Here is a 72,089-nt window from a genome sequence, read left to right on the forward strand (position 1 = left end):
GTGTAACTTAGATATTTTATTGGACAGTGTAAACATATTTCAGCCTTTAGAGAGAATACTGTCCTAATGCTGACTTTGAATTAATGCCATCCATGTAGGACAAACAACACATTACCCTGAGCGCTGCTATTTCCCTTTTATAATTGGCAGCAGAAATGTGTTTTCATATTCTATATATGTCTGGGTCAGCATCCTGAATCTTTTTTCCTGTAGCACTCTACTATTTTCACTAAGAACCCTCTTAGTCTCGGCAAATTTGATTCCTTGTTTAAAGTCTCTTTTTGTTCCTCTTCTTGTGCGGCTCTATTTACCACATCAAACTAGTGCATACTCAAGTGGTATTTGGTACTAACCAGCTAGCATTTGCCATTTATCTGTGCCCTGGTGAAGTTTTAGCAGACTCACCTCTGTTCACACTGTTCTATGTTCCAAAATATTTAGTGGTCAGTCACAGTGTTATGGCTAAGGGGTTTATTTTTCCATTCAGATATTGCATAATCAGACTGTACATGACCTCTGCTCATAGTGTGTTTTTGGGAATGGATGTAATGCAATGTATGGACGTGCTGTTGAATATCCATAGTGTAAACTTCCCTTTTGCAGACCAGTTTTAATACAATCACGGGCCCATACACAATAGAGGGTATCAGATAAATGAAGATATTGACATATCAGATACTCTTCTATATGTCCTAGCAGGCATGGACTGGCAATCTGTGAGCTCTGGTAAATCACAGAGGGGCTGCTATAAGGTGCCTTAGAAAGTCAATAATATTTAGTGGGGGCTGTTTGGGCCTCTGGAGTGGGCTAATTGGGTCTCTGTGTACCTGAAATGCCAGGGCCTATTTTGACTCTCAGTCCAGACCTGGTTCCTAGCAATAATAAATGACCAGCAAATGTCCCCTTAACCAGGCGTGTTATAAGAAATATCCATGCAAAATCTATGGATATGTAAGCATTATCTATTCAGATGACTTCCATGGTTCAGAAGCTTTATTGCCATGTTTGTAGGTTAATAGCCCAGAGCTGGGTGCTCCCTTATGTGCTGCAAGGGTTGCCACCTTTTATGGAAAAAAATTACCGGCCTTCCTACATATTTATCTTTTTTCCCTATTAATAACATTGGGATCAACCACCATTTTTACCAGGCCGGTAAAATACCGGGCAGGTGGCAACCCTACTGCTGCCACCACATACTTTGGGGCAGATGTTTTCTTGGTGCGACATTTAGTCAGGGACCCCGTTAACATTGTACATTAATGTTGTACAAGTAAGTTAGTTGGAGGAATATCTAGGGTCCCTAACACAACTGCCCCTCAGGCTAGGTTGCCATGGTGACTGCAAGAGGCCATTTGCATTGCTGCTTGTTTGTGCCCAGTAACAAACATTCCTTTGGTGCTTTGTAAGTAAGTAAAGTATTCTCTGCTAATAGAGGATTTGCCTGAGCTGAGGCGGGGATTTCAGCCGAATCCCTGACAACAGTCCGACACACACACACACACAACCAGCCTCTCGCCCTAATCCCAGCAATCCACATCCAGCCTCACAAAGCTTGCTGGGGGGTTATTAGACCGGTGCAAAGGACACAGAGCGTTAAAGCAACAAACATTGTCACACCAAATAGGAGAAGTAAAGGGGGGGATGGGAGAGAGTTCTTGTGCCCTTTCTCCGCCTCTCATCCACTGCGCGACCCTCACCTTTCCACTGTCTTCCTTTCTCCCCAGCCCTGTGTTCGTGTGTGGCGACCCTCCCCCCCCCGCTGATAAGAAATGCTTTCTCCACAACTCTGAGAATTCGCTGAGTGATCTTGCTTGCCTTTCGAAATCCTCATATTCCTGTACCTTGCACCCTCCCCTCCCCTGTCTCTTATATGCGCTGCTCTCCTTCTGCTCCGCTCTCTAGCTCCCCGGGATCAGTCGGACTCGGAAGCTGCACAAGGTATTAACCTGGGAACGAGGGGTGCTACTAACTGAGTTTGTGAGACCTTTCTCTTCTAACAAATATACGTCGCATTCTCCCATTCATACTGACGCTCTTTCGTCCACCCAAAGCGCACTGATTCGTCAAAGTCGCATCTCATCTGCTGACTCGCCGTCATCCGCGCTGACGCGCACTTATACTATAGCGGTCCTTAGGCGCGTATAAAGGGGGGTCTTGTGGTCTCACAGAATAATATTTCAGTGTAGAAACAGAAAATAGATTTATATGTTTAAAAAAAAGTCTGCTGCTGTGTACATATGTGTATAATAAGGCCAATGGGATAAGTGAGGCGCTCAATAAGAGCTAGAGAAATACAGAGTGGCTTATCAACGAATGGGTTCCTGCACAGTACTCCCCTATTCAGGATATGGTACATTCTACTAATCTTTGATATGGACGTACAGCATGTAGCTTTCCTATCTGTTTTTTTGTATTTATGTGCAAGGTTCTACTGCTTGCCTTTCATTACTCTGATACAGTTTTTTCATTACTCTGATACAGCTCTTAGGATGTATACATAAGCCTTATTTATACTGCTAAATATTGGTCTTCATATTATGTTCACTGTGTGGCTAGAGTATGCTTAATATTAGCAGCATCATTGTAATTGTGGTTGACTTTTAATTCATTTCTTATATATACATGTTATTATAGCCAATACCCAAAGGCAGCGCTCCCCAGCTCTTTCAATATTGAGGTGCTGATATATCAGGCCAAGACTGACCTATAACTATTTAAAATCACCGACCAGAGCTGGCTGACATAGTACGTGGTCATGGATTGTATTCGGTGTCATGAAAACAATATTGAACAGTCATTAAAGCGGTTGTTCAACTTTGAGTTACCTTTTAGTACGATGTTCTGAGACAATTTGCAATTGGTTTTCATTTTTTTATTATTTAAGGTTGTTAAGTTATTTTGCTTTGTATTCAGCTGCTCATTATAAACAATCTGGTAGCTAGGGTCCAAATTACCCTAGCAACCATGCATTTATTTGAATAAGAGACTGGAATATGACTAGGACAGGACCTTACTAGAAAGGCGAGCAGTAAAAAGTAGCAATTATAATAAGTGTGTAGCCTTTTTGCTTTTTTTAGATTTAAAAGCTAGAAAGAGTCAGAAGAAAAAGGCACATAATTATAAAACTATAAAAAATAAATAATGAAAACCATCGGAAAAGTTGGTTATAATTGGCCATTCTATACCATACTAAAAGTTTACTTAAAGGTGAACCATCCCTTTAATGGCATAGAAATACCCCACAGGCCTCCAGTTAGACAGCCCTACCTGTGCGTATTAGTTGTATATTATAACAGCAAAGCATCCTAGTGGATAAAGGTAGATTAAGCCCAGGAATATGTGCATAGCTAACAGGCCTGGACTGGGATTCAAAATAGAATTTCAAGTACACAGAGGTCCAAACAGTTCCCCGCCAGCCCACTAAATAGTGACTGTCTATGGCATCTTACAGCAGCCCCCCTGGCACTTGCCAGAATCCACAGTTTGCCAGTCCGGGCCTGATAGTGAATGTTTAGTAAAGTTCAAAAATCAATAAGTAGTGACCATTCATGGTAATGTATTATATTTCATGATAAAATAGGCCAACAAATGAAGTGTCATCAATACATGACACAACAGAATATAGTCTATCAAGAACCCCTTTGAGTTATGATTACAGAATGCTGTTCTTAAATTGAATTATTAAACTGAGTTTTATTGGGCTTTTGAAAGGGTTCTATTGATCTTGTGAATAATATATGTGCTTGGATGAGAAAGTATTTGCATATGGTGTAGCACAGTGCTTTGTACTATAGGACTGATAATAGGTAAATAAAAAAGACACTGTTTGGGTTCAGGCCCATGTCTCTTTTTCAGCAATTGGTCAGACTTACCCTGATGTTTAACCAGAAATATATCTGGATGTTAGCGTAGGAGACTTCTTGTTTTCTTCTTTTTTTTCCACAGACATATCAACTCTCCCTTATTTTTTGGGAACACCCTGATTTTCCCAACTCTTACCCAGTCACTTACAATGACAATGTATGTGGGTGGAACAGGGTGTGGCTAAGATGCACCTGGGTTATGTAACCAGGTTGGTGTCTCTGTATACTAGGATTCGTTATTCAACCACTACCTGGTTGCTAAGGGGATCTCTAACCACCAGGAACTTGTTGTTAGGGTTCATTTTATTGTACTGAATAAAAAGTAATTTGTAGCAAAGTACTGCGTTGGCTTGTGCTCTTTACATTTTATAATGATACTACAGATGTGTGTTCTTAGTGGTGGGACATAGTCAAACTTCTGGAGCAGCATGGTGAGATAATTCTGTGTTTTGGGGAAATTGTGTGTGTCTGTGCTTCTAGTGAGTGCTATGGCAGTCTAAGCAATCGAATAATGAGAGAACCCTGCTAGCTCATGTGCGTACATGTGTGATTTTATTACGTGTATGTGTCTGACCAAACATGGCCATCGGCATACCACTCACTAGGAGCATTTTCTGGCCCAAATAGTATTGTTGTCCCCAGCAGAAGAGTGGGCTTTATAAGCCTGCACCTCTGGTGGGAGAAACAATTTTAATTTGATAAGTGCCCTTTAAGGGAATTGAGGATATTGGCCTTAGGTTGGCCAAGCTTTGGTTAATTTACAGAGGTGAACAAGGATTTAACTTTACAGTTATCAGTGTAGTTATGAAATTCCTTTATTGCAGAGTCTGCACTGTCAGTAATCTTGTTAGAAGGTTGGGTATTTTATTTTAAATATATGTTCTGGTATTAATGTGTAAAGTGGATTACTGCTACAAGAAGCAATCCTGTGACTATTTTAGTGTTGTAATAATTGTTACCCTTTTGTTGCAAACTGGTCCAGTTATAATCTAAAGAGATACAGTTTTAGCAAAGGGTCAATCTTTAGGGTGTTAATATATACTACATTCATTTGTGTTCACAGCTTGACAGGTGAGACTTGGCTGAACAGGATGCTGCATGCACAAAGCAAATTTAAAATGCAAAAAAATGTGAGGTGGTGCCATAAGTGACTAGTGCAGGATATTATGCCATTTCACCTAAGTGTTATACATTGCAAGATTTAAAAGTTTGGTTGTATTACCCACACCTCATATCTAGGAGTGTCCAGTGATTATAAACGTGACTTTTAGACTGCTCGCAATATCAGGAAATACCCTAGGATTTACACTGTTTTTCAAGTTCATTCCAGAAAGACAAGAGAGCTAAAATTGCTGTTCAAACTCAGAAAACTCACAGATTGGTGCAAGAGGTGTAGGTAGAGGTTTATTGCTCTGTGACTTAAAGCAGTGATTAGTGCTTTTAATTAGTAATGCATTGGCCCATTAATTAGTAAAGTATTAGTTCATTAATTTGTCAAGAATGCATAACAGGTTGCAGATTGCAGTTGAAAGTCCTAGTCTGTTTTGATGCTGATCCTTTTTATTGCTCAAGAAATTCTTATCAGTACATTGCACCATGGCCCAGGCCCTCAGAATCCTACATTTTCAATCTGTCTGCTATTGGCATGCGTTACAGGTAGAACATAATACAGCCATTACAAAAAGTTGGGATATGTAATTTAACACAGTTTGATGGTTTGGAATCTGAAATACCAAACCAGATGTAGTGTTAAATTCAAGCAATACATGTGTTTTACTAAGCATTTATAGGAAACTAAAATAACTAGGAAATGTTGCCCTTTAAGGGCAAAAGTTTACTAATCCTAACCTAGGCCTGGGTTGGAAAACACTTGTCTTCGGGGATATAAGAATCCCATGATATTTTATACAAGAAAATACCAAAAATGTTGGTGTGTTGTCAAATTTGATTATTTCACACAAGGGAAAGTTGTGCTCACCACTATTTTTTAAAACCATTAGGCGGGGGTGCAATGAGGGTGTGACCACAAAATACATATAGTCAACTACAAGAGTTCCTCTACACTCAACCCATTATCAATATATTTAAGACAGAGACATTTTGTGCATACTGCTACTAAAAAATGCCTTACCCTTTAAACAACACAGGGATTGTTTGTCCATATATTGCAATATATTTAAGCTGGCCAACTACGTCAAAGTCATCCCATATCTGGCCAGTCCTAGTCTTGTAGTTGACTATATGTATTTTGTGGTCACAGCCTCATTGCACCCCCGCCTAATGGTTTTTAAAAAATAGTGGTGAGCACAACTTTCCCTTGTGTGTTATAGTTATACAGGAGCAGTGACCAGCTCCATGTTGTAGCTCCCACCCCTCCCAGCTATAGTCAGGTGATCCCACTGGTGTCTAATAAAAGGGCAGCCAAGTTTGGGAGTTTTACTTTGAAAGCAGCTAGTAAGTTGCAGGTAAAACTTAGTCCCTTTGTAAAATGTATAATTAAGCAATTGAATTCTTAATGAATCAGATGGAAATTAAGCGTAGGACTGGCCAGATATGGGATGACTTTGACGTAGTTGGCCAGCTTAAATATATTGCAATATATGGACAAACAATCCCTGTGTTGTTTAAAGGGTAAGGCATTTTTTAGTAGCAGTATGCACAAAATGTCTCTGTCTTAAATATATTGATAATGGGTTGAGTGCAGAGGACCTCTTGTAGTTGAAATTTGATTATTTGCCACAGAGCCAAAGAATTTGAGTGCATCTTATGACTGATGCAGAACTCCTGCCTTAGGCAGTACTGAGCTTCTCAAAACAGAGTAGAAAACCTTAAAGGGATCCTGTCATCGGAAAACATGTTTTTTTTCCAAAATGCATCAGTTAATAGTGCTGTTCCAGCAGAATTCTGCACTGAAATCCATTTCTCAAAGGAGCAAACAGATTTTTTTATATTCAATTTTGAAATCTGACATGGGATTAGACATTTTGTCAATTTCCCAGCTGCCCCCAGTCATGTGACTTGTGCCTGCACTTTAGGGGAGAAATGCTTTCTGGCAGGCTGCTGTTTCTCCTTCTCAATGTAACTGAATGTGTCTAAGCGGGACATGGGTTTTTACTATTGAGTGCTGTTCTTAGATCTACCAGGCAGCTGTTATCTTGTGTTAGGGAGCTGCTATCTGGTAACCTTCCCATTGTTCTATTGTTTGGCTGCTGGGGGGAAAAAGGGAGGGGGTGATATCACTCTAAGGCCACACTAGGCGATATCGCCGCGATTTGACTCGCGGCGACTTTTCGCCGCGACTTTTAAGCCGCAATCGCTGGGGAAACTTTTGCGCTGGCGTCTATGGGGAATCGCGACAAATCGCCAGCGTAAAAACACACGCGGCGATCTTTTTTCTATTGTCGCTCGAAATCGCCGAGGCGATTTCGAGCGACAATAGAAAAAAGATCGCCGCGTGTGTTTTTACGCTGGCGATTTGTCGCGATTCCCCATAGACGCCAGCGCAAAAGTTTCCCCAGCGATTGCGGCTTAAAAGTCGCGGCGAAAAGTCGCCGCGAGTCAAATCGCGGCGCTATCGCCTAGTGTGGCCTTAGCCTTACTTGCAGTATAGCAGTAAAGAGTGATTAAAGTTTATCAGAGCACAAGTCACATGACTTGGGGCAGCTGGGAAATTGACAATATGTCTAGCCCCATGTCAGATTTCAAAATTAAATATAAAAAAATCTGTTTGCTCTTTTGAGAAATGGATTTCAGTGCAGAATTCTGCTGGAGCAGCACTATTAACTGATTAATTTTGAATTTTTTTTCCACATGACAGTATCTCTTTAAATGAAGAGGATTTTAAGTCGGCAAAGATATGGCTTTACATTTTTATGTGCACGGTTGCTCATTGTAATCCTTTAATCCTCCTTCTCTCTCCTGCCAGGACATGATTCTTTGCTGCTGACCCTTATATTCCAACATGGGTACCTCTACTAAATACACACCAGCCTCCACGGAGGAGCCAGTCCCTAATGGGACAAAGGATTCCACGGCAGACTCTGGCTCGCAAGAGTCCATGAAACTGAAAAAAGAGATCTCTCTGTTGAATGGGGTATGCCTCATTGTGGGGAACATGATTGGTTCTGGAATCTTTGTGTCACCCAAAGGAGTCTTAATATACAGTGCTTCCTATGGCCTCTCACTGGTAATATGGGCAATCGGAGGTGTTTTTTCTATCTTTGGTGCTTTGTGTTATGCTGAGCTTGGGACCACAATCACCAAGTCTGGGGCCAGCTATGCCTATATTCTAGAGGCCTTCGGGGGGTTTGTGGCTTTTATCAGACTCTGGACATCTCTTCTCATCATTGAGCCCACAAGCCAAGCTGTCATTGCCATCACATTTTCCAACTATATGTTGCAGCCTATCTTCCCTTCATGTGGATCTCCTTATGCTGCTAACAGACTTATTGCAGCAGGCTGTATAGGTAAGATATTCTGTAATAAAATATAATGCTGTGCATGCTTTAGTTCATGGAAAGTTAATGGGACTCCTTCCGTGATTCTAGAGATTAAAGCATGCCTTAAGGTGGTTTAGACGGGCAGATTTAAAGGGGACCTGTCCCCCTAAGAAATATTTCCAAATTCTTTTTTATTGTGTTAGTTGAGCAAAATACACTTTACTTACACTATATAAATTAACATTTTGTTTCCTTCAGTCTAGGAATTCACAATCACAGCAAGCAGGCAGCCTCCATTTTGTGAATAATGTTAAGTAAAACTTTGCATCAAAACAAATTTTTGTTTGTGTGCCAGAATGTGGAACCTAGTACCCATGCCAGCAAATATAAGCAGTGAGGAGGAAAGGGGAATGTGAGAGGGCAGTAACATCTAAAAAGTGCAGGATGGAAAGTGAAAGTAATAGCTTGCCATGCTTCTATGCCTGAGGCATAGAGGCAGGTATATATGACAGCTGAGATTTTTAAATACCTTTATAACAGGTATGGATGCTTTCATAAAAAAAATAATTAGGGTTTTGTGTTTAATTTGAAGGATTTTTATTATACAGATTTTTTATGTCTGGGTGACAGGTCCCCTTTAAGCTGCCGATTTGAGACCTTTAAACCGAGTCTGCGGCTTATCTGCCTGTGTATGGGACACAAGTGATATCTGGCCAGAAATCTGCCAGATGTCGTTCGGGCAGGTTTGATTTTCATGTCCTATTAAAGATGACACGTGCTTGTGATGCTCCTAGATGTAATATATATATACCTATAATATTTCTGATACACAAGAGCCATGAATGTGCTGTAAACTATATCCTTATGAATGGTAATTAGTGATTTACAGCTGGGACCCTTTGAAAAGCCTCTCTTGTATAAAACTCTGCCTAGTGCAGTGCAGGGGCTCTGTCCTCTGAAATGGCGTGAAGAGGCCTGTGGGTAATGTGTAAACAGCAAAATGCAGTATGCAAAGTGCAAACAATCTGTTTTTTCTTTTGCACGTTGCATACTGCCTCCTGTTGTGTAAATGACCCTTTGTATTTCACATATGTTCACTATGAAGCTTTATACAGGTTGTGGTACTTGGAGATGACTTATTTAAAAAAAAAATAGGTACATAATCTTTTATAATAGATATGTTTCATTAAGTCTTTTCAAAGGCATATCACTGAGCAAGGGTTATATGGAATATACACTAGGCTCTTTGTGACTCTAGTTACTATATATTATATTCATTTCAGTAGATTTATTGATTACGAGAGTCTGCTTACATTTGTGTTGTTGATGGAAATCCATGAAACTGGCATTTTAGAGAGGAACTGTAACTTCCTGTATGAATCTCGTGCAGTCTCCAGTGTGTGTGCATCACATATGGAAGTGAAACACTAGGGGGGGTGTCACAGCTTTTATTTCTCTTCTGTATTAATTCTCTTATGATTAGGCTTTCTATTTATACTTCCTTCTCGCCCTTGTTTCTTTTTATTTTTTACCACTCTTCCTTACCTGGTCTTACTTCTGCCCAGTCTACCTTGTGTACTGCACCCTCATTTAATTTAACTGGTTTTGGTCCGAGTTATGCTGTGAGCTCAAGTGGATTTTCAGTCTGAATTAAAGGAAGTGGTGAGAGCCTTTGCTGACTCCAGCAGGTCAGTCGCATGATCCACGTGATGTTACCACATTTGCCAGCTGTCGTGTACAAAGAAATATTTCCAACAATGATGTATATTACATAGAAAGGGGAAGTCTGTAAAGACTGTACAAATTGAATATATTTATCAGCATAATAGAGCTTACTCGGTAGTATATTTTGAATGGAACTATCTGTCTTTTCCTATCTGCAAACATTATGGGGCAAATTCACTAAGCCGCGAAGCGCCGAACGCTAGCGTTAATTCGCTAGCGTTTGGCATTTTCGATACTGCGCAAATTCACTAACGAACGCTGGCGTAGTTTCACTAGTGTTACTTCGCAACCTTACGCCAGGCGAAGTTTCGCTAGCGACGAAACTACGCAAATTCACTAACTTGCGCAGTGTACTGAATGCTACCTTTTACGCTAGACTTCCTTCGCCACCTCAGACCTGGCGAAGCGCAATAGAGTAGATAGGGATAAGTCCCAAAAAAACGCTGGCGTGTTTTCTACATGATGGCTGATAGGCTGAAAAAGATCGAAAATTTTTTTGGGGCTCCCCTTCCTCCCCCCTACATTTCCTGACTCATGGCAACTTACCTAGACAGTGGGCACATGTGTAGGGCAAAATAAAATTTTTATTTGCTGATTTGAAGGTTTTCTAGGCATTTGTAGTGCATTTGTAGTCCATTGAAATTTGAATTTCGCGCCGTATGCAAATTAGCCTTCGCTAGCGTAACTTCGCTTTATATAGCGAATCAACGCTAGCGCAACTTCGCAACCTTACGCTACCCCTGTGCGCAACTTCGCATTTTAGTGAATTTGCGGAGCCCTGGCGAAACTACGCCTGCCGAAGTGCGGCGAAGTTGCGCCTGGCGCAACTTCGCATCATGGTGAATTTGCCCCCATGTGAGCAAGGGTAAGCAGAGATTGTGCTTGTTTTGTTGCACAACAAGCAGTAATGCTTTTATCACTAAAATAGGAAAGACATGGGCAAATAACCTCTTTCAGATTTTTATTTCCCATTATAACACAAAGGTTATCAGTGGTTGTAGTGGCTGAATGTATTCTGAACTGTTAATGCCTGCTTGCAGTGACAGAAAGAACTTAAATATGCAGGGACATAATATGTATTGCATCCGTTTTTAAACAATTCCGTATTCTTTTGAGCTGATGATTTTAGGAAGACATAGACTAACATGTTTTCATTTGACTATTCAGGAATATTCAGTATGGTCATGTAGGGTTCCTATTTCCAGGACAGCTTATAAAAGCTTTTAGCTTGTGAGATGTGCTTGTAAATTTGGTGAGGCCCAAATTGATTCTTTGCCTCCCATAAATGGCAACATTTATTGGTGTTTTTTTTATTAAATCTATTCAAATGCAATATGTGTAGTATTGTAATTGTAAATCTCAGAAGTCATTCCAAGGGATAAAGCATGGCTATAATAAATATGTGAGGCCTGGATGAAAACTGAACAGCTTTGAATTATAAGCAACCTGGAGCCATTATAATATTTTGTGTAGCACCAATATTGTTTTAAAGAGAATATTTAGTCTACCACATGCTTATCTGCCCCCGAGGAACTTACAATCTAAGCTCCCTTCCACAGCCATGCATTCACTGAGACCATATTTATAAGAATCAAATCAAACTGTATGTATGTCAGTGAAGTGTAGAAACTGTAGGAGAGAGGTGGAAATCTACACACACACACAAAATCAACATTCAGACACCACAAAGGTGCATTGGTAGGAAGTGAACTAAAGACTCCATCAAGGCAGTAAAGATACATGTAACTACAGTGTCCTTGTCCTCGTTGACACACAAACTTGGATGGGAGTAGACAGAGGAAAGGATAATCTTTATTACTCCCTTTTTTTACCACTCATTTCTTATTTCTTTTTGGCTTTTCTCCTCCGTACCCACTCTTTACAATGTATTTATACATTCTTTTTTCCAGCACTCCTTACCTTTGTGAATTGTGCCTATGTAAAATGGGGGACCCGGGTCCAGGATATCTTCACTTATGCCAAAGTGCTAGCTTTGATTGCTGTCATTATAGCTGGAATTGTAAAGATCTGTCAAGGTAAGTAGGCACTGACATGGTGTACATGCATGTAATGTGTTTCTGTACTGCTGAGAAGGTCCTGAAGCTGGTGCATTTTAGTCAGGATTCTAGCTTGAAGGATCTAATTTTTTTTCCTTTTGCTTATCCCCTAGCTTCTATGAAGGTAATGTTTAAGCCTTGCCACCGCAGCCGCTAACGCTCACACTCATCCCCATCAAATAAGTTATTCTATACTTCCAACACCAAATAAGTGTGCCGTGTGGCGCAAGCACTCTGGAAATGAATTGAATGTTTAAGTGGCTGCTGAAATTCAAGTTGCTCAATATAGATTGCTCTGCCCCCTTGGTATATTGGGTCTGCCAAATAGACAATGCTGCTTGCCTCCAGTCCAGCATTCTATGAGTCTCTTGGCTGGGCAAAGTCCTCACTACCTGGAGGGCAAATGTAAACAGTTCCTTAGCCTATGGGGGCTTTTCTTTGCCCCCCCCCAAACTTGATGTCACTCATATGGCCACATTACTTGAAGCTAAACAGGGTGAGTTCTTCTTCTTCTATGAAGAAGGCAGGGGAAGGCATAGGACGCCTGTGCAAGGAGTGGGCACTGATAAGAGTTATACAGCCATATTGGCACAGCCCTGTTAAAGCTTCTAAAGTATCCCTTTAACCTCCTGAACACCATGCTTATTTCATTCCTTCTAAATATGTTTTGACCTTTGCCCTTTTCAATTTTGTTATATGATTGACTATCTTTCCTTAATGACACACTTTATAACTTTGTCCTGTTTTTATCTTTTCCATACCAAAATTCCATAAGCAACTTTTTATCTTTTTGCTAACGAAAGAGATATAATGTAGGACATTATGCATGTCTTACTGTTTCATTCACATCACATATTTTTCTTTACTTCTGCTTCTTAAGCATATTATGCCTCTCTCACTTTCTCTCAGGTCAGTCGGAAAACTTTGAAAATTCCTTTGCTGGCTCCTCATATGATGTTGGTGACATTGCTCTTGCATTGTACTCTGCACTTTTCTCATACTCAGGATGGGACACACTTAACTTTGTCACAGAAGAAATAAAAAACCCAGAGAGGTAAAATGTTGGAGATGAAACACTTTTATAGACAAGTTTTAGATATGGGAAAAAGACTAGGTCCAGGGCCACATGCACAATAGAGTCAAAATTTAAACTTAGAAGTAGACAGCCTTTCACTCTACTGTGCATGCACACTTGGCCCCAGGCAAAAGAGAAGAACGAAGAAGCAAAAGAAGATTGCAATGTTGTGTTCCTACAGAAATTCCTCTGGGCAGTTTTTATGAAACAGGAGCACTATCCTGGGATATCAAGGAAGTATAACTAGCGAAGGGGGTGCCCAAGATTTGACCCTGTGCATGGGTGGCTAAATCATTCCTAGATCTGCAATCAATTATGGGACTGGGGAGAGCTGGGACAAGAAAACTGTATATCAGGGAATTTTCTGGTTAGCCCATGCCCTCATTGGCCTCAATGATGAACAAGAGGATATGTAATGAAAGCTAAGGCAGATCATCACAACTGTTTTTTTTTTGGTCAATTCCAGGAACCTGCCATTGGCCATTGGAATTTCTATGCCTATTGTGACAGTGATTTACATTCTTACCAATGTAGCCTATTACACCGTGCTGGATATCAATGAAATTCTTGCCAGTGATGCTGTTGCTGTGGTAACTATACATTAATACATACAGAGGGGTTGGGAGAGAAAAACTGGGAGTAATAGGGATGGAACAAAGCAACTATGAAAGGTATTAACATTTTTGAGAGTTAAGAGTTTAAGACAGTTATTAAGAAAATGCATGGAATGGAGTGTTGCACATAAGAATGAATATAAAGGAAATATAAAGAGTTAGCATGCCAAGGTTGTTGATTCTAGCTGTCAACTGTTACAAGGTATACTGGGATTGGTACCTCAGAATAGTTGAGTGCTGAGAGTTTATTTTGTCTGGAATGTAACCAGAGCATTAGTGTAAAAAACACAGTAGTAGTGGGGAAGTTATAATAGAAGATCAAGATTGGTGGAAAGAAATTGTGCTAGTAGAGCAAGGTCTGCAGATCAGTAAATGTAATTCCGTTTGTAGAAATATATTATGCAGCTCATCACCATCATACTACTCATCTCTGTTTCTTTCAGACCTTTGCTGATCAGATTTTTGGCATATTTAACTGGACTATACCACTGGCTGTTGCTTTGTCTTGCTTTGGTGGCCTCAATGCATCTATCCTTGCTGCATCCAGGTAACAAATCTTTAAAGAGGATAAACCGCTTTAGCCTTCAGCACTATAGATACTGCAGAATTACAAATGCCAATATTCGCCTGATAAATGCTGTTCCTTTTAGTTCTGCAACATGTGTAGTGCCAAACTTTGTCTATATTTTGGACAATTTGAGTGGTCATCAAGATCCTGGCAAAATTGGGATCTTTAGTGCAGAGTTAGAGCACTTTAAACAGGGGATTTTAACCTGCACGTTGCACCATTCCGTAAATTAGATGCACAGGCGGTAAGTACAGTCCACAATGTATTAATTACACCGTGGCCCTGTACTTACCTATTGTTAACAACCTGGAAGAGCCTTGTAATCAGAAAGCTTACCTCATTGTATTACATAACATAACGTATCAAATAACATGTTCTCTGGTCTGAGTTATATTTTGTTTCTCCTCTCCAAAGCAGTTTGGACCCTTGTTGGTTGCAAGTAATTGTGAAAGTATTTACAAACATTGTAATGTATCCGTTATGAGTAGTTCACATGTTGACTGTTACATCAGTGTGACATTGCAGAATAAATCAATGCTATGAACTGCGTCTGAATACTGGGAATACCCTGTACTCTCACCCAACTTGTCTTTCTTGTCATGAAGGGAGCTGCTATTTTGTTTCTGTGTAATAAATGACTTAGTTATGTTTCTCTACAGCTAAGACAGGGTTTGTTCATTATTCAGATTATCTGACACATTATCTAAACATAGCATGACACTGTAAATGACTTGGGTATTTCATGACCAGTTGTCTGTAGTATGAAACCAAGGTGATTTTTTTTTTTTTTGCTACATTGACAGTTTATGATGTGTGGAGTGCAAGATAGCAAGGACATGAAGGCTGCCATTCAGTGCAAGTGAAGCAGTATGTTGGTTAAAGCATAGAACACACCAGTATGGCATAGTAGTCAGACTCCTAATGGATGGAAGAGCCAGCATAACTTGCCAGACATTGCTATAGATCCATAGAGAATGCAGCAGTAATTGATTTCAATATATTTCACATTGGCCCATGCAGGGATAATGTAATCAAAGAAGTACTTTTTTTCAAAGTGTCATTTTACTTTGATTTGATGAATTCTAGTGATTACTGTTCAATTGTATATAATAGCTCTATCATTTCTTTGTTCATCAGACCAATTTAAATCTAAAATGATAATGGCAGTTCTCCCAGTGACAGACTGATGTCTTGTGGATGTTGCCATTTCATCACAATGGCAGGAACTAAATATATTACGCCTTATGCTGCTCTTTGGAGACATGGCAAATGTGTAGCCCCTCAACTTCTACTTTTTGATCCCCCAGAGAGCTAGTAAACACTAAGGCCACTGGCACAGATAACATTTCCTGTTTGTGGAAGAACCAGATACCTCCTGTCATTTAGATGTATGGGAAATGTCTGTTAGATTGTGTGACAAGTGGATTTGAGCCCAGAAATACATATTTGCATGTGTTGTCTGTTACTGACTGTGAAAAAAGGTTTCCACTAGTGAGGAGCGAATCTGTCCAGTTTCGCTTTGCCTAGAAATTCGTGAAACTGCTAAAAAATTTGCGAAACGACGAAAAATTAATGAACCGCATTGTAGTCAATGGACGTTTTTATGCACAACTTTTTTTTTTACGCGTGTGACAATTTTTCTTACCCAAAATGCATTAGTGTTTTTTCTTATGGCAACTTTTTTTGTCCTACTGCATTAAAGTCAATGGGCGATTTTTTCTTATAGAGACTTTTTTGTCCAAATGCATTAAAGTCAGTAGGTGTTTTTTCTTATGGATTTTGCCAAATTCGCACATTTCCCAATTTAGAATTTTGACGCAAATCCATGGCTGGCGAATAAATTCGCTCATCACCACGCATCAGAATGATAAGTGACACGAGCATAATAGAGAAAGTAGACATATTCTGTTGGCATACGATCACATTCAGTGAGTGCATACTAAGATTCAATATTATCAGAGGTATATGTTGACATCTGCTATAGGGTGTGGTGCTCAGTAGGACAATGGCTAAGTAATGCTAATCAGCTGTACAATGCCCCATCTGGAAAGTCTCCATTCAGAAACGTTCACAATGCACACAACCAGGAAGACTTTTATTGTCTGGGATGTCATTCATTATGGATCACTGTCCATATGTTCCCATACACACACACATGAAGACAATTTCAGGAAAGTATATATTGCATGAATTGTATGTGTCAAAGGAAGTGCATGTATTATTGAGGAACAGGCCAGTATGGGTATCCCAGCTGACTTTTGTGGCAGATATCTGTTGGATCTCTAAAATATATATGGCAGGACTGTCCAACTGGAAGTTGGTAGGCTGAGGTAGGATTTTTATTACCCCCAGTGTCAAGGGTTTCATAGCTTTCTATGTATGACATGATCATTTTAATATGATCCAGTCCTTGAGCAGGCAGCACTAATATGGGGCATTAGCATTTTTGTGAATAAACAATATAAGCAATGGTGGCAGTGGAAAATATGAGATACACTAGAAAAGATAGGACGTTTTGGGGCTAGATGCTGCCTGTATGTGTTTTTAGCTTATTACAGACATGATGGGGAACAGTCCCAGTGTTTCAGCCCCTGAATAACTTTTATAAGGGAAGGATGAAGCACTTTCTTTGTGCATATATCTGGGCTTATTTATTTGGAGATGTTTTACCTATTATTATTACTATTATTATTATTAATAATAATACCACTCTGCTTTAGTTGGGCTTCCTTTTATTGTAATTCTACTAAAATGCTGATACCTACTATTATGGGCAGATTTCTCAAAGGTCGAATTTCCAATGTATTTGAATTTTTTACTGTAATAAATTCTAATGTACTCACAATTGAATTGAAAGGTTATTTATGAAAAAATGTGATAGTCTGAAATTCGATTGAATGGGAACGACCCAAAAATTTGATTCGTATTCTATTAGATTACGAACGAAATTCGAATCAAATTTTTCCTCTGAAAAAAACTCGAATGTCAGTAAGCCTGTTTATACCTTCAAATGGATCTGCCATTGACTTGTTAATGATTAAGCAGGTTTTAGGTGGTGAATATTAGAATTAGAATCTATGGTCGAGGTGTGATAAATCTCACATTCCAATTAGGGGATTAAAATTTGAATGTGTGAATTTTGACATTAAAAAAAATCTGCCCCTTAATGTAGGGGTAGAACTTTCTATATTGCATTATCATTTTAATAGGTTTCAGCCACAAATATTTTGATATGAAAGATAATAAGGCACGCCCCAGGCATGGAAGGAGTTAGCAAAGAACTAGATAAAAAAAACAAGGCAACTTTTTTGAGAAGAATATCCTTCTCAGTCCTCTCCCTGTCACCACCAAAGTGATTGTTCAGCACTTGCCCTTTGCCTCATTACAATCTCATATGACAGGGATTCAAAACTGTTAGTAATTTCCCCTTTTGCTGATTCTATTTTTAAAGCTATAATGATCTTATGAGTGTTTTACTGACTTATTAGTATTGTTCATTAACTGTATTTTAAAATATAAAAATAAGTTGTTGGAAAAAATGGATGATTCATTCCTGTAACACAGCACAAGCTCAGCTCTCTCCACTGGTGGTGACGTCTTGCACTGAACATGTAGCTTCTCTGATACATACAGTTTGCACCTTGTGCTGGCAGTCTTACACTGTATAGCCAAATGTATAGGGGCAACTGCCTGTCCAACGTTTCATTATAAAACCTAAGGTATTATGACATTGGCCCTTCCCTTACTGCTAAAACAGCCTCTATGCTCAACTGCACTTCAGTGTACAAACTAAAGAGCAACCTGTGTAGCAAAATTGGCCTTTTTCTGGAACTAAAATCATCCTTGTTATTGGATCAGGATAAATGTAAAAATTTTGACATTAGCCTGTGATTATAAGGTAGAATAATGTGAAGCATAAGAAAGGTTAACTGAAAGAAACCCCTTTAGTATAAAATAAAAAAACAGCCTTTTAAAACTAATAATAAGTAATAAACTCATTACTTGTCTACTGTGTGGAGTCATTTGCATTAAATGACTTGCAGTCTTGTCTGTTGCAGGCATTGGAAAGCAACTTGCTGTCATCCCTTGCAATCTGATCAGCCATCAATGCTTTAATGTCACATAAAATAAAAATAGAAATAAAGGAGCTAAAAGTTTAGGCAAAAACCAGTAAGCAAAATCACAATACAGGGTAGTTATACATTGTGTCAGAGATAATATATTAATATTGAACCATGATATTGAGTTGTGTGGTGACAATAATAGGAGTGCCTTGGATTGCATGTTCTTTTATGGGTAATTTTCATTAATACTTGATAAGTTTATCTTATAAGAAATAAATGCCCAATTTAATCTCCTATTTGCCCTTTAAAACACCTGTTAAAGTGATATGAACATTAGTGGGAGAGGGAACTTAAAGGGGGTGTTCACCTTTAAATTATCTTTTAGTATGATGTATATTCCAAGAAAATTTGCAATTGGCTGTCATTTTTTATTATTTGTGTTTTTTGAGTTATTTAGCTTTTTATTAAGCAGCTCTCTAGTTTGCAATTTCAGCACTCTGGTTGCTAGGGTCCAAATTACCCTAGCAATCACACATTGATTTGAATTAGAGACTGGAATATAAATAGGAGAGGGCTTAAATAGAAATGTGAGTAAAAAAAAGCGGCAATAACAATAAACGTGTAGCCTTACAGAGCATTTGTTTTTTCGATGGGATCAGTGACCCTCATTTGAAAGCTGGAAAAAGTCAGAATAAGAAGGCTAACAATTAAAAAAACTATAAAAAAAGAAAAAAACGAAGACCAATCTGAAAGTTGCTTAGCATTAGCCATTCTATAACAAACTAAAAGTTAACTTAGAGAGAATCAATGCAAAGATTGCTGCTGTCTCTTTAATACCAGTGTCCTTTGATTACTGTCTCTGAAGTTCATTTGTGTGTTTGGTTGCAGGCTGTTCTTTGTGGGATCTCGGGAGGGCCACCTTCCTGATTCACTCAGTATGATCCACGTGCAAAGATTTACACCCATACCTGCCCTTCTCTTTAATGTAAGTGTGCAATATTAATCATTGGAACATCTATGTAGATTATGGAAGATATTGGTATATTTTCTGCAACACAAAGCAGCAGTTTGCTCTCTTTATTGCATTACTGGAATTCTAGAGATTAGTGTATCACAATTATAAGTGTTGTCCATCTCGCAGGGTGCAATGGCTCTGGTGTATCTCTGTGTTGAAGACATCTTCCAGCTCATTAATTACTATAGCTTCAGTTACTGGCTGTTTGTGGGACTTTCTATAGCTGGGCAGCTATATCTGCGTTGGAAAGAACCAGACCGACCTAGGCCACTTAAGGCAAGTACAGCTCTACCTTATATTTCTCATTATGCCTGTCTTTATAGTCTTATTTTCTCCACTTTTACTCACTTATTAATGTAATCTACCAAATCTTTATACTATTGCCTGGTCAATTCTGTCTTCTGTCCAGTGGGGGTTTCTTCTTGTTTCTGTCCCTTCAGCTACACTTGCACTTTGCAGTTTCTTGTCAAAACTAATGTGTCTAATTCCAGCCAGTCTTTACCCTGGAGTATTTTCTTATAAAACACAAGAGCCATGAATATCCTGTAAATTATATTCTTGTGTATTGTTATAAAAGAGGACCCCCTGTTGTAAAATATAAGGATATTAAAAGTCACCTAGGAGTTCCATAACTGTATAAAAACATGGTCAGGGAAATATGGTTGGTAACTTATAATATCCTTGTATTTTACAATAGGGGGTACTTTATTCACTATTTATTCATTAAAGGAGACCTGAAGCTTAACTAAAGAAGTAGGCTAGAAATGTTGTACATTATGTTTTGGACTTCTGTACCAGCCCAAGGAAACCACAGCCCTTTAGCAGTAGAGATGTGTCTCCAAAGATGCCCCAGTAGCTCCCCATCTTCTTTTCAGCTGATTCACTGCACATGCTCTGTGCTGCTGTCACTTACTGAGCTTAGGGACCCACTCACAATATACAGTACGCATAGAATATAAATGTCACAATATAAGGCTGATTAGTAATTAATACAGATAATTAGTACATGTCAGCACAGAAACCAGTACAACTAGCATCAGAATTTAACAATCAGCCCTGTAGCATCAGCTTATATTACAGGCCAACCTCATTTTCTGCTTGATAATTTGTGACAACCCCTAAGCTTAACTTCTCAACAGCTGCTCAGATCCCACGGAGCATGAGTGTTGCAGACACTTTCCAAGAGGTGACCCCCTGTGATAAGTTTGAAGTCCTGGATCATTGCTACTAATGACAAGCTGAAACTTTAGGCTGGTACAATAAGTTCAGTATTTAAAATATGACACTTTAGCCACATCCATTTTTAGGGTTTAGTTCTCCTTTAAACAGTAGTTATAGTTGCAAGCAGTATTTACCATACTAAAGGGAAGTTTTATTAAGGGCCGAATTTTCTGGGTTTTTTTTTTTAACGTCAAAACTCTCAAATTGTAATTGTGAATTATCCAGACTTGATTCTAGTTTTTATTCGAATTTCAAAATTTATCATACTCTCTCCAGGGACCAATTTGAACATCTTAGTAGCCTTTCTGACATTCGAGAAAAAACTTAAATCGAGTTTAGTCTAATTCGACCTTTAATCAATGTGCCTCCCTATGTCCTGGCTTTTATGAAATTTTAAGCTTGTGCACTGACTTCTAGTGCCCATAATGCACATTGCAGCCCATGACCAAATTTAAGCAAATCGGTATATGGTAAGAAAAGAGAGGCTTATTCATTAGAAATGTTGTAGAAACTGCCCTCTTTTCATAGTTAGTCTGAACTTACAATGTAATACATAACAGGACACACAAGATGTAAATAATGTGTGCTCTGGTGTATGATGTAGTTTGGATACATGTTGTGCTTATTACACCCAGACCAAATAGCACTAAGAGGTTTGTCTGATATAGTAAATGCATGCTACAAAGAGTGTCAAGCATAGTTAGCCTGCAGCCATTAGTCTCTTCGCTGGTTAGTGCTGCAAGGAGCTATTTGTGGAAACTCTGTTGCTTAGCTACTGTGATAGCCTTGCCAATGAGCAGATTGACTTATGCAAATATGGGGGGCACTTAGATACAACAGCGACCATTGTTGTGACGTCAAAAATTAATGTTGCTCCCATCCGGAGTCCTCCATGCCCACCATTAGCTGCCCAACATTTCTTTTACTCTATAAAATGATAAAAACTATAACATTTGGACGGCTTTTGTTGTTGATCTTAGAGTAAGCCTGAATATTGATCTGACTGCAGTCTTGGGCTGTGTATTGTTTTGCATCTGTCCTCCTTTGGCTCATAAATTTGGCTCATAAATTATATTGAGCAGGGTGCCCATCCCTGGTCTTAGCACAATGGACATCAGAGAGGACTGAGCTGTCCTTGTGGCCCTGTCCTTATAGAAATAAAAGAAAGAAATAAAAGAAAAAAAAGCTTTTTGTTTAAGCTACCAATATTCCATCTCAATATTTGAATTGTCTACTGATCTCTTAGGCGCTTGTATGCCATTTCTATCCTCATACTGTTATGAGATATTTTAAAAATGCTTCTTCTATGCACTCTTTGTTCCTCTGCAACCTTCTGATACCTTATCCCAGTGTTCTGAATTGTTTTTTTTTTCACCTGCAGCTCAGTCTAGTGTTCCCGATCATATTCTGTCTTTGTACCGTGTTCCTGGTGGCTGTGCCCCTGTATAGTGACCTAATAAATTCTCTGATTGGAGTGGGTATTGCATTGTCAGGAGTTCCAGTCTATTTCTTTTTTGTTCGAGTCCCTGAGAAACGGAAGCCACAATGTCTTCAGCGTGCTGCAGGTATGATTTCTGATGGGTGCCATACATGTTAGGTACTGTATGAATTGGATGGAAGACAAAAAGCCCAAGACAAAATAATGTGCAATATAAACAATACACATAAAAGGATAGTCATTTGTCTAACCTGACCTATGGTTGATAAGAGGAGGGTGATTGATGTGGCTCTGAAAAAATTCCCTGTGCATCTTTAATTAATTTTGGGCTACCCTCTCTGGGGAGTGCATGACTAATGACTTATATCCCCTTTAATTGCAAATTGTCTCTGTACTGGTGGTGAAGCTCAATTATCATACTTTTCTTCCAGCTGCTCTGACCCGATACACCCAGATTCTGTGCTACTCAGTACTAACTGAAATGGACCCAGAAGAGGAACAAGAAAAAAGTGATTGATAGACCTCCCCATCATTCCATGACTGACTCAAAGAAACTTGAAGCCTTACTAATTTATTTCATGAACTGTGCCTTTTTTTTTTAAATTAACCTTTTTATTGCACGGTGGCTGCAGAGCAGTTCTCTGGATGGACATGGGCCAACCATTTCTCTCTGGGAGGGAATAGTTGAATAGCTTAAACGTTAAACCTTTTATTATTTCCAAGACAAGGTATGGTTTATAGTTTGAGGGCCAGCCTTGTGCCATAGAGCAATATGCCCCTGGCTGATCCAGTATGAAGTTGAAGCCATTTACACTACCAGTGTTCTTATTTGCCTCCCAATCACATTCATTTATTGTGGAATTTGGCTACAGGCAAGAATGAGCAAATTTCACAGATCTAATCAAGACACTTTTAGATATTCTTGTGTTTCTGGATGACACAGTCAACATGTTTATATAAAAAAACAGTGCTTTTGAGAACATGTAAGCTAGTCAAACAATGGAAAATAGAATTATCTGATACAAAACAAATTAGGAATTCAAGATGTATTAAAAAAAAAATGGTAGCCCAGACCATCATCTATACCTTTTGCTTCCAGAGTTAAAGTGGATGGATTCTCAGGCCTGAAAACAAAAGCTGTTTTAAAGACGTTTTCACCAAACAATGCTGGACAAGATGGAGGGGTTTACAAATGTACTGTGCTGCTAAATCATCACATATCTGACATATGGGTATTTATGGCACTAGATTAAATCTGATATCATACGTGAGATAGCAGACAAATGTTACCTTTCCTTGACACTCCATGTAAGCTAGGTATAGTATTTATACCAAGCTTAAAAAAAAAAAGTTAGCAAATGGATATGTGTGGTTTACTATATGACTGGAAGGTGGCTAATGGACTCTTGGCTGTGACCAATTAAAAATGATAGTCTAGCCATCCCAAAAACAAAGCAGTAACATAGGGTAAAAGCACAAAATATTTTGATTGACCTGATCCTTTTAGGGAGATCTTCAGCAACTAAATGCTAAAACCACTGGCATTGTACATGATCTTTCTCTTGCACTGTTGTGCTTTTTTCACCAGCTGTTTTAAGGTTTAAGATCAAAATTGAGTTTGTGAAAAAAATCATGATGTGAAGTCCACATTTCTGTTCACTCATATAGGATCTTCAGAGTTCTGTTCACCAGAGGAAAACATACCCTGAAGTGCACCGCAGGGAGAAGTTCATATAAAATACGCTGAAAGAAGAAAGATCTTGTATCTCATGATAGGTGCCAAATTGTCATTGCTGGAAAAAATGCAATAAACGTTGAGTCTGAAAACCGGGTTGTTTTAAAGCATCATGTGACAAATATAGGTCTTTCTGCCATATATTTGGAAGGAGTACTTTAATAGAATTGTATAAAACCCAAGGAGGACTGAACTGTGTACCATTTAGTGGTGACCAAGTACCATTGGATTTAATTAGTGCACATTTTTAGCATTCTGGTATTATTTTTAGCAGTTTAGCTGGTTACAGGTTAGTGTCCAGAAACTTTGTGTACATGCCTATGTTTTGAGTGTGATTTTTGCTGCTCCTTTGCTTTACAATACTGCCACACAGGGCATTTTCTCAGCTTGTGTATATGTGGAGGCCTAGAATCCTCCACTTCACTTAATGGTATGTCTGAGACATTGCTTTGCCTTGGTGCAGACACAGGGAGCAGAATTCATTGCAGAAATGCATACTTGCACATTTCAGCACAGAGATGTGCTATGTGTGTCTGCTCCAAGGCCAAAGATCATGGGCTAAACAAGTCAAACTGCAGAACAGTGTAGAAATCTAGCAGGTTACTGATAAGCAGAGGTCCTAGAACAAATGGTTTATAGGCTACAGATAAGTAAATCAAACACCAGGAAATATGAAAGCCTGCTCAACCATAATAAAAAAAAAAACTTGCAGCTAGATTACAGACAAAGTAAAAAAATGCACAGAACCCAGGGAGACAGGAGATTGTACAGCCAACAGAAAAGCAGGTTGATAAGATAAGATAAAATTTAAGGGAACTTCCATTAAAAAAATGGAAATTAGGGCCGGGAGGGAAATACAAAAAACAAAAAAGTAAAAAATGTTTTCCCCTTCCCACCCCTAATTTTCAATTGCCAATTCAGTTCTCGGCCGAATCTTTTGCAACGGATTCAGGGGTTCGGCCGAATCCAAAATAGTTTAAAACATAAAATTACTGAAAAGGTTTTACTAATATATAATGGAAATTTTTTTAGAATTACCTTTTGATTCCTTGTGCAAAATGTTTTGGGTTGGAGATCCCCTGAAAGGCACTGGGGACATAAGCACTCACCCAAAGTTCTAAAAGGAAACCTGTTTTAATTAGACCTATAACTTCTTAGCTTTTAATGTCAGAATTACTGATTATTTCCTAGTTGCAAAAAAGGAGGGGCTGTGGGAGCACTCCTTCGTAAAATATATAAATACAATAAATATATAAACGAAAACAAGAGAGAGGGGATTGATTAATGCACATTCCCTGGTTGCATTTCACAAATGATTTAGGATATATGCAAGTGCATTTATTTTCAAAAACAGGGTTTTTTTTTAGTTACAAAGTTATGATCATAAAATTGGTAAGCCACCATACAATGTCAAGGTAAACCCCAGATGGTGGGACTAAGCCCTCTGATTGAAACCAATGCCCAAGTCAGGAGACACTTATCCCAAGAAATGCTACCATGCAGGGAAGTGGTAACCTTTGGAAAACATGACTAGGTCTGAATATCAGGTTCCATACCTATTAATTATATACATTACTCATTGGTTTTAGCTACATCCAGGGATCCATTCCTTTGAAATTTTGGCTTACGCCATAGCAACCAATGAGCATGTAGCTGCTGAATGAAAACACTCATGTGATTGACTGCTATTTTTTTTTTGATTATTTCTTAAAAGTCAAATTTCTCTTACGGCCTTAGGGGACACAGGAACCACGGGGTTAAGCTGGAGGCAGGACACATACTAAAAAAAAAATTGCTGGACTCCTCCCTCTCCATCTATATCTCCTCTTGCTTAACTCCCCGAATTCAGTTTTTTCAGTGTCCTGCCAAGGATGTAGGACGACCTCTAGGAGGTCCTCCTAGAGGATACTACATTCAACGGCTAGCATTGACACCCAGGGTGTGACAGGAGTCAGGGCCACTCCTGGTCTCCAAGGTTAGCCCCGCTGCCGGATGCCTCTGCTGGGGTCGGTAAGACTCATGAGAGCGGACCACCCCTAACGTACTATCCCACGCTACCAACATGAGTGGGATAGCCCAGAGAAAAAATTCCAGCCGTCTCTCGCTCTTATTCATTTGCGAAGGATATCGCAGACAAATGGGGTACACCCCCGGCTGTTGACACTCCAGTGTCATGGCTTTCAAAGAACACGGCTCTCCCTGTCCCAGATTCGGCAGCCTTTAAGGACCAGACAGACAAGCAAATGGAGGGTTTTCTCCGCTCCATTTTTACATCCGCAGGTTCCACTTTTAGACCTATCATCGCAGCAGCATGGGTCAGCAGGGCCATGGCTGACTGGGTGCAGGAGATACTGGAGGGTCTCAGGGGTAATCCTGCTCAGTCGGAATTATCCTCGCTGGCGTCCCAGATTGTGGATGCGAATTCCTTCCTAGGAGATGCCCTCCTAGATTCTCTACAAGCAACAGCCAGGACATCGGCCACAGCAGTGGCAGCGCGCAGAGCACTCTGACTTAAACACTGGACAGCCGACCTCAGCTCCAAGAAGGCTCTGACGTCCATGACTTTAAAGGGAAAGCGCCTATTTGGCGAGGAACTAGAGAAGATGATATCCTAGGCCACAGGGGGGAACAGTACACTATTACCCCAGCCGAGGGCTCACTCCAATGCAGGACAGAGACAGGGCAGGTTTTTTCGTGGCTCAGGATTCCGTTCTTCGAAAGGTTCACCGCCTCCTGCTTCAGGCCGTTCAAAGGGTAGGTTTCAACACAGAAACCGACAGGGATGGCAGCCCCGCAAGAATCAGCAAAAGACCCCAGTGGACAAGGCCTCGTCCCAATGACGGGAAAGGCCCTCCGGGACCGGACCAGACGGTAGGGGGACGACTGCAATGGTTCCGGGAGGTGTGGCACGACAAGGTAGAAGACCATCACAAGTACCTGCGTTTTGCCTTCCTCCAGCGGCATTAAAAGTTTGTAGCACTTCCCTTCGGCCTGTCTTCAACTCCACGGGTATTCACCAAGACGGCAGTCCTGCGCTTGCAGGGCATATACATCACACCGTATCTAGACGATATCCTGGTGAAGGCAGCATCTCTGGAGGAGACGCAGGAACATCTGGCAATTACCATCACAACACTGGAGCAGTTCGGATGGCTGATCAACAGGAAGAAATCTTTTCTCATCCCTACCCAGGTCATGCTATTCCTGGGATTGATATTCAACACGTACTCTCAGACAGTAGTACTCCCTCGGGAGAAGCAGGAGAGGCTGCAGTACCTCTCCAGACAGCTTATCCAGACCAGATCTCCCTCGATACGTCTTTGCATGCAGGTACTGGGGTATATGTATCAACCATGGAGGCAGTACCTTTTACGCAATTCCATTTGCATCCTCTCCAGTTGTGCATTCTGCGAAACTGGCAGAAGAAGGAGTCGCTGACTCAGAAGATCGATCTGGATCGGTCTACATTGCAGTCCCTACAGTGGTGGATGAACCCTCAAAATCTTGACCAAGGTCAGCGATGGGGAGAGATGCAATGGACAGTCATCACCACTGACGCAAGCCGAACTGGATGGGGAGTACGGTTTACTCAGAGTTTGGCACAAGGAAGATGGTCTCCAGAGGAGTCCAAACTGTCAATAAACGAAGCTTCTGGCTATATACCTAGCCCTGCGCCAGTGGGAGGACCTCCTGACGGGTCTCTCCGTGCGCAAACAGACAGACAACGCGACCGCAGTCACATATATAAACCATCAGGGGGGAAACCGCAGTTCCACAGACTGGTCGGAGGCAAAAAGGATTCTGTCCTGAGCGGAGACTCGAATTGCATGAATATCCGCGGTTCACATTCCGGGAATTCAAAATTGAGAAGCAGACTACCGCCTAGATCCGGGAGAGTGGGAACTACTACCAGAGGTGTTCGATTATGATCGTGCAAAGGTAGGGACAACCAGAGGTCGATCTGATGGCATCTCGACACAACAAGAAGGTGCCCAGGTTTTTTTGCCAGAAGCAGAGACCTACAGGCAGCTGGAGTGGACGCAATGACCCTGCCATGGCGGTTCCAACTAGCGTATGTCCTCCCTCCAATGCCCATGCTACCACGGGTTCTTAGAAAGTTTCGGCACGAAAATCTGAGTTTAATTGTCGTGGCTCCATATTGGCTCCGAAGGGCCTGGTTCACCAATCTCATATCCCTATCGGCGGGGAACCCACGATGTCCGGACTTACTTCAGCAAGGTCCAATACTACATCACAATCCAGGTCTCCTGACCTTGACGGCGTGGCTGTTGAGACCTCCATCCTGAGAGACAAGGGCTTTGCTGGTACGGTGATCGGGACAATGATCAGGGCAAGAAAGCCATCTTCTGCCAAGGCTTACTACAGGGTGTGGAAGGCCTACGCAGCATGTTGGGAACCTAGAGGAGTGCCGTTCAATGAACTTGAGTTGTTCTGTGTGCTCCTGTTTCTGCAGAAAGGTCTCGAGGGGGGTTTGAGACTGTCATCTCTAAAGGTGCAGGTCTCAGCCTTGTCAGTTTTCTTCCAGGACCGGCTGGCCCTAAGGGATGACATTCTGACTTTTCTCCAGGGGGTGGCCCATGTAGTCCTGCCCTTCAAACAACCAGTGCTGGCATGGGATCTCAACCTAGTGTTGATCACTTCAGTATGCACCGTTCGAACCACTGCGGTCAGTAGACCTGCCTCCCCTGACCTGGAAGGTAGTGTTTCTGGTGGCCATTGCTTCGGTCAGAAGGGTCTCGTTGTTGGGGGCACTTTCCATGGCCCCACCGTTCATGGTTTTCCATCCAGACAAGGTGGTCTTGCGAACTGTACCCTCCTTCCTTCCTAAGGTGGTGTCTAGTTTTCACGTTAACCAGTTGATTGTGGTACCTTCCTTCTGTCCGAATCCGAAGAATGAAAAGGAGGTCTGTCTTCATTCCCTGGATGTGGTAAGGGCATTGTCGACATACATACAAAGAACGGCTTCAATTCGGAAGTCAGAATCCTTGTTTGTGATTCCCTCATGCCCCCAGATGGGGACAGCAGCTTCCAAGGTGACTATTTTGTGATGGATCAGAGAGACAATCCGTCAGGCATACCTAGCCGCCCACAGAAGTCCTCCCGAGAGAGACAGAGCCCATTCGACTAGGGCCCTGAGCACTTCGTGGGCTTGGAGGAATGATGCTTCTGCTGACCAGCTGTGCAAAGATGCTACATGGTCCTCCGCGCACACCTTTACAAAGCGAGCTTTGGCAGAAAGGTCCTGCAATCAGTCGTAGGTTCAGACTGAAACAGGCACTGGTCTCCGTTTCTCCCTCCCTCATATATGGAATAATGGGACTGCTGTGGTTCCTGTGTCCCCCAAGGCAGTAAGAGAAAAGGAGATTTTTAGTAGAACTTACTGTTAAATCTTTCTCTCTAGGCACTTGGGGGACAGAGGAACGCCCTCCCCGAAACATACCCCGGTTGTGGGGTTTAAATGGGAAACTGTTCCCCATGCTCTTTTGTTCTTCTAGTTGGTGTATATACATATAGTCCTTGTTATTGGCTTGTTATCGAAACTAAATTGGGGGAGCTAAGCAAGAGGAGGTATAGAGGGAGAGGGAGGAGTCCAGCAATTTCTTTTTTAGTATCAGTGTCCTGCCTCCTGGAGGGAGGAGCTTAACCCTGTGGTTCCTGTGTCCCCCAAGTGCCTAGAGAGAAAGAGATTTAACGGTAAGTTCTACTAAAAATCTTCTTTTCTTGAAAAGCAAAGGAAGAACAAAAGGCAAATACAGAAAATTCCAGCACTAGCTAAAGGAAAACAGAGGCAAATTAGGGAATACAAAATTCAAGGGAAACGATTCCATGAATTATTGGCCTCATAAAAACTTGTTTTGAACAATTCTGGCCCCTTTACAGGAATGTCTTCCTTTGCAAGCTGATAGCAGCTTGTGATACTTTGTCCTTCAAGGATGTTTTAATAAGTAATGTTTTTAGATAATTTTTATTTTTTTAAGAACCAGGTGACTATACCAGTGAAGGCTTGTTTGTGTTGTTTGGCATGAGTGTGGGAGCTTATAGTTTTAGCCATATATTTTTCAAAATCTATTTTAGCCCAGGTGTCTGTTATTAAACTCCTTTCCTGAATCATGAACTTGGGTATGTAATACAGTTTACAAACCTGATTAAAAAGCACTCCTAAACTACTGAATCTCATCATATCAAACGGAATGCAACAAAATCTGTGTGAATGCACTCCCTCCATGCTGTAGTATTCAGATCATTAAACAATTGTCTCATTTTACTAATTAATTTTTCCTACGGTAAAACTGTGGGAAACAAACGAAAAACAATATAAATATATTTATATCACACACAAATATACATGCCTGCTAACCACCAAATATTCCAATACACAATATGTGAGACCAGCACCTATGGCAACAGAAGTCAGAAACTAATATAGTGCAGTATGTTTAATAAATGATGTCAACAAAACCGCAGTGAGCATTCACCAATGGCTGAATTTTCTACTCACAAACCAAAAGATCTGGTAGCATATATAATGTGGGCTCCCATTCAGGTTTCAGCTGCACACGTGTCTCCTGACTCCAAGACAGGGAGAGAGAATAAACAGGTTTTCTCTGTTAGGTTGCAGGAAGTACCACGGAGTGAACAGCAAAGAAAGCCGGCAGAGCCACTCCAGGGAAAACACAGCACCCTATATGGACTACATGCTATTGTTTTTATATTGAAAACGTGAGTGCAATTGATTTTAAATTATTATTTTAAATAAAATAGGACTACACTATCTTTCGTTTTCTATCTCTCTCCCTGTCTTGGAGTCAGGAGACACGTGTGCAGCTGAAACCTGAATGGGAGCCCACATTATAGATGCTACCAGATCTTTTGGTTTGTGAGTAGAAAATTCAGCCATTGGTGAATGCTCACTGCGGTTTTGTGAACTTAGATCTAGAAATTTCACTACCAATAGTTGCTAATATTAGTATAAATTCTGCTGAAGAGTGAAATAGTGGATAATAGGCACCCTTAAGATAACTGTTAATGAACACCGGGTGTTACCTCTTTTATTAAACATACTGCACTATATTAGTTTCTGACTTCTGTTGCCATAGGCGCTGGTCTCACATATTGTGTACTGGAATCGTTTTGGAACAGTGGAGAGACTGTAAAGGGACCGGCAAGGAGGAAAAACCTAAAGGACTGACTATTCCATAAAAAACATTTTTTCTTTGCTTAACCACCAAATATGGCTGCCCACTGGCAATTTTATTGGGATGACAATCACAAGTTTTAAATGACCAATGGAATGACCAATTTAAATGCCCAGAATGCTAAAGTTGGCAAACTTAGAGTATTCTGACAGTTGATGAAATATTGTTCCTCCCAGGAATTATTGGAACCTTAGGTATGTCTTGCATAAACGTGCAGCAGATCTTTATAGTAATACTGCCAGCAAAACATACAAGTGGAAAATGTAGAAGAAATGAATATTGTCAGCATTACAACAAATAATAAATCCACCAAAATGTACCCTTTATTTATTAAACAATGTGAATGGCTTATAGTATTTCCTCTTTTAAGTCCAACATTCACTGGCATCATGTGTGTGTAGGGACATTGAGTTCATGGGCTTCTAATGAAATTAGAAGTAGTGCTTCATCCAATCGTGTCCTGCCAAGGCTTTGACTTTGGTTTACTCGGAGACACAGGGTTTGATTCTTTCTGCTGAAGAGGATTGTGGGAGAATGTCTGCCTCAGTGGCCCTATAATAAATACAGTTACCGAGAAAATGTTATTTCATAGTTATGTGTCTATATATTTATTCAAAGGAACAAATACATAAGAAATAATCTAGGTACACTTACAGTCTACCAAAAAAGAAACTAAACTAAAGCCACATATAGATCAGTAATAAGCCAATGCCAAGTCTTATGAATGTTTGTATTGCAAATGTTATCCCTAGATTTTGTTTTCTACTCATCTTTTAGCTATGTTCATAATCACATTGGTCCTACCCTTTTATCCATGTCCATAACACATTGGTCCCACCCATTTATCTATGTCCATAATCACATTGGTCCCACCCTTTTATCTATGTCCATAATCACATTGGTCCCACCCTTTTATCTGTGTCTGGAATCAATCCTGACCTTTTGCTGCCAAATCCAGGTGATTCTTAATCCTACGTTCTCTCTCCTCCAGCTGCTGTTGCGTCTGTGCATTCTTCCAGCCTATAACAAGTCATAAATGATAAGATTTTCACACATAGAATACAATGCAGGTTTTTTTATGTGCACACATAACTACTCCTACATCATTAACATTCAACAATCAACTAGCAACACTTCTGCTGTTAAATTTGAGAACTAAACTATATAATTTAGGCCTTTGTCAAATCTGTCCTCCCCACCCCAGAAACCTCACCACACAGGATCCCTGCTACTGCTTTATTTGCCTGAATTGCAGAGAGGGGGTTGGTGGGATGCCATCTCTAACAACTTGACGTTAGTTTCCCAGCTCTATGGTAGCAAGTGGCAACCTGGTGTATGCACAGCTGGAAGCAGGACCAAACAGACTTCATCTGTACAAACTTCTGACTGCCAAATGGGACAGAAAAAGGAAATCAAGTGCTGCTAACCCCAGTACTGCCCTCTTTGGCCATACCTCAATTGAATGCAAGGGTAGGGGCACTTGCCTCTTGATATTCTTTTCCCAGCTTTCTGATGCCAACCAGATGCAAAATCTGATTGGCTTCAACTTTCCAAGCATCTTACCGATATAAAGATCGCCATTTTATTCACATGTAAATGGGGGAGTACTTGGTGTTCTGTTTAGTTTGGTTCAGGAGAGGGAATTCTTGATGCATTCATGTGGCAGGGCTTTTCATAAGATAGCAATGGTATGTTGCTAAACTGCTGAACACACGTGAAATGCACTATGCAGCACATCATCTGCACGCGTTCGTTCAGTGTGCCATGGGTACTTTCATTACAGAAATAATATTGCCCTTTTTGGTCCCCTGTTTGTGGACTGATAACTTGTGTTACAATAAATCACATACCTGTGTGTAAGAGCCCTTATATAAATGTCTTTTGTTTTCAATTAATATTAGACATATTCTTCTGTCTAATACAGGAAACACCCTCTTTACCTTTTTTAAGGTTCTTTATGAAACCCTCCTGTGGCGGCAGTGAGGACGGGTCATGTATGATCCTTTCCGGTATTTTTAGTTTTTTACGAACAGCTGGGATCCTTAGGAAGCTCACCTGGGCTAGTGAGAAAACGTTTGAGGTCACCCAGTATGTGAACACTGCCTGTTAAAGAGATATTAGGCAAAAGGAAAAGTCAAAACATAGGTAAGACAGACAAGAACATTCCTTTATAAATTAGGGAAAATGGAAAGGAGCAGAAGCCAGTATTGGTCTGTTATAATTTTTTTTTTCACTGCGGGGGGGGGGGGGCATATTTTGTTAAAAATGAACCTTTTGCAAAAATAAAGAGAACTGAATTCTCATTTCAAAGTAATATTCTAGAATAAAGAGGCATAAGGAGTACTCACTGTGGGGAAGTTGATTGTAAGAGGCAAAATGATCAGTGGCATAACACGGAACACAGTCTTCATTATTTTGAGATTGGGGTTATCAACGCCAGACTCTGCTCCCAGCTGAAACATAATAAAGGTCTTACTTGTACAATCAATAAAAAAAAAGTGGGACAGAAATAGTACGACAAAATTGACAAAATTATGGAACTACATCTCCATGAAATTTGCAGAATTTGGCTGAATTACCTCGAGTACTCCCCACATAGTACAAGTTACTGTCAGTGGCAGTATATAGAAAGGATCAGCTGCAGTCAGATCTGTGAACCACCACATCCCCCCAGTTTGCATACTGGGAACTGGAAGATATGACAACTGCCGCAGGGCCACAAAAAATGAGATGAAAATGGGTGCCTAAAGGTACAAATAAAAAGATTGAGAGGTATGTATGACAGGAATAGACAATACATTCACAGGATGTTTTTGCATGTGTGCTGCATCTCAAAAACTACTGCCATCCAGCAAAAATCTCACCTGAACTAGGGGCACCAAAAAGCCACGCAGTGGATTGACATCATGTTTCTTCTGATACAGAGTTAGGTCAGAGTATGCCTTAGAGACTGAAGATACATAGGAGATGGTAAGTTAGCTGCCCCTTCAGAGACATGATGACATATGACAATTCTTATGACAAGCAAAGAATTCACAGTGATAGAATCTGTTACATTTTACATTCCTCCTGCCCATTATCACAGAATTTTGATAAGGGCAATGAAAAAAAACAGTTTACTACTACTTGCAATAAAATGAGCAAGGCTGGATGCAGTTTTGAGACCTGTACTATTAAACAAGTCTTTCTATGATTTCTTAAAGCAAGAAGGAGCTGGATGAGATCACTCATTATGTGTAATGGAATATTAGTCTACATCTACCATATACAATTTCATTACTAATCCAACAAGTGTATTTCTTCAGTTGTAATATTGGTGTGCAGGACCGCCATCAGAAATTGCAGGGCCCCATACGACAAAATTTCCTGGGCCCCTGGGCTACGCCCACTGCAAGCCCCACCTACAGGTTCGCACTCCCCACCACACAGTAAAAAAAAACAAAAAAACAAAATTGGTGGCTAGGGTTCCCTCATGTTAATAAAAAGTAAAAAGATATTGGTGGTCAGGGCCCCCCAAAAAAAACATTTGTGACCAGGGCCCCCCCATTAAAAATATTGGTGGCTAGGACCCCACATGAGAAAAAAAAAATTGGTGGGCAAAATTGGTAGCCAGGGCCCCCCCCACATTATAATAAAATTGGTGGCCAGGGCCCCTTAAATGTCCATGCCTTCCCGAAGTCAGCAGCTCTCAGAAAGATGGGGGGCCCAGCTAATCAAGTAAGTGTGGTGTGGCCCCCTCAAGGCCCCCTACAACTCTCCCCCCTGTCACCCACTAATGGCTGCCCTGTTGGTGTGTAGGCAGCCATCTCAGGTCATTTTGCCTGGTCATGTGCTTTCAGAAAGAGCCAACACTTTAGGATGGAACTGCTTTCTGGCAGGCTGTTGTTTCTCCTACTCATTGTAACTGAAGGAGTCGCAGTGGGAAATGGGTTTTTACTATTGAGTGCTGTTCTTATATTTACCAGTGAGCGGTTATCAGGTTACCGTCCCATTGTCCTGCTAATGGACTGCAGGGAGGAAGGGTGAGGGGTGATATCATTACCATTTGCAGAGCAGCAGTAAAGAGTAAAGTTTATCAGAGCGCATGTCACATGACTGAAGCCACCTGGGAATCTGATAATACCGTATGTCTAGCCCCACGTCAGATTTCAAAATTAAATATAAAAAAATTAGTTTGTTCTTTTGAAAAATGGGTTTCAGTGCAGAAATCTGTTGGAGCAGCACTACGAACAGATGCATTTTGAAAAAAATATGTTTTTCCATGACAGTATCCCTTTAAATAGAGGAACTGTCCTGATGTTTTTGTTTTAACTCTGTTTCTCTTTAGTTCCTGCCCATAAAATTTACCCATAATAACAAAAAACTGTAATTGCATTTTCGTGTTATGTTTCACAACAAAGCTGAGGCAGTCATGATGTGGAATGGTAGGCTACCACACCTAGACTTTGTGTATTTCCTTGCACTTGCTCACATGCAATGTAATTTAATCTACAAAATGTTATCGACGGACAAGCAAATAAATAACCTATAGATGTTTGGTAAGCAGAATGCCTTCCCTGATATAGACCGTACTCTGAATTCTTAGGACATATTCTATTTTATGGAAATGCGCTGCAGAAAATACTGTGTTTAGTAAACATTGAAAACACATGTTCTTACATTCGAGTTTGTTTCCAGATTGCTTGGCCTCATTCATACGGGTGGTAATCGAGCTGATCTGTGGCATGTGATTGTTGAGCTTGGCAGCTTCTCTCTGTCCTTTGACAATCAGAGGGAATACTAAAATACGAGCAAGTACTGTTCCTGGAAGAATAGGATGGAAAAGAATAGCATTAAGACGAAAGGACAAGATAACCGTACATAAAGGGTATAAACAAGTAATCTTCAGCTCTTACCAGTTACTATTGCTCCCCACCAAGGCAAACCAACATCAACGTTAAGGAACTCCAGAAAGTTCTGTATTAATCCAACAGGAGTGTTACCCCCTAGGCCCAATTCAGATAGACTCTGATGTACAGCTTCAGGGAGTATGGCTTCAGATACTGTGGGGGCTGACTCGGCAAGAGGTGGCGGTAACACATTTTCAAGTGTAGCAGTGGGCTGTAACTGTATCTCTGGTAGAACTGGGGCCTACATATAAAATATAAAGATGAGATTATCAAGGAAACCTTGCAATGGGATATAAATGGGAAAACCTCAAAGGCAAAAGGGTATTCCTATCAGAACATGCAAAATAACTGGGAAAATATATGTGTGCCTAGATAGCTTGTTTCTACAACAAACACTTTACCCCCAAAATGAATATTTAAGCAACAGATATCATATTAAGTGGCATTTTAAAGATTCTTACAAAACTGGTAAATATATTTGAGTAAATATTGCCCTATTACATCTCTTTCCTTGAAGCATCATTTTGTGATGGTGTCTTTACTGCTTCAGAGATCACCTGACCAGAAATACTACAACTCTAACTGTAAGAAATGTCTGAATTTGAACAGCCCCTGTCAAAAAAACACATTTTTCTAAATCATCTTTATTGTTTTAAGTATTCTGTTTTGATGATACACAGCTAATAAGTTGTGCATCAGCAATTGTAAAAGTCTCTTTGTTCTCTTAGGCAGGGGATCACCGACTCAATGACATGCAGAAAGCTAAATAGGAAGGTTTTGGACTGAACCAGTGCTTTGCCTGTCCTGTCTATTTTACCTCACTGGCATATCTTTGACTGGCAAGATTTAGCTAGTCTGATTAATAAAAACCATGTAAAGCTGGAGAGAAAATAAATTAGCGGATATGGTGAAGGAAGTTAGCAAATAAGCACCTCCAGTTATTTTTACATTCACTAAAGGACAACTCAAGTCAAATTCATAGGGGTGAGCAAATGTTTTTGGCACCCCCAGTATATATAATAATATACCTCAGACACAGGCCGGTGCTTCTAATTGTTGTACTCGATTACTTCAGCGCACTGCCCAATTTTTAAGTGCAATGGTGCTTCTTTCCTCTAAGACTTCACCGCAAGTCTTCAGTATAAACGTAACTAGTAGAATGAGGAGAGCAATCCAAGGCAGAATATCTGTAACAATGTTGTTTATTAGCAGCTACAAAACACTACATGTTTCGGGCCTCAAACGCCCTTCATATCACTTGATAAAGGGGCCTGAAACATGTAACATGTAGTGTTTTGTAGCTGCTAATAAACGACATTGTTGCAGATATTCTGCCTTGGATTGCTCTCCTCATTCTACTCGGTGCTTCTAATTGCACTGATATATGGTACAATCCATTGAGTTCAACAACGCCATCTCTGCTGATGTCCCTGCAATTATCTTCCCTGTCAGGGACAGTCAGCACACCAAGCAGAGTACAATTTGTTAAGATTCAGATTCTTTCTTTACTGCACACTTCAGTTGTTGTTTAAGTGATAGTACCATGGGTTGCTGCAAATATTTGGCCCAGATCTAAGGTAAAAAATTTTATTCATGGGGGGGGGGGCGCCAAACTAATCCTGCCATGCTATGTTATGATATATATGCATATATTGAAATAGATGCAGTTTGCATCGGAGCTCACCCGGTGTATGTGTTCTCCCGTCTGGACACTGCTCTCACTAGAAGTCAGCCACTCCATGACGATATTGGTACTTGCAACAAGAGAAACTCCCTCAGTCAAAACACACCCGTTGCACAATATTTGTATTTGTTGTGTTTTAATAAAGCGTTTTTTTTTAAAAACCAAAGTGGTCCTCCTTGGAAGTCTTGGACATCGCCGGTGAATGCAGGAGTTTCTTTTGTTGCAAATAGAAGAGGAATTTTTTTTTTCAAAATGAATCAGTTAATAGTGCTGCTCCAGCAGAATTCTGCACTGAAATCCATTCTCAAAAGAGCAAACAGATTTTTTTTTATATTCAATTTTGAAATCTGACATGGGGCTAGACATATTGTCAGTTTCCCAGCTGCCCCAAGTCATGTGATTTGAACTCTGATAAACTTCAATCACTCTTTACTGCTGTACTGCAAGTTGGAGTGATATCACTCCCCTCCCTGTCCCTCTCAGCAGCCAAACAAAAGAACAATGGGAAGGTAACCAGATAGCAGTTCCCTAACACAAAATAACAACTGCCTGGTAGATCTAAAAACAACACTCAATAGTAAAAACCCATGTCCCGCTGAGACACATTTAGTTACATTGAGAAGGAAAAACAGCAGCCTGCCAGAAAGCATTTCTCTCCTAAAGTGCAGGCACAAGTCACATGACCAGGGGGAAAAATGACAAAATGTCTAGCCCCATGTCAGATTTCAAAATTGAATATAAAAAAATCTGTTTGCTCTTTTGAGAAATGGATTTCAGTGCAGAAGTCTGCTGGAGCAGCACTATTAACTGATGCGTTTTGAAAAAAACATGTTTTCTGATGACAGGATCCCATTAAATAAACTTTTTGTACAAACAAGAAGGGAGACTAAAACACCAACATTAACCTATTTTGATGTAGTTTTCTTAGGTAAGCGAGTCACTGACAGGTAGCAATTTCTAAAAACTAATTTCCTAAAGCAATGGTCAGTTATATCAGATGCTTCTTTTAAATCTGTTCCATCTGTAACCATAAGTTGATGTCAAATGTGAGGATAAAAGACAAATTCCCTACGAACTGCCCCATGGTAGTAAGTACTGACAGAAATGGATCTGTCTGCCAGTGTGCAAATAGAGTGGATCTTTCTGCATGAACCATTTACTCAGGTACACACTTGAACCAAGCCGTAAAATAAGAGCAAAAATTATGAATTACCTGGTTGGCAGCTCCAGTCACTGTGCTTTGGTAACGGGCACTTGTTACTACAAACAGCTGTTTCGTTCCAGGCGAGCGAATCCTGTGCAAATACTGTGTAGCTGGAGATTTGTGAAACTGTGAGGAAACAAGAACAGGAGTCACTTGCAGGTAGGGTTGCCATCTGGTTGGTATTTTACTGGCCTGGCCAGGAAAAATGATGATTGATCCCAATGTTATTAATAGGGAAAAAAGATAAATATATAGAAAGGTCGGTATTTTTTCCATAAAAGGTGGAAACCCTACTTGCAGAAGATATTTCAATCAAAGTTTACTACACCAATCTAAGGAGAAGAGGTCAAGCCTTGAGCTGGTGAAAATGCAAATGTGGGCTTTATTAGAACAACTCAGTTAATACACAGTCATAACCCTATAGTCCCTATAAACAGTATCAATTAAAAAAAAAAAAAAGATACTGTCCCTTTAATATACCCAAATGTCATACTTGCATATTGATCAATGGCTACTGTCATATCATAGTTGTTGGTAAACAGCCTCTTATATAGCTGAAGCCATAACAGGATTTAGTTAAACGCCACTACAATGAGCAGACACCTGCATGTTGTACGTGGTTATAGTTTTCAATTCACTGCTGACAAGTAAGCAGAACTACTGTATACACCAAGAGATGATCAATAAACTGAACTGCTTCAGCTGGCTGTCAGAAAGCTTTACATGACATTCCTGATCATCATGCCCCTGAATTGCCACCAGCCTGCAAACTACATGCACTTAAGCTTCCAGAAATTCACTTTTCTACGGTGGCTCAGTAGGGACAGGCAGGCATGAGAAGCACTATCCTTACAGGTTATACTGGCAGGGACATGGACTACCACCACAGAGGTCACTCACAACTCATTGAGAAGTCAAAGCCACAAAACAGCCGGTTAACTACCGGAACACACGTTCTATGGTAGTGGCTCGTCCTACCCGTCTCTCCGTTCTCTGTGGAAGCAGTCGGACTCCGCGTCTGAGTAAAGACCTACATGCCGCTTCCACACTGAGCGCTGCCATTTTTCCCCCAGTGACGTAAGAAGGGAAGGACGGAAAGGACGAATGAATTCAGCGCCTGCGCAAACGGATGTTTCCGAACGTGCTCTGCGCAGGCTCTCTAGGAAAAAGGAAGCCAGAGAGACAGTGTAATATTAGGAGTAGGAGAAGGAGAGTTTAATCTGGAATAGGAGGCAGTTTGTGTAAAAGATGTCCTTATTCTAAGCAGAGTTTCAACTTTTTATTTTACATTTTCTTAGATCTTTGTCTCTTTGCTGCCTGCAGTTGAAATAGCTACAGTGCACTTACTATGATGATCTGTGGAGTTGTGTAATAAAAAAGGGAAGCTCTGCTGCTGATGTACTCACTTATAACAGCAATTAGTATTCACTGGTCAAAAAAGTGAAAAAGGAAGTGTTTTATTGGTTGCCATGGGTTACTGTACTTGGTGCTTTTTTGTTACATATGAGGAAAGTGTGTCTTGACTTGTACATGGGTCATGCTGTCATTTACGTGGGTGTAAGATTTACCTGCTCAATATATGTCAGTCCTGCAGATTCTCTGCCATTACAACTTTTATGGAATATTTAGGTATCAATTTAAATGCACTGAATTCAAATGGCAATTTTGATCAATTTGATAAATAATGCATATTTATCATTTTTCCTTCAAGATTGGTTATCACAGACCGGCGTTGGTTTAGCATGTTGAATGACATAGAAGGCGATATGAGCAATAATACTTTTTTATTTTTTTCCCCATGAATTCTGTAAATATAAATATTGATCTGCCTTTATTGACTGAATGCTGTCCATTAAGATTTATCCCAATTAGGCTGATTCAGAATTGATAGTTTCCAATCCATCCCACGAATCAGCTCCAACATAACTATGCAGCAAAATCGCCTATTAGACAAAAGGTCCTAGGATAAGGATAGATTACTGTACATTTATTCATTATCCTAAGGAAATATCACCCCCCAAGGCTAAGCAACTGGGACAAAATGCACTATCATGTATAACATCAGGGAACCAGTTCAATTCAATGCATATGCCATATGCTTGGAATCGCTAATTTTGCGAAAAAGCCACAGTACTTTCAAAAGTATGCATACCTTGTAAATAACAATTGTCAGACTAATACTGTCAGTGTATCGTAACAGCTCAAATTTATTTGAACACTCTTTATTAACTTACTACCAGCCCTGAAAGCAGTATGTCTTGTAATAATAAAACATAGATGGATTTGCTATACCTACTTAGATGATACCATCCTAGAGGTGCTTTTCAATATTTATAATTTGGAATACTGAGGCACCAGTACAAATCCAAGATACCAAATACCAACCCAGGCCAGAAATTGTCATGTTCATTCTAGTTACAGAATACTATTCCATAGGTACCCTATATAGTTACAGTTTACTATCAGCGATGATGCCTTTATCCATTCTGGTACATTATTGTAGTACAGGGTTGTCAGTATAAAATGCAAGCCCAGAGATGCATAATGCACAATAATAACCTAGTGCTGCTTTTGTCATGAAGGTGACATTGTCTCAGATGGCAGTGAGGAGCAGGTTACCAGGGTCGCAAAAATTAGCCTCTAGTAAGAGTCAAATTTCTGTTTTTAAAATCAAATTTGTTTTTCTAGTGCAGTGAGCTCAGTTCTGGTCTCTTGCACTAGCAATGTGCCTTCCCACAACTGACAAAAAAGTAAGCGTGGGAGGTGGATCTGATTGATTGAATAATTCCTTTAGGAGGTGCTTTTATACCTTACATGCTAGTTTGTGACAGCACAAATTGGCTTGTCCACCATATTTGTGTGCCTTACTGAAACATACTTAATTCTACTCCTGTATCTAGTTATACAGGTATGGGATCTGTTATCTGCAAACCTGCTAAAGCTCTGAATTATGGAATGGACCCTCCAATAGACTCCTTTTTATCCAAATAATCCACATTTTTAAAAAATTATTAAATTTTTCTCTGTAATAATACAACAGTACCTTGGACTTGCTTCAAACTAAGATATAATTAATCCTTATTGGAACAGAACCAGTCTATTGGATTTATTTAATGTATGGAACAGAACCAGTCTATTGGATTTATTTAATATTTACATGGTTTTCTAGTTGACTTAAGGTATGCAGATCCAAATTATGGAAAGTTCTGTTATCTGGAACACCCCAGGTCCCATACCTGTACTAGTTAACCCAATATAAATTTATCAAACCACAAAATTACATGCTCATGCATTTATAGTTAAAAAAACTAATTTATCTCATATTAAACTCCTAACGCGTTTCATGCTTACCCAGAACTTAATAATAGGCATCCCTATGTGCTGGGTAAGCATACAATGCTTTAGGTGTTTCTGTGGGGTCTAATGGATTTTAATATGTGATATAAATTATTTTTTTTTAAAATATAAATGCACAAGTATGTCATTTTGTGGTTTATATATATCTTCTTTGGCCACTAGAGGTCTCTAATGCATTGATTCATTAACTATAAATACAAGAGTATGTAATTTTGTGGTTTGATATATACTTCTTTTGGCCACTAGAGGTCTCTAATGCATTGAACTATTGAAGTACTTGGTAGACAATTTTTATTTTTTTTGTAGCTATATAAATGTATACCTTACACTTTCCCTGTTAATTTATTTATACTCATAGTTCTGTTCCTTTTTCTGTTTATAGTTACATAACATACAAATACATTACCTTTTCCCATTGGCTCCAGTTACCTTATTCACATGCTTAGGTCTATTTCTATTTTTCTGCTAATTAGTTTGATATAAGTAATCATCTATACTGTATTACCTAAATTACATTATTTATATGTAGAGTTATATTACTCTATTTATAGTAATTAATAGTAATTAATTTGGTATAATTTGCTAAAACAATACTGATACCATATTACCTAAATTACCTTATCAATATGAACAATTCTATTGCTATTTCTACTTATATGAATTCATTTTGATTTATATTACCTCTAGTCTTTTACCTACAAAAAATAAAATTTGTTTTTCTAGTGCAGTGAGCTCAGTTCTGGTCTCTTGCACTAGCAATGTGCCTTCCCACAACTGACAAAAAAGTAAGCGTGGGAGGTGGATCTGATTGATTGAATAATTCCTTTAGGAGGTGCTTTTATACCTTACATGCTAGTTTATGACAGCACAAATTGGCTTGTGCACCATATTTGTGTGCCTTACTGAAACATACTTAATTCTACTCCTGTATCTAGTTATACAGGTATGGGATCTGTTATCTGCAAACCTGCTAAAGCTCTGAATTATGGAATGGACCCTCCAATAGACTCCCTTTTATCCAAATAATCCACATTTTTAAAAAATTATTTAATTTTTCTCTGTAATAATACAACAGTACCTTGGACTTGCTTCAAACTAAGATATAATTAATCCTTATTGGAACAGAACCAGTCTATTGGATTTATTTAATGTATGGAACAGAACCAGTCTATTGGATTTATTTAATATTTACATGGTTTTCTAGTAGACTTAAGGTATGCAGATCCAAATTATGGAAAGTTCTGTTATCTGGAACACCCCAGGTCCCATACCTGTACTAGTTAACCCAATATAAATTTATCAAACCACAAAATTACATGCTCATGCTTTTATAGTTAAAAAAACTAATTTATCTCATATTAAAATCCTAACGCGTTTCATGCTTACCCAGAACTTAATAATAGGCATCCCTATGTGCTGGGTAAGCATACAATGCTTTAGGTGTTTCTGTGGGGTCTAATGGATTTTAATATGTGATATAAATTATTTTTTTTAAAATATAAATGCACAAGTATGTAATTTTGTGGTTTATATATACCTTCTTTGGCCACTAGAGGTCTCTAATGCATTGATTCATTAACGATAAATACACTAGTATGTAATTTTGTGGTTTGATATATACTTCTTTTGGCCACTAGATGTCTCTAATGCATTGAACTATTGAAGTACTTGGTAGACAATTTTTATTTTTTTTGTAGCTATATAAATGTATACCTTACACTTTCCCTGTTAATTTATTTATATTCATAGTTCTGTTCCTTTTTCTGTTTATAGTTACATAACATACAAATACATTACCTTTTCCCATTGGCTCCAGTTACCTTATTCACATGCTTAGGTCTATTCCTATTTTTCTGCTAATTAGTTTGATATAAGTAATCATCTACAGTATACTGTATTACCTAAATTACATTATTCATATGTAGAGTTATATTACTAATTTGGTATAATTTGCTAAAACAATACTGATACCATATTACCTAAATTACCTTATCAATATGAACAATTCTATTGCTATTTCTACTTATACTAATTCATTTTGATTTATATTACCTCTAGTCTTTTACCTACAACATATATGCAACACGTACAATACATTTTTGTAGGAGAAAGGAAGCCCCTGCCCAGCTTAGTATAAGAAATTTACAGTTTGCAAAGAACCCTTCACCACAAGCTTTTTTTTATACTCCCAGCATGGACCCAGGTTCCTCTGGCAAACCTATCCATACCTCCCAACTGTCTTCGGTTGATATTATGCGGGACAGTCCCTATTTTTACAACAAAGCCCGCAGTTCCCAGTTTCTTACTGAAGTGTCCCGACTTTCTCTTTGATCTGCTGCACTGAACAGCCAGAAAATGATACAACGTTTCCGAAATTTAATTAAAATAACAGTTTTTTTGGCAGAGAGCCCAGAACATGATTAAATATATTTTCTTATAGTATATAATCATATTAGTAATAGTTTATCAATGTTGTAGGCTTGGGATTGATGTTACTGGCAAGTACCTAGGCAGTAGTGATGAGTGGTTGTATCTGATAACTATTGGTTAGAGTGGGTTTGGGTCTCAAGGGAGGTTGCCAGTAGTTGAGTGGTTGGTATGGTTAAACCTGCCACCTTCTGCCCCTGTGCATTCTCCTCCCTTTAAACTCTAATTTTTGGCAAGCTCTCCCTGTTGTTGATGCCATTGTAAGGCCCTGCCCTCCCATGACATCGCCGGGTTCAGGAAAAATTAAGTATGTACAGGCTTGGGTGGGTGCAGGTCACCTAAGAGTAGTATTACCTTGCCGACCTATCTATGAAGAATCATTTTGAGTAACAAACAGGCTTAGATATTGTAAAGTACATATAATGCAGCATTTCCCACAGTAATTCCAGTGTTATTGCAGCTATGTGGGGTGCTCTGCCCACCTCAGTTGCAACCATTGCTTTAAAGTGATTGCAACTGTGTGTGCGTTTGGTGGCAAATTAGATGAAAGCTGTGGCTACCCTTTTCAGAGTTAGGATTCCATCTATTTTGGCATTTGTAAAAATAATATTTGTGTGTGATTCTTTGGTTGCAAGTCTGCTGCCCCTGTTGACAGAAAATGGTAGATACAGTAAGATGCACTTGCACACAATTCAGCAAAAGAGACAGGACGGACACAATTGAGCTATGCACAATTATACTAAAGTGCTACAAGCATATTTATACACAAGTTCCTTTAATGAATAACATCAATATTTGCAGAAGTGTATCCATTGTAGCACAACTGCACTTATAGCTGCATTCATAAATGAGCCCTCAATAAAATAAACAAACCAAGACACAACACTAGAGAGCAGCAAAGTCTAAGAAATAACAGACTCAATTACAAAGTTCCAACAGTGCCGCCTAATGGGCAATGGACAAACAAAAGACAATAATATTGCAAGTTTTCAAATTTATTGTTGATTTGCTGCCACTGAAGAATATTTTCTATGCCATTGCCTGCCTTTGTTCACATTACATGGACTTATACTGTTCAAATAATTTATAAACCAGAGTCTTTGGAAAAATCTTCTTTTAAATAAAAGTGCTATTTGGGATTTAACACATAAAAGCAGAGCAATTATTTATCATTATGTTGCTTATACCTTCATACATAAAAATGATACAGTATTGATCAGCATTGGAACAACATGGAGAACCAGTCAAATCTAGAAATGGTTAGTAATATATGAACATGGATGAATCTGACATAGACACAGTGCTAATGTGGTCAATCATAGGCGCAGCTCACTGATATTTGAACTGATCTGTATCATTGTCCCAGAAGGAAATGTCCTGCATCCCTTTTGCCGGTGCATTTCCAGGTGTGGTCATTCAGGTTTTTCTTTTAACTGATCTTTAACTTCAATGGGCTAGAGAAGGCCTGAAACATTTTTTGGTATGCCCTCTGTGCCAATACAGTCTTGCTTAGGGGGGAACTTAAGTAGAGCGGCATTTAGGTGTCTGTATAGTAAAGCAACCAGAACCCCCCCCTCCAGCCAGCAACCAGATACTTGCAGCTAAATAACCATGGTAAAGGTGAGGGGAAGTATCTGTTTCTTCTGTGATCTGCAATTATATGTGCATATGATTCTTGCTGCACTTATTGACTGAAGCCACTGTGGGGTCCTAGAATTACCACCATGGTCAGGGAAGTGGTAGCTCCAGAATTCCACAGCATCAATAGACACGTTTGTGCACAATTCAGGAGAAGAGGCAGGATGGACATAATTGGACTTGGAGCAACTATATGGAAGTGCAAGCAGCATGTTTGGACACATTTACCTTTAATTAATAACTTCATTATTCTAAAGAATTGTATCCATTTTAGTAGGACCGCACCTGTGACTGTGTTTGTTAATGAGCCATAAAGAATTTAAACAAATAAGTGACAACACTAGAGTGCAGCAAACTTAAAAGAAAGTTCTATGCCACATGGTACATTTCAGATAAATGAATAATGCTTTTGCTTCCCTTTGTACACATTACACGTACAAAACTTTTGATACTCTTAAAAAGGTTTATAAACTACTGTTAATCTCTTCAAAGAGATCTTATATTACATAAAAGAATGAGGGGGCAAATGCCACATGGGATTTAATACATAAAAGGAGCAATTATTTATAAACATGTTGCTTGTACATTCCAGTACAAAAAGAATACTTTATTGACAAGCACTAAAAGAACATACAGATCCAGGCTGCTCTGGAATGGTTAGAAAATAAATTGTTGGATAACAGGCCAGTGAAAGTCTGAAACATTGTTTGGGATGCTCTGCATTGTGACAGGAAAGTCTTTTAACTTATACGATTATTTTGATGCTCGCTATCTTTGAGCCGAAAGGATATTTTCTGTTCTGTCCTTTTAGAACTGACCCTGATGGAACTGAAACACAAGCAACATAATTGATGAGGGAAGACCAACTTTACTTGATCTTCAGAAAGAGACTTATAAAAGGGGATATTATGCGACCAAAAATAGGAACAAAGGCGCACTCAATTCAATGCTTCTGCAAAAAAACTAAAAAATGTTCATTTTATTTAAGGTGAGATTTATTTAAGGTGAGATCCCAGCAAACGTTTTGTGGGCCAAGCCCCTTCATCAAGTTTTTTGCAGAAGCATTGAATTGAGTGTGCCTTTGTTCCTATTCTTGGTCGCATATTACGAAAGCTCTTATTTGCAGCAGAGCCAACACTGAGCACCTCTCACCTGTAAATATAACTATATGTTGCATACTTAGAAGCAGAAATACGTTTTTGGACTGTATATATAAAAAGGGATATTACCAGGGTCATGCCTCAGGTAGTTTAGGGGGCATTCCTATATGGTAAATAAAAAAAAAACACATAGGAAAAAACCAGTCAACTGCCAGATAATTTCAACTAAATCCGACAGTGGAGTGGCTTGGCTCTTCTGCGATTGGTGCATATGCAATACAACAGGACCATCTGCACATGCACAGCTCCCGACCTAAATACAGCAATGGCTATCACATATAATAGATAGCAAATATATGTCTTGACCTCATAATGCAATTGTAGCAATGGCTGTTAAACTACTGTACTTTTTTTATTTGGAAGTATGTTCTATTGCATTCATTTGCACTGATAAAATTCAAATATAGTACTGACAAGTTGGCAAATACAATATTGCTCATTAGGACAAGATTAATTACAATTCCTTAGTAATTAAAATGATGTATATGTCACTGTATTGCTGCTTCCCATTAAATATGCAATCATCTGCATATTTAATACATTTAATACAGCATCTGACTAGGTACAGTCCAAGCACTTGCCCCCTATGTGGTTAGATCACAGGGGGCATTTTTTTCTTACTCATGGGATCCTCTAACAAATCTTATAAACCAACATAGTTTCCCTACCTTTTCTGTTCTTTATATGAGAGCTGAAATACATTTGCTTTAATATTCTAGAAGAGTGATCCTGTTTTTTCTGTATTTTGAAGCTGTCTGTTGTTTATGTTGGAGACCTTTAATCCTGCTTGTATCAATAAAACTGCTCATACACAAATTAGCGAGTGTATTCTGTAAAATATATTGGTGTAGTGTTTTTATACTAACTCATGAACCCACAGCCCTCCAACTTTTCTGTACTCTTCCTTCCCAAGATATTTATACTAAAGGGTCCTTGAGAGGATAGTTTGCATTTTACTTTTATTATGGTGTAGACAGTAATATGATGTCAATTTGCAATTAGTCTTCAATAATAGTATACACCATAAAACATAACAACAAAACTGAAGCCTCATAGTCAGTAGATTTGTGGCTGCTTGAGATCAGTACCCCCCCCCCCCTCATATACCATTTGCAGTATCAAGCTTAGGTTGTAGTGTTGTGATCTGATCTAAAAAAACATCTTTCATGCATGTAACATTTGTGTAAACCTATTAAGAACTACATATATTTATGTTATTGATACATATAATAATGATCTAGTTACTGGAAACCAGTTTTAGATTCTTAATCTTAGAGTCTTTAATAATCTAGGTTATTAACCTGCAGACTGATAGGTGAGAGTGCCCAAAGCCATGCTGATATTGTCAGCCAGTTCTTACTTTTGTGACTGAACTGGCAGAGAATTGATCAGTGTGGCAGGACAAAAGTATTATTTTGCATGTGTTCTTGATCCAACTGCACTGCACAGGGTAGTTGTGTGACCCATATGCTCATATCTGTGAGCTGCCCGATCAACCAATCGTCAAATCAACGAATGTTGCAGATCTTTATGTGTATGGTCAGTTTAAGACTATAGTTTGTTGTAAAATTGACTTTGGCATCAGAATATAAAAGTTGCCATAATATATCCAGTTTACCTGGCATATTACATTATTAAAGGAGAAATAAACCCTAAAAATCAATATGGCTAAAAATGCTAAATTTCATATAATGAACTTATTGCACCAGTGTAAAGTTTTAGCTTCTGAATAGCAGCAATGATCCAGGACTTCAAAATTGTCACAGGGGGGGGTCCCCATTTTGGAAAGTGTCTTCAAAACTCTTGCTCAGGGGGCTCTGAGCAGCTGTTGAGAAGCTAATCTTAGGGGTCATCGCCAATTATCAAGCAGAAAATTAGGTTTTCTGTAATATAAGCTGACACTACAAGGCGGGTTATTAAATTATGATGCTAGTTGCACTAGTTTCTATGCTATAAATTGGTAATTATCTGTATTAATTTCTAATCGGCCTTATATTGTGACATTTATATTCTATGTGTAATGTATAACATGAGTGGGTCCCTTCACTCAGTAAGTGACAGCAGCACAGAACATGTGCAGTGAATCAGCAGAAAAGAAGATGGGGAGCTACTGGGGCATCTTATGGGGCACAGATCTTCCCTGCTAAAGGGCTGTGGTTGCCTTGGGCTAGTACAGAAGCTCAAAACAATGTTCTAGCAAAACAATATCTAAACAATATTTCTAGCCTACTTATTTAGTTAAACTTTAGTTCTCCTTTAATGTCAAAGGTACCAGTTTATGAAAATGGTTACAGCACTCCATTGCAAGAAAGGCAAACACAAGTTCCAGCTTTAGGGAATGAGGTAAATAATATTGTACATTTGTATAATTGTTGGAAATATTTCAAACACATTACCTTTTTCATCTCATTATTTCACATTATTTAAAAATATGGTTACAGATTGGAGAGGCTTTGAGATAGTATCTTCGGTAGCACATATATAGAAATGGTAACAAAATAAATAATTGGTCTTAAGACCTGCAGTCTTACCACTTATAATTACCTGATGAAAAATTGTAGAGTTAAACTCTACAATTCAAAGGGTGACCATGTCGTCAGATAAGATAAATAAAAAAAATCCAGAAGCTTATAGAAATGGATAGGGCATGGGAATTTATCTAATTCACATGTCCCTTAGTGAATACATATACACAGTAACATGTCTCTTTTACTCTGTGACATTCATGTGTGTCAATGTAATTTCTCCTACCGCACACCTGTAGTTCACCAATCCTGCAACTGGTGGTGCGTTTCTTCCGTTGACCTGACCGGGTCCCTTAGCAACGTATGTTGCTGTCATCCATCTACGGATGAAGGGTGGGTGTTCCCCCCCGAAACGTTGAATGTTTAGTGGCTGAATTAAAGGGGATACTCCCCGACTGCATTAACCAGCGTGTGTACGGATCCATTTTTTATACACATACATTCATGTGTGTGACATAGGACAAGTTTAAAATATATGTTCCATGGGTATCTCTGCCATGAAAAACAGATAATATAACAGAGAACTAAACCCTAAAAATGAATATGGCTAGAAATGCCATATTTTATCTAATGAACTTCTTGAACCAGCCTAAAGGTTCAGCATCCCTATAGTAGCAATGATCCAGGCTTTCAAAGTTGTCACAGGAGTACCTCATCTTGGATTTTGTTTGGAGTGTCAGTGACAAGCACATGCTCAGTGGCTCTAGGCAGCTGTAGAAAAGATAGGTTTAGGGGTTGTTGCACATCTTCAAGCAGAAAAAGAGGTTAGTTTGTCATATTTATAAGTTGATGCCACAGTGCTTATTATTTAATGCTAATTGTGCTGGTTTCTGAGCTGCCATGTACAGATTATCTAGCCTTATATTGTCACATTTATATTATATATCGTTTCAGTATCTTATGGCTCAATCTCAAGCTCAGTAACTGAAATCAGCATACAACTAACAGCAGCAGCCCTTGGGCTCGTATAGAAGGCCAAAACATAAAATACAAGATTTCTGCCCTATTTCTTTAGTTAAGCTTTAGTTCTCCTTTAACGATAACCAAAAGGTTTATATGTTATTGTCTGGTTTCTTACTAAAATTGCCAATGGATTTATTAAGATTGAAAAGTACCAAGCGGAATAAGCATTTTAGTTGAACAAACACATAGGGGAAAGGTTGTATGTACAACCATAAACTGTTTACCAAGGACCAGCACTACAACATTTTGCACCCCACCTCACACCTTGCCCCACAGCCCAGCTGGACTCCTTGGTAATGCTCTGTGGCTGCTCATGAAAGCCAGTTTCAGTACAGAAATAGCTCTGAGATGCTTCTCTTGAAACTGCGTTTTGCAAATCAGCTGCAGGTGTTCCGCATCTGCTCTCTGTGTGACTGGCCATTCCCTTTGAAACACATGGCTGGGCTGAGAGGGGCAAATAATGGACTTAGACCTTGGTTGGAGGAGATGGGTTTTTGAGAGTCATTGGAAATTAATGTTAATAATACTGGGTTCATGATAACTATAATTACTGTAGGTAATGATTAAATTCTGAAATCAATGTAGCCTGCAAAAGTATTTAATTTTAAGATGCATTTCATCCTCTTTACTTATAAATAAACGTGAACTATAAGCCTGTAATGTTGCAGAAAATTACAGAAAATAACACTCTTTTCTTTAAACTTGTGTAAACCATAGGATGAACTTATAAGGGTAGAAAAGTAACAAAAGTATCCCTTTAATACAGGAAATACCTTTCTTTTAAGGATGGTTACCTCATATGCGATTAGAACTTATTTTACCTATGACATTAACAACATTATGCTGGTAAGCCATTGCCATTATTATTAATATGGTGAGCCATTTTAAAGTTTGATTGATATATGATTGGCTACTTGGTAGCCCCTATGTGGAGTGGAAGCCCACAGGATGCTCAATTTTTTAAATATCATTATACATGGCTGTATGTTAAGGTATAATCACTGTATTCTTTAGAGATGCAGAAGGGAGAGAATATGTTTTGCCAGTGAACTAATTCTGCACTAGTATACAGTATGTAATAAATGGGTAATGCGTTGGTGCAGTGGTTAGCACTGCTGCATTACAGTACTGGGATCCTACCTATGTTTGATTTCAGATAGTGCGCTATCTGTAAGGAGTTTCTATTTTCTCCCCATGCTTGCATAGGTTTCCTCCAAAACATATAGTCAGGTTCACCAGTTTCTGATGTAAAAAAAAAACTGACCATAATGTGTTAATGTGAATTAACAAATAACTGTAAATGTCAATATTTACTTTGTATTGTAAATAAAGAACAATAAAAAACAACCACATACTTCATTTGGATGCTATGATATTACTTCACATAATAACTGATTCCAATAAACACCCTTGCGATTATGGTGCTGGCAGCAAAGTCTATAGTCTATCAACTTTATCTATTTCTTTATGAAAAACATATATGATCAACAACAAACAGACAGATTAACAGATTGGTGGAACACAGGAGATATCCATCAGGGGATCACAGCAAGAAACACCTGTGTGTAAGGGCCCTAAATGTCTGATTCATGCAAGATATTGGTCAGCTCTTAAATAGAATGGATACTAGACGCATCACCATCTGGGTTTTTACTAGCCATACCTAGCCATTTCTACAAGCAGCATTCCAGTAAAATTCCCCTTTGGGGCCGTGGGTCTGAGATCCCTGCTCTTTGCCTTAGACTAGGGCCACACGGGGGCCGAAATCAGATAGCTGAAATACGCTGGTTTATTTAATCTCTACCGTGGACAGTAGCCTCCTCTCTTTTCCACATTGAATCGGCTTAGCATGAAAAGACGAAGTCTGTTCACGCTGAGCCGATTCAATGAGGAAAAGAGAGGAGGAGAAATCAACCAGTGTCTTTCAGTCAGCTGATTTTGGCCCTATGGGGCCCTAACCTTAGAAGATAAGATTAAATGTTATTCTACCTAATGGAGTTTGGTCAGAGGAATTGAGACAATGATGTTGCAGGCAATATGGTAACTCTATCAATACATAGAACCATGTCACAATTATTGCATATTTTTGCAACCTGTGTAGATCACTGTGCACTTAATGCTAAATGGCTCCACAGAAAGAATACTTTAGGGACACCATCCCCAAAAAACCTTGCAGAAACTTAATTTGTTTATCCAGCTTGATACTGTGCATCGGTCAGCAAATGTATATATTTTAAGGGAGCAGTATACCATCTCATTCAATATTGTTAAACTTTGTTAAGGGGGAACTATCATGAAAATGAAAATGCTATATTAGCTTGATCATACTGAAATAAGAGACTTTTTAAATACAATCAGTTAAAAATTCTGTATCATTTCTGAAATAATCAAGTTTATATTCACTATTCCTCTTTCATCATCTGTTTCTCTTCATTCTGTCTTCATGCAACAGTTGGGTGTCAGATGAATGATCCAATATACCTTATAGGGGGGCTCCTTTTGCCTAGAAGATGTATTAGAGCTCACTATGTTAAAATCACCAGAATTCCTGTCTCTCTACATGAAGATTTTGTGCAAAAGGCAGTTATTTTGTTAGATTTTGTTTGTACTGGATTCAGTGATATGAATGAGCTCTGATACAGTACATCCTCTAGGAAAGGAAGCCCCCCATAAGATATATTGAATCATTCATCTGACACCCAACTGTTGCATGAAGACAGAATGAAGAGAAACAGATGATGAAAGAGGAATAGTGAATATAAAAACTTTCCAACTTGACACTGTGCATCAGTCAGCAATTGTATACCATCGCATTCAATGCTGTTAAACTTTGTTAAAGGGGAACTACCGTGAAAATGAAAATGTTATATTAGATTCATCATACTGAAATAAAAAAAACTTTGTAAATACAATCAATTAAAAATTCTGTATCTTTTCTGAAATAACCAAATTTATCTTCACTGAACTTCAACTGCTGCATGAAGGCAGAATGAAGAGAAACAGATGCTGAGAGAGGAATAATGAATATAAATTTGATTATTTCCAAAACAATGCAGAATTTTTAATTGATTTTATTTAGAAAGTTTCTTACTTCAGTATGAGGAAACTTATATTTCATTTTTGCTATAGTTCTTCTTTAATATAACCCTATCCTGGATTCAGTGCAGCCCTTATAGTAATGAATACTTGTTTAGAAATGGACAAAACTTTTTTAATCTAATTTTTATTCCTAAATTGTTAAATTGCATAGGGTGAAGTTATAATCCTCTTTCTTTATCTGTAAAATAAAGCACACTATGGTTGTGTTAAAACAGGATAGTTTGTGTAAACGTGAGCCCTCTAGTAATCTTGAACTGTGAAGATAGACCCCACAAAGACACAAAAAGTTGAATGGGGGATCAAGCCAGTAACCCATTTAGAGTATGGATTTGGATAAAGTGCTTATTTGTTGTTTTGATTATCAGGTTGACTGTTAGAACAGTGTGTTTTACAAAGTGATATGTATTATTCAAGTTACTAAAAATCAGCAGTGGTTTCAAAAGGAAGGTGAAACAAAAGGGGTTGGGTGGGCAGAATATAGCTTTTTACTTCCCCAGCAACAGAAGAACTCATAGAATAAAACTGGGAAACATGAAATGTCCACAGTGAAGGGAAATACATTTTATTACCAGGTTATGATTTCAAGCCTGAATAATAAACACCTATGTTGTGTATAGGAATATAATACACAAAAGCCATGAATATCTTGTAAATTATATCCTTATAAACGGTGAGTTCTGATGTCATCAGTTATAAACGGTGAGTTCTGATGTCATTTCTGTCACATGATTCACTGAAATTTGTGTATTATAATAAATAAAGTACCCCCAGTTGCAAAATATGAGGATATTAGAAGTTACCTCGGAGTTCCATGACCTGTATAAAAACACTCGGCCTTCGGCCTGGTGTTTTTATATGGTCATGAAACTCCTCGGTAACTTATAATATCCTTATAATTTACAAGAGGGGGTACTTTATTCACTATATAATACACAAAAGCCATGAATATCCTGTAAATTATATCCTTATAAACGGTGAGTAGTGATGTCATCAGTTATAAACGGTGAGTAGTGATGTCATTTCTGTCACATGACTCACTAAAATTTGTGTATTATAATAAATAAAGTACCCCCAGTTGTAAAATATGAGGATATTAGAAGTTACCTCGGAGTTCCATGACCTGTATAAAAACACTCGGCCTTCGGCCTCGTGCTTTTATATGGTCATGAAACTCCTCGGTAACTTATAATATCCTTATATTTTACAAGAGGGGGTACTTTATTCACTATATATTTATGTCACTTACAACAAATGAACAGTATTGTGTAAAGGTATGGGAACTAGCTCGGGTTTTCTCGGGGGCTTTATAGCTTGATGTCCTATAATACCCCCACAAGTCTTAGAGCCAAACTTGTTTATACAGACAAGGTCAAAATCACTGATCTTCTCATGGTCACTGTTAAACACATATGAAGCAAGTTTAAAGCATGTTGCCATTAAGTAAAAAGAATCCAGAAAAGGTTAATCACAATGGATCAAAGCAATAAGGGAAGACAATCAAAAGCAAGATTTAAAGGTGTATCGCAAGGCTAGAATGTGTAATTGAATGTTTGATCTCACTGGATATTTGTATGTAGGATGTTTTGAGCATGGAAACATTTTAAAACACATTTATTGCATTATATACAATTTTTTTCTTCCTCATAATTCCTCAACATAAGTTAAGGCTGGTTGTGAATACATATACTCCTGTGTTGAGATCATAAGATCATAAGCCTTAACCAGCACTGAGCAATATGTTGGCGCTCTAAAAATACATGTTAATAATAATAGTGTGACTGGTGGAGAACTACAATTTTACTTTTTAAGGACATTTGTGACCTGCTGATTTACATGGGTTGTAATGCATAAGTTAAAAAATAAAGAATTAAAAAAAAAAGATCTTTATGAAAAGCCTTTGCTAAAGCTCTTTCTATTAGAGCAAAACCCACATCACCGTTGACCTTTTAGCATTGATATCCGATTCAGGTTATTGCTGAAACAGCAAAAGGTGCCACCAGCCGTCAATTCATTATATAGCATGGTTGGAGCAAGTTATCCTTAAAAAGTAAATGTGTACACAGAGCATTAGCCCCTCTGATCTCTGCCTGTGTTTTGTAGGCAGGTGGAGAGAAATGGATCTGCCCTTTTCTGCAGCGCCATGTATCTGCACTAATTTTTGAGTGCAGGTACACGAAGTGGAGATTGACACCCTCCGTCTACCTGTACTCAGTAGGAAGCTGTACTTGTCAGTGCACATACATGGGCCGTGGAAGAGAGTGGCTACCTGTCTCTTTGCCTACCTGCATAATGCAATGTATATTGATGCTTTGTGTGCCCAGGGCCTTGGGGACATCCACCATACCTTTCATAGTTATTATGAATGGCTTTAATTTGGAGACAAATGGGGGTTCGGCCTTGGTTGCTGCTAAAATACTCTTATGATAGCGTTTTATGTAATTGTATACTCAGCACATGATAACAGCAGAATATTTTAAATCAAGATATGCCAGGTGCGATGATGCTGATTAAAGGGAAAGCAGAACTTTGAAAGTAGAGATACTAAACTTAATGTGCATGAGAACTTGATTGCTGGATATAAGGAGTATGCTTGCTGTGGACATTGGAATATGGCCATTCCATGATACTGCTCCCCACTAGCATAATAAGTGTATTGTGGCTTAAAAGGTTGTTCATTGTGACTGGACACTACTACTACTACAGATCTATTGGATGTTCATGTAATTAAAAGATACTGTAGTCAATATACATCGTGTAGAAAGGAATTAACTGTTGACGGCATATAAACAATCAAAGTGGTGATAACTAATGGGGTAAAGATGTGGAAAACCTCGCAGTAATAGGATTAGAATTAATTAAATAAACCAATGTGCCTCTTTCCCCTTTGAAATGATGGAGGAAATGTGAGGTCTACTTCCTCAATTTTTAGTATTGTTTTAGAATGATTTAAAGTACACATATGTTTTAGGATACTTGTTCATTTGTGTGAGAGCAGTCACTGGGGAACAGGAGGGTATTTTTGAAGCATTTCACAGCTGTTTAGGGCTTCCTTTGCTTGTAGCACCAAATGAATCACATGAAATTGAAAAGCGTGTAAGTGTACGCCCATGTCCCACCTGCACGATACTAAACTTACATCTTACGAAAACATTGCTTCATTTTATTTAACATAACAGGCAGGTTTCACTTGAAAAAAGGCTGAACTTGGTGTTTGTCTTTTATCTGGCTCAGTTACTAAGAGCGCACCAAATTTTCTGTTGCACCTGATTCAAGGGTCTGCAATTATGTGGCTATTCTGTATTGTAGGTAAAATATATAGTTAAATATGATGATATGTGCTACATTAGTAAACAAACCATATATTGTCCTATATTGACCCAAAAGTGTGCTGCAACGGGCTTTGTCCCCTGGCACTCCCTAGCACACAACTGTTTTATGTTGGACAAAGTTTATCCAAAGTCCAAGGAAAGATTAATTCACTGATGGACACCTACTTGTTAGTCACCCTCATGAGCCAAACCTTGAGTTGCTGAGATGAGCTCTTGTTACTGTAAGAATTTGTTTTCTCAAATTCTGTGTCAAAAAACTTGGCAACTATGAAACCAACTAAGACTGCAACAGCAACATAACTGTAATTATATATAAACCATTAATTAAAAGAAAAAACTCCCATGCTAACAAAGCAAGGAGTTAAGCAAGCAGGGAGTTGAAGGAGCTAATTATCCCTTATTTAAAATAAGTTTGGTGTAGACTAGTGGAGCCCGTCTAGAGTGAATACCCCCTGAGACCGAGAAGGGAAGCTATGGGACTGAATGTTGATTTTGTTTGGGCCTTACATAATTCGATTATGTCAGACTCAATGGTGTAACAATAAGGGGAGAAGACCACCAAGTCAGAGGGCAATGGGGTTCTATAAGGACTAACTCTGTTTTTTTTTATAAATTTAACTGTTTTATTGTATTTTTGTACAGTTTTCTATCATAGATCTGTCATTACAGCAAGTTTTTCCTGGGCAGTATCAGTTGGCCTCATCAGAGCCAAACATGAGAGTGTACCAATAAGTCAAATAAATATAGAGGAGACAAATAAGGACAAAGAAAGAGAGAGGGAAAGATAGAGATAGAAAAAGAGAAAGAGGGAGGAGGAGGCGGTAAGGAAAGTCTTGCATATCAATAATAATAGTTGCCATATTCTAAAAGATCACAGTATATTTTTCCAGGTAGAGGTAGAGGAGGAGGTAAGCTTAAAAGGGAGGCTTCTGCCCACCATTTTGTACACTGAAAGCAAGCTAATAGTTTGTGTTGCTCTGATCTTCTAGTGTGTCTTGGTATTTTAGCCTTTTAATTTTAGTATTTTTGCAGGCTAAGAGAAGTGATTCTCCTCTGTGTCCCTGTTCAATTTATTTGAATCTGATCCTCTTACATGCACCCACATACAGCGGAGGTCGGCCCAGGAGATACTCCTTTTGTGTATTTGGGCTGACCTCTGCTTCTGCTCTGCTGTGTGTGTGCGCATGCGTGTGGATCAGATTCAAATCAATTACACAGGGACACAGAGCAGATCCGCTACAGAATGAGAGCAGTGGAGCTCTTCAGCTCTAATGTAGCTCATTATGCATAGTGCAAAAGTCTAATACTATGTTTTTATGGAATTAAACACTGCAAAGGACTATATTTCCCAATCCAGTACTGTATACTATATTCTAATAGAAATAGTAAAAATATATACAGTACGTTGTGTATGGTTCTTTCTGTACCTTGTTTCTACAGTGCTTAAGACAGAGTAATAGCAGTCTAGACGGGTATGGGACCTGGTATAAAGAGTCCTCGAGACCTTGGGTTTTCTGGATAACAGATCTTTCTACTAGAAAATCATGTTAACATTAAATAAACCCAGTAGGCTGGTTTTGCTTCCAATAAGGATTCATTATCTTAGTTTGGATCAAGTACAAGGCTCTGTTTAATTATCACAGAGAAAAAGGAAATAATCTTTAAAGAATCTTTATTATTTGGATAAAATGGAGTTTATGGGACACATTTCTGTAATTCTTTATAATGGGTTTCCGCGTAACGGATCCCATACCTATAATAATAATGGGCACTGTTAAACAAAAAACGAAGAAAAAAAGTAGAAGGATACATTAAAGTATCTCGCAAAGATTCACTGGTTGCTGGTTTAAGCCTGTTCTCTTCTTTAGTTTTTATTTGGATTTTTGTTTTGGACCAGGAAACCTTTTTGATATTTGGGTGGGTTTAATTATTGGTATGTACAAACTAATAATTAACTTCCATGGGGTTCTTTTGAAGCAAAAGAACAATATATCCAATCTGATCTGAACAACTGATTTGTCAGCTAGGGGGCAAATTCACTAAGCGCCGAAAATGCTCTAGCGACGGCTTCGCCGCACTTCGCCAGGCCTAGTTTTGCCAGGACTGCAAAAAATTCACGAAGATCCGAAGTTGCCCACAGGTTACCAAACGGTTGCGAAGTTGCGCTAGTGATAATACGATAAGCAGTCCGAAGTTACGCTATCGATGCCTAATTAGCATACGACGTGCAGTTAAATTACTATGGACGTGTATGCTGCAGCAACTACATTACACTACACAAGGCCAGGGAAACTTAATACAATTTAATAGAGGTCTTATATTGCCCTACACATGTGCACACTGTATAGTTTAGGTGCCAAATGTGAGGGGGAAGGAGGGTACCCCAAAATTTTCAGCCTATCACCTAGTAAAAAGTACCAGCGTTTTCTTCAACTATTTTTTTAGGAATTCGTATCTACTGTATTGCACTTCGCCTGGTCTGAGCTGACAAAGTCAAGTCTGGCGCAAGAGGTAACGTTCAGTAAAATCCGCAAGTTAGTGAATTAGTGTAGTTACGTCCCTTCGCCAGAGCGCAACTTCGCCTGGCGTAAGGGTGTGAAGTAGCGCTAGAGTATGTCTACTTGGCTAGCGAATTTACACCTGGAACTGTTAGTAAATCGGTGAAGTGGCAAAATGACGTCACGCTGGTGAATTTTCACTTGCATTAGCCACTTCACCCTTTAGTAAATTTGCCCCTAGGCATTGAAAGTATATGACTCTATAAGTCACAAAGATGTAAGACCGTATCAAACAGACCTCTGATAAAAGAGCAAATGTAATGACATTAAAAACATTGTAAATTACTTTTCTGCATTAGTTAAATGTACCATTTATGTATGATGGAGTAAATATCTGAGTATAAAGAGAGGTTTGTTGCATTTTTCTTTACATAAGCTATGACATATGTACCTGGAGAGGACACTTCATATCAATTAATTAATTGTCGAATGATCACAGTAGCTATTAAGGAACTTTGCCATACATGCCAGACTATAGATAGATACATGTAATGTTTAACTTATTCTTTCGATCAGGGAGGGGAACTCTTGATGGTTTAAAATAAACCAGAAATTTTTGTTATGACTATGTTAATGTTTCAGTTCCTGAAAAAGTAGAACAAACAAGTGGCCCTTGACATAGAAATGAACGCACCCATTTCCTCAAACGCTGTTTGCACATACTATTACATGAACACTGAATCACATCCATGTTTTTAAACACCTGTAGCCAGTGCAACAACACTGCTGTTTTTAATTATTCTCATGAAAGGCCTTAATGCAACATCACCTATGCATCTCAAATATTGTTTATAACAGTTTGATAAGTAATCTTGTTGATTCTGTGATGTGTTTATAGATTGGAGGGTTCATATCAACAAATAATCCTTAAAATTATAACTATTTTCTATATGTATAAATAAGTTTATAAAGCACGATAAGGATACTACTAATGTACAATCTTACAATGTACAAAAGTACACACAGGGAGGACATTATAATAAATACAATGAATAAATATATAGAGATTAAAGGTGAGCTAAACCCTAAAAATGAATAAAAATGCCATATTTTATATTCTGAACACATTACACAAGTCTAAAGTTTCAGCTTCCCAATAGCAGCAATGATCCAGGACTTTAAACTTGTCACAGGGGGTCACCATCTTGGAAAGTGTTTGCGACGCTCACATGCTCAGTGGGATTTGAGTGGCTGTTGAGACGCTAAGCTTAGGGGTCCTCGCAAATTATCAAGCAGAAAATGAGGTTGGCCTGTACTATAAACTGAAGTTACAAGCTAGTTGCACTGGCTTCTGAACTGACACGTAGTAATTATCTGTTTTTATTACTAATCAGCCTTGTATTGTGACATTGATATTCTATGTGTACTGTATAGTTTGAGTCAGTCCCTAAACTCAGTAAGTGACAGCAGCACAGAGCATGTGCAGGGAATCAGCCCAAAAGAAGATGGGGAGCTACAGGGGCATAGATCTTCCCTGCTAAAGGGCTGTGGTTGCCTTGGGCTGGAATAGAATTCCAAAACATAATGTACAACATTTCTTTAGTTCTACTTTAAGTTAGGCTTTTTACTGCACCAGGATAAATCTCAGAATTTTCTACTGAAAAAAAAACAATTTTTTGGGGGGATTTTAACAGTCGGGTTTTAATAAATAACCCCCTTACAGTGTATTATGTGAATATATTCAGGGTAATGTATACACATGGACACTGTTTGCCAAACTGTGCCGGAATTTGGTCAAGTAGGAACATGAACAGGCAGTCACTTGTCACTATGTTATTTTGGATTTAGAGACAGTTAAGAGAAGAGTGACAAAGATAATTAAAGAGGAGAATGGAGGAGATAAAGATAGGGATTGTTTGGGCTTTGATAAATGTATAAATATACATGAGGGAACTCAAGTAGGTTTTCAAGATTATTATTAAATTATTAAGCCAGATCAATTGCATCCCTTGAGATGAGATGAAAAAGAGGTTTCATCTTGACAAGTCACGGTGGCAGTTGTACAAGCACATACCATAGTTCAAGAAAAGGTTGGATGTATTTTTTAAATGATAAACAAAAATACAAAGTTATTGTATTAATATATAGAACACAATGCAGTGCAGTGCAGTTTTTCTGATTTTGAAGTCAGAAATGTATATCATACCCCTTCATTAGGTAATTAGAAATAGTCCTAATCTTTTTTTACTTTTCACCAGATTATATTTGATAGGCTGACATTAATGAACCAATTTCTTTTAAATGTTCAAATGATTACATATCCTGTACTCAGTATTACTTCCAAAGACAGCACATTTTTGGATTACTTATTAGATCAATTTAAACAACTTTTTCAAGTTCATTAAGCCAATACAAGGGATTGTTATTGAGCTGTGTATATCTCTTACATACTTGTCACATTTCTGTGCCCCTTTACTATTAAAAAATACTTACTAACACAGGGCAGTATACACACAATTTCCCAGCATCTGTCTGTGTTTCTCTCTATGGGGCAAATTCACTAAGATCCGAAGTTGCGCCAGTGACAGCTTTGTCGCAATTCGCCGCACTTCGCCAGCGCTGCGCAAATTCACTAAAATGCGAAACTGCGCTCAAGGAGGCGAATAGTAGCGAAGTTGAGCTACTGTTACTTCCTCAGGCAAAGCGAAGTTACGATAACGTTGCCTAATTTTCATACGGTGCAAAGTTAAAATATAATGGACGTATATGCTGCAGCAACTACATGACACTACAAAAGCCCAGGAATCCTTTAGCCTACACATATGCCCACTGTATTGTTGAGTTGCCATATGTTAGGAAATGTAGGGGACCCCCAAAAATCTTTTCGATCTTTTTCAGCCTATCACCCTTAAAAAAGTAAAAGATACCAGCGTTTTTTGGGACTTAGAAAGAATTTAAACTTTTTTTGAAGCAAGCCCTATCTACTCTATTGCACTTCGCCTGGTCTGAGGTGGCGAAGGCAAGTCTGGCGCAAGAGGTAATGTTCATTAAAATGCTCAAGTAAGTGAATTAGCGTAGTTACGTCCCTTCACTATAGCGCAACTTCACCTGGAGTAAGGGTGCGAAGTAGCTCTAGAGTAGGTCCACTTCACTAGCGAATTTACGCCAGCGCCTGTTAGTAAATTGGCGAAGCATTAGCCACTTCGCGCTTTAGTGAATTTGCCCTTCTGTATTCAATTTCTATTTGTATTTCTATTGTATTTCGAGTGATTCTGTTCACCATATTATGCACCTTAAACTGCAATAACAACTGCTCCCCAGTGGCCATTCACTACTTTTGCTATTATAGTTCACAAATAATGAATCTGCTAATAAGTAACCCCCCACTAAAAACCAAATTTCAAAATTTCTGCTTGCATACAAGTAGAGGAATTGATGAGAAATAGGTGCTCTTAAGGTCCCCATAGACGCAAAGGACTTTCGTTGGTGAATGACGATTTTCAATGCAATCCGACCAATCCGTCAAATTATCGTGAAGTTAGTGGGAATCGAACGATTGTGCATCTTCCAATTTTTCGTCGGACATCTGTCAGAAAATTGATCGGCCAAGTTAAAAGAATGTTATCGGTCCCAGTGCAATCTATCTATGTTTGCAGGGCCAAGCAGGCAGTTTTCCTGGCAATATCACTTGAAATGGTCTTTTTAGTTGATGGACAAATCGTACATTTAAACGATCATTTCGAGATAATCGAGGTCTCACGATAATGAAAAGATCTTTTAAAAATCTTTACATCTATGGCCAGCTTTAAGGAGTGCAAACATTTCTCAGATCATTTGTGATAATCTCTTTATTGTTTTTGAACTTGGTCTATCTCACATGTTTACTGACCAACTTGGCAGTGGACAGAATTAGTATTAGTACATTGTAATGGTACATAGTATGAGCTCCTAGAATTGATAAGTGCATTTATAATGACTCTTTTATATTGTAGAAAACTGTCACATACTGTATCTGTACACTGTGCTATAGTGTCTTAAATAAAATACAATAAATTTAAATGAAGGATGCGTTCTGCTGCTTGATTTTACATGCATTCTCTTTGGTGTCAGAAAACATTGTGTAGTATCTACATCTGTCACCAGGTGGCTATCAAACCTATTATGAAAGGAGTTAGTACTGCTTTTTTTTCTGGGCTTTTAACCATTTTGTACAGTCCGGAGAGGAACTTGATATGAAATGTCAGGTGTCAATACAGCACTTCATTTTACTTTAAACAATTTATTGCAGCATGTGATAATTCACACAACATACAGTATAGGGTCACATTCGGTTCAATGATTCATGATTCATCACATGAAAACTCTAATTCTATGGGGAATTTTGGAATTAAAGAGATACTGACACCAGAAATTGAACCTTTTTTTTACATCTACCATAATATTGACTTTGCATGCTTCTTATAATTTTGCCATAAAATATTTGCCCAATGCTTTTACTCCCTGTGATCGCCTATTAGGGGGCTGCCATATTTGTGCAGCAGGAGTCCGTTAGCATTAGAAACTTTAACTGACAGGCTGAGATGGGACAATCAGGTTTAGGAACTTCAACTAACATGACCTATAGGTATCTTTCAATGTACATTTTTTTAGTGTCAGTTTCACTTTAAGTTAGGAAATAAGTTACCCATCAAAGAGAATCTGACTGATAATGTTCTTTACTGGGCCATAACATATACACAAAGTAGGGAGAAAAGATGGAGATGTTAATGGCTAAAAGGTTCAGCTGCAGTCATTTCAGCTAAGAATTGTCTTTGGGGAATACTTTTCTACATTTATAATGGAATATTTTACTTTTAGCTCATGCAGTATGTTGGAATTTGCTATACAACCATCCCTGGGGTGGAGATATAATGTATAATGTAGTCTCATGAAGACAGAGGGGTAGGCTGAATGGGTAAAAGAGAGGAGGAGAAGGATTAACACTTGCTATATTAGTACCAAGTAACTGTGGAATCAGAACAATTGCTTATGGTATTTTGCACATGGGCTTCATGGCCAATGACAGAGGTGTAGGCCTTTTTGAATTCCTAGTGCAATTGATTGTCAGATTCCTGATAAAAAAAGAACCATTCTTCCCAGGTGTCTGTTTTAGGACCATTGGTGACATAAACTTGTGTGGAGATAATGATTTCATTTTGATCACTTAGAAGATGTTGAGCCCGAAACCAGAGGCAAGACAATGATGGTGACTGTTTCCTTTAATTCCAGTTCCATTGATGAAGGGGTAAAATTTAGACAGTAGGTGAGAGATTGCCATACATTAAGCTTGAGCTGCAACTATGTTGTAATATGCTTCTTTTTTTATTGTGATTGAATCTGATTAAAACACTGTAACATGTATGTAATAAAAAATGATCTAATAGAGATTGTTGTTCCTGGGGCAAGGCACAGGCTGTGTTTTGATATAAGCAGTGGTCCTGTATATTATAACATGGCTGCCTTCATGTGCACAGAACATTTTAATGCTAGCACAAAGAAAGACGAGTTACATAGTTTCATATAAAGGAATCGGAATAGACAGTCCACAATTACACAGCTATTCAGGGTGTCTCAGGGGTTCTCCTTCAGCTTTTCCCAACGCTTCAAGTTCAAAAAATCAGCATGTTAAAAAGCAAAAGAGAGAGAAAATAAGTCAAATAGGAAAAAAGTATAGTGTATTATTTAACATTACTATATATGACTACAAAGCAATCTACTACACTGTATAAAATTCATACAAATAAAAATGACATTGTGCAAAAATAGTATTACTTACAAGATTAAAGCGCTTGTGCCAAAATACATTAATGTAGTATAAAATATAGTTTTTATAAAAGTAATATAAAAAATTAACAGCCTTTTAATCTCAACATGCTATTTGAGTCTGTCTCTGTATTTATATTGCAGTTGCAAAGGCTGCCTCTATGTTGTGCACTATGTCAACATAAAAGATAGAGGAGAATAGTAATATGTTTATTAAGCATATGAATGCTTGTGATTCATTGATGTTTTTTTTTTGTCTGTGTAGGATGATGTATGACAGAACAAATTGGTAACATTTGAGTGTAATTGTGTCTCTAGAATTCTTATTAGTAATGCTATGTAACTATAAAGTAACATTATAGGACAGTTATACTACAAGTAGTTTATATATCTGTTTAATAATACCATATGCATTTCAGTAAGAAATGGGATTAGATAAAATCTAATATTGCAGACCTCACTGAATAATATTGATAAATTATGGATGTTTGCTTAATAAATCCACATGATACATGAGGGTTCTGCACACAAAAACATGTTTTCCATGTTTTTCAGTGAGGCAACTTCAGGCGACTATAGAAAACACATTTTAGTGCAGGCGACGAGGCGATTAGTCGCCAGGCGACAAAATCTCCCGAATCTCCTCATGTGGCTTTACCCTTAAAAGCAATATCTGTTTGGCTGTTCACATTCTCTTCTCCAGTTTACTAAAACTATGTTGCAACCCAACTGATTAAAGCTGATTATTTACTGCTGTTTTGCTGTTTTAACAGTCACACCCAGTGAACAGAAAGTCCTTTTAACTGAAAGTATATTTAAAGATAACTTTACAACCTTTCAGATGGATATCCACCCATCCTTTATATTGCTACTTTGATTATAGCTGTAGGGCTACAGGAACTTAGAATCAGCATGATTAACAAAATATAGTTTCAGTCTTCATTGAAATTAACAAAAGAGGGCAGTCATTTTCCATTTGATCTAAAGTTGCTCCCACAGAGAGATTCGGCTCATAAAATATTCATATATTCTCTTTGTAATAAAAATAGTCAGAGATGATGTTGTATTGATGCTTCTTCCGCTTTATTTTCCTAATTTTTAATGAATGGCTGTGAGATTGTAGCCTGAACCTCATCGTAGCAGTCATTGTCCATCCGACTGATTGGCCACAAGCTTTCATGTCACCCCCAAAAGTCACTAAAGCCTTGTGACAAGTCATTTAAGATAATGGCAGAAAGCCACAGTCCTTCTATCTAAATATGTTTAAATAATAAAGGGATAAATAGTATAAAGCAGTCTTTGACACTGTTCAATACTGCCTGTGGAAAAGACTGAATATTAACAAAAACTGGTCATATAGTCAATAGACCAAAATCAAATTTTAGAGGTTCATTTGTATGTATGGATGCATGAATGTATATTTTTACTTATATAGCGCTACTTATGTACAAAGCACTCTGTGGCATTTAAATTCAAATCCTTCACTTTTTACTCATTATTAAAATGGACAGTTATGAGGAAATCTGATACACATTCCAGATTTCCTCTCACACCTATTATTGCATATTCTGTCTAGCTTCCCAGCCGCCACACTCATCAAAGAAACTTCAATTTATAGACCTCTGTAACTTCATTATAAATTACCTGTCTCTTGTATATAACTATTTGAGTAAGAAACTCTTTGTAAAAACTTGTTCATTGTTTATCTGTGCATTGCCATATTATCTACTCCAAGAAACTCCTTATTGGTAGATGTCAATAAAGAAATTTATTGTCCCTTTAAAAATAAGCAATGTACAAATTATCTCTTATGAATAAGCAGAGTTCATCATTGTATATTTAAGTAGATAGATAACCTCCAGATTTCACGTTCTTGTATTCCAATGCACTTCCATTCCCGAGAACAACTTGCTGCCTAATCTCTATAAATCTGTAATTTCAGTTACATAGTAGTTAAATTGAGTTTAAAAAAGACCAAAGACCATCTACAGTAGTTCAATCCCTCCAAATGAAACACACACACACTTACACATACTCACACTGACTCCTCCATACACTTACAAAAACTATATATACCCATATCTATATAGATTGATGATTTTGGTATCACAAAAGCATTTGTAATTATGCTTGTCCAAGAAATCATCCAAAGGCATTAACAGAATCAGCCATCACAACATCACCCGGCAGTGCATTCCACAACCTCACTGTCCTCACTGTACAGAACCACCTACACTGCTTCAAATGAAAGTTCTTTTCTTCTAGTCAGTTTAAGTGTGTGACTTCTGGTGTGTTGTAAAAAGTAATTATGTCCCCTCGCATTGGATCTTTTTTCCAGAGAAAACCATCCCAACCTTGACAGTCTACCCTCGTAATTTAATTCTTCTCTCCCCCTAATCAGTTTGGTTCCATGTACTAATTTATATCCTTAAGTACTGTGCATTTGAGATAAGTTGTAACCTTGTCCAGAAATGCACATTTTTGGAAGGAAGGCATGTAGATAGAGGGACTTTATAATATTGTTTTTGAGTGAAACAACCAATATGCTAATATTTTTCCAGGACCTGTGTGTTTGTGAAGCTCAACATTTGTATTATCTGCTATAACAAACAAGGGAAAGTTGTGCTCACCACTATTTTTTAAAACCATTAGGCGGGGGTGCAATGAGGCTGTGACCACAAAATACATATAGTCAAATACAAGAGTCCTCTGCACTCAACCCATTATCAATATATTAAAGACAGCGACATTTTGTGCATACTGCTACTAAAAAATGCCTTACCCTTTAAACAAAACAGGGATTGTTTGTCCATATATTGCAATATATTTAAGCTGGCCATCTTAAATATATTGCAATATATGGACAAACAATCCCTGTTTTGTTTAAAGGGTAAGGCATTTTTTAGTAGCAGTATGCACAAAATGTCGCTGTCTTAAATATATTGATAATGGGTTGAGTGCAGAGGACTCTTGTATTTGACTTTATGGGTATCTGCAAAATGCCACACTACCACATTAATACTTCCTTTTTTCTTGTCATATAATGCCCATGTGCCCCAGACACTGCTCACATTGACATGTTTTATTTACATTTGGGTGCTGGAATGGCTCTATAGACATTTTCTCTAGATACTTATTTATTCAGAAACCAAACGGGCAATTCAAACTTTTATAACAAATGCTATTTATGTAATTTAATTTCAATGAACTCTGTAATGGAAACAGACATCAGGAAAACATTTATAAATCATTAACAAGAAAACCATAACCACCCAAAAGGCCCAGCAGACTTATCCAATCTGTTTCTTGGGATATACCCTTTCACTTCTGTGATTTACATGGAACATGTTTTAAACAGTTGGGATTACTGGGAAAAATGAAACTTTGTATGTTATACTATGTTAATTTTCCTAGGTACTCCCATCTTTTAAATCTGTATCGAACTGTATGATGATTTATTAGTAAGCAATACGCATACATACAAGTGGCAATGATTGTGCTAGTTTTGTAATTGTAGATGTATGAATAGAAATCCTTAATTGCTGGCCAAAAAACTCTTTTAGAGCAAGAGTAGTATAAAAACGAAAACCTTTAAAGATACATAGATTCACAGAGCTCAATACCAAATACTCCCTCGTGCTTTTTTTGCACATGTGGTCATTGTGTTGATGCAAATCACGTTGTTCGAATCCAGGAAAATATTTGCTGTTAATGACATTTGTGCCTCCTACATATATCACAGCTAACTCTATCGCCATTATTGTGTTCAGTTGCATGCTTTGTCTTGCTTCATTTGATACACAATACCCATTTTTTTGCATGATGAAAGAATACGATATAAATTAATTAATTTTGTAAAATTTTGTAAATTAATTTGTAAATTGGAAAGTTTCTTAGAATCACAGTATCTTTCACGCTGTTTATACAGTAAGGGGGTTATTTATCAAAGTCCGAATTTATCTAAATTATTTCTGCTACAAACTCCGTTTAAATCCGCTTACGCTTATTTGTTATTAAATTTTCCTGAAAATGTGCTGTGCGGGAAAAAAAATCGATTTTCAAGATTTTGTAGGATTTTTCATCCAATTTTCAAATTTTTTTTCGGGTTTTTCACTCGAAAAGTAGGATTTTTGCATGAAACCCAGCACACATCTAAAAATCATTCTCCCATTGACTTATATGCAACCTCAACATGTCTGAGATGCCTGATTTTCTGATTCGGACTTTTCCGTCCTCGGGGTTTAATAAACGCTGACATTTTTTTTTTAAAGTCAGATTTTATAAAAAAAAACACACATTTTTTGTGATTTTTGCATTCGGAGTTTAGTAAATAACCCCCTAAGTATTACTAGAATTATATTTAGGTATTGCAGTCCAGTCTATCACAGTATTTCTCTTGCCTAAAAAAATAAGGTTTTTTAACCTGCATTCCCCTCATGTTACCAGACTAGAAAGATGCTGACTGGTGCAGTCCAAGTAACATAACATAACAGGAGCATTGATTTAGAACAATATGCAGAAACAAGCATAGAGATATCCATATTGCTACAATGCAATCCCATCTCAGTAAACTGCAAATGCAGAGGTGTTGTATTAAAATAATACTTATGTTGGTGGCATAAACAACATTTGAGAAACAAGTCAATAAAAAGTTTATAGACAAACACCCAAATATATAACCAAAATTTTATTTCATAGTGCAGAAAGATATAGTATAAAGTAAGTGTAATAGATGGTTTTCCCCAATTAAGTATAGCCTTTGGCAGCTGGTTACCTCCCAACGACATTGGTTTCCAGGTGAAGCATTCTTGAAATAAGCCACTTTGTCTAGGAAGAATAAAGTGGAAAAAAGTAATTAAATACAGTTCTGCAACAAATTCCATAAAAAAACAGCTGGGTGGCTGGGTAAACTGTTATTGACCCCAATGAGCAGCTATAGATAGATATTGCCTTGGAGCAGGACCATAAAACCTTAAAAAACAGCGCAAAGGACTGATTTGTTAGTTTCCATTACTTCTAATTTCCTTCAATGCCACTCCTACCTTAATGAGCGTGATTACAGCGCCATAGGATATACTAATGAGGAACAAAGTGATGAAGCTGAATGCCATGCTCCAGAAAGCATTGTCTTCTTCCTCACAGTTGTAGGTCTCGTCTACAAACAAATCTGTCAAGAGGATAGCTGGATGATAGGAAAAGGTTAGTAAAGTACAATGCTAGTAGATCAGCTAGGCTGTAATGATGTGAGCAGTATTTTAATTGTAATTATTTTATTGGACAAGAAAACCCTTTCCATTAGGCCTATGTCACATAGTGGATTTCAGACATTTTGCCTTCTGCGTTTTTTCAATGCCTGAAATCTCACCATCTCCCGTTGGGTTGCATGGGAAGTACCTAAAAGCAACAACAATTGTGCCTGAAAATGCTGCAGTGTGTGTTTTTAGTCTTTGATGGCCTTGGCACTCTTGCTTTCAACAAAATGAAAGGCTGGCAGGGGGCAACTTTGGGTGTTTTTTTGCTTCACAAAAAAACTTGTGGCACATTTTAGGTTTTAGACTTTAAAGGGGACCCGTTACCCAAAAAAAATATTCAAAATCCTATTTTATCACTTTAGTCAAACAAAATTAACTTTAATTACACTGTATAAATTATTTGAATCTTGTTTCCTTCAGTCTGGGAATTCAAAATGATAGCAAACAGGCAGCAGCCATTTTGTGGACACTGTTTTTAAGGAAAGCCTTGCATCATCTCAGATTCTTGTTTGTGCACCAGAATGGGGGACCTGATGTCCATTCCCATGCCCTGGCTACACAATTAAATGGTAAAGAGAACGGGGGATTGTGTGGAGAGCAGTGACATCTAGGAAGTGCTGAATGGAAAGTGAAAGTAATTGTGTGCCCCGCCTCTATGCCCAGGGCATAGAGGAGGGGCAGACAATATTTGATTGACATCTGAGATTTTTAAATGAGCTTACAACATTTATGAATGCTTTAATAAAAAATAGAAATTGGATTTCATGTTTAATTTGAAAAGGACTTTTATTATACAGATTTTTGTGTCTGGGTGACAGGTCCACTTTAATAACGTTTATTTTAAGAGAGATTATGAGCTCTGTATAATGTGTACATCCTCCCTCTTTCTGAATACATTCTTCACTCATGTTTGCGCTAAACGAATAAAAGAGGTGTTAACATGCAATAGTATAGCAGTTGCACTATTCTGAACTGTCTACAACAAAAAGCCCAACATATATTATTTATTTTCAAATTTAAACCATAAGAAAACATAGTCCTCCTTAGTACAGGAGGATTCTTGTGATAGTATAGGGTGGGTGGGTTGATTATTGCACCTGGGCCAACAGTCATATATGGCCCAGAATGTGGGTGCCCCATTTGGGTTGCCAAACAAGCGGATGGGCTGTGCATATTATATATATGGTCACAGCTGATATAATAACATACCTGAGCCAGTAAGCCATTCCCT

General features: G+C 38.4%; 2 protein-coding genes across 3 annotated transcripts; one reads left to right on the top strand and one right to left on the bottom strand.

Moving 5' to 3' along the window:
- The first annotated feature begins 1,918 nt into the window (after window positions 1-1,918).
- On the top strand, window positions 1,919-23,906 carry slc7a7.L (solute carrier family 7 (amino acid transporter light chain, y+L system), member 7 L homeolog). Of its 2 annotated transcripts, none has more exon segments than NM_001091766.1 (10): window positions 1,919-1,938; window positions 7,789-8,329; window positions 11,938-12,063; window positions 12,994-13,138; window positions 13,626-13,749; window positions 14,217-14,320; window positions 19,294-19,390; window positions 19,547-19,696; window positions 22,023-22,206; window positions 22,511-23,418. In NM_001091766.1, coding segments are annotated over 9 exon segments (1,521 nt in total). In that variant the 5' UTR covers window positions 1,919-1,938; window positions 7,789-7,824; the 3' UTR covers window positions 22,597-23,418.
- A 7,423-nt stretch (window positions 23,907-31,329) lies between these two features.
- Window positions 31,330-39,945, bottom strand: oxa1l.L (oxidase (cytochrome c) assembly 1-like L homeolog). Its single transcript, XM_018259609.2, has 10 exons — window positions 39,787-39,945; window positions 38,818-38,934; window positions 35,927-36,161; window positions 35,691-35,834; window positions 33,896-33,981; window positions 33,611-33,775; window positions 33,380-33,484; window positions 32,972-33,134; window positions 31,971-32,051; window positions 31,330-31,583 (listed from the first exon to the last, which is right to left on the bottom strand). The coding sequence occupies exons 1-10, from the start codon at window positions 39,868-39,870 to the stop codon at window positions 31,477-31,479; spliced, it is 1,287 nt and encodes a 428-aa protein (XP_018115098.1). The 5' UTR covers window positions 39,871-39,945; the 3' UTR covers window positions 31,330-31,476.
- Window positions 39,946-72,089: the final 32,144 nt, after the last annotated feature.

Source organism: Xenopus laevis, chromosome 1L, assembly GCF_017654675.1.
Source record: "Xenopus laevis strain J_2021 chromosome 1L, Xenopus_laevis_v10.1, whole genome shotgun sequence".
NCBI classification, from domain to species: domain Eukaryota; kingdom Metazoa; phylum Chordata; class Amphibia; order Anura; family Pipidae; genus Xenopus; species Xenopus laevis.

Excerpts from the sequence above, each read along its gene's own strand:
- slc7a7.L (XM_041579880.1), top strand. The coding sequence starts at position 7,825 with ATGGGTACCTCTACTAAATACACACCAGCCTCCACGGAGGAGCCAGTC. Across the intron at positions 13,139-13,625 it reads GAAATAAAAAACCCAGAGAG|GAACCTGCCATTGGCCATTG; the intron begins GTAAAATGTTGG and ends GGTCAATTCCAG. Across the intron at positions 13,750-14,216 it reads CCAGTGATGCTGTTGCTGTG|ACCTTTGCTGATCAGATTTT; the intron begins GTAACTATACAT and ends TGTTTCTTTCAG.
- oxa1l.L (XM_018259609.2), bottom strand. The coding sequence starts at position 39,870 with ATGGCAGCGCTCAGTGTGGAAGCGGCATGTAGGTCTTTACTCAGACGC. Across the intron at positions 33,776-33,895 it reads TTTTGGTGCCCCTAGTTCAG|GCACCCATTTTCATCTCATT; the intron begins GTGAGATTTTTG and ends TTGTACCTTTAG. Across the intron at positions 31,584-31,970 it reads CCTGGATTTGGCAGCAAAAG|GGCCACTGAGGCAGACATTC; the intron begins GTCAGGATTGAT and ends TATTTATTATAG.